At 53.6% G+C, this 56,441-nt stretch overlaps 6 protein-coding genes, 1 long non-coding RNA gene and 1 other non-coding gene across 19 annotated transcripts; 3 read left to right on the plus strand and 5 right to left on the minus strand.

Moving 5' to 3' along the window:
- The first annotated feature begins 343 nt into the window (after positions 1-343).
- TMEM222 (transmembrane protein 222) lies at positions 344-10,633 on the plus strand. 2 transcript variants are annotated; one of them, XM_016132138.2, is made up of 6 exons: positions 344-563; positions 5,401-5,485; positions 6,746-6,777; positions 8,101-8,197; positions 8,292-8,422; positions 9,600-10,633. In XM_016132138.2, the coding sequence occupies exons 1-6, from the start codon at positions 370-372 to the stop codon at positions 9,685-9,687; spliced, it is 627 nt and encodes a 208-aa protein (XP_015987624.1). In that variant the 5' UTR covers positions 344-369; the 3' UTR covers positions 9,688-10,633. The 2 variants fall into 2 exon arrangements, with proteins under 2 accessions (XP_015987624.1, XP_015987623.2); XM_016132137.2 differs by lacking the exon at positions 344-563 and having other exon boundaries at positions 5,138-5,485.
- A 3,509-nt stretch (positions 10,634-14,142) lies between these two features.
- On the plus strand, positions 14,143-22,572 carry SYTL1 (synaptotagmin like 1). Of its 6 annotated transcripts, none has more exons than XM_036230497.1 (16): positions 14,143-14,438; positions 14,911-14,989; positions 16,403-16,630; positions 17,588-17,736; positions 17,957-18,029; positions 18,112-18,157; positions 18,602-18,671; positions 18,926-19,026; positions 19,169-19,279; positions 19,524-19,690; positions 19,974-20,070; positions 20,376-20,534; positions 20,859-20,937; positions 21,061-21,160; positions 21,937-22,142; positions 22,340-22,572. In XM_036230497.1, the coding sequence occupies exons 3-16, from the start codon at positions 16,440-16,442 to the stop codon at positions 22,477-22,479; spliced, it is 1,689 nt and encodes a 562-aa protein (XP_036086390.1). In that variant the 5' UTR covers positions 14,143-14,438; positions 14,911-14,989; positions 16,403-16,439; the 3' UTR covers positions 22,480-22,572. The 6 variants fall into 6 exon arrangements, with proteins under 6 accessions (XP_036086390.1, XP_015987620.2, XP_015987618.2 ...); XM_016132134.2 differs by having other exon boundaries at positions 14,143-14,335; XM_016132132.2 differs by lacking the exon at positions 14,911-14,989 and having other exon boundaries at positions 14,144-14,335.
- A 152-nt stretch (positions 22,573-22,724) lies between these two features.
- MAP3K6 (mitogen-activated protein kinase kinase kinase 6) lies at positions 22,725-34,019 on the minus strand. Of its 2 annotated transcripts, none has more exons than XM_016132129.2 (29): positions 33,274-34,019; positions 31,798-31,937; positions 31,689-31,712; positions 31,231-31,421; positions 30,954-31,122; positions 30,482-30,588; positions 29,955-30,125; positions 29,756-29,868; positions 29,228-29,387; positions 28,859-29,021; positions 28,670-28,762; positions 28,516-28,565; positions 28,334-28,429; positions 28,115-28,205; positions 27,901-28,034; positions 27,404-27,531; positions 27,039-27,175; positions 26,613-26,718; positions 26,001-26,158; positions 25,706-25,898; positions 25,461-25,599; positions 25,000-25,159; positions 24,679-24,855; positions 24,295-24,400; positions 23,865-24,033; positions 23,665-23,777; positions 23,502-23,575; positions 23,223-23,299; positions 22,725-23,017 (listed from the first exon to the last, which is right to left on the minus strand). In XM_016132129.2, exons 1-29 carry the CDS (start codon positions 33,614-33,616, stop codon positions 22,939-22,941), a joined length of 3,861 nt encoding a protein of 1,286 aa, XP_015987615.1. In that variant the 5' UTR covers positions 33,617-34,019; the 3' UTR covers positions 22,725-22,938. The 2 variants fall into 2 exon arrangements, with proteins under 2 accessions (XP_015987615.1, XP_015987614.1); XM_016132128.2 differs by having other exon boundaries at positions 28,670-28,777; positions 33,274-34,018.
- Positions 34,020-34,765: 746 nt separating this feature from the next.
- FCN3 (ficolin 3) lies at positions 34,766-38,818 on the minus strand. The gene is given in 13 exon segments (XM_036232988.1): positions 34,766-34,910; positions 34,912-34,993; positions 35,825-35,959; positions 36,079-36,209; positions 37,291-37,377; positions 37,379-37,397; positions 37,615-37,647; positions 37,892-37,936; positions 38,267-38,341; positions 38,344-38,361; positions 38,646-38,744; positions 38,747-38,783; positions 38,786-38,818. Coding segments are annotated over 13 exon segments (939 nt in total).
- A 2,670-nt stretch (positions 38,819-41,488) lies between these two features.
- On the minus strand, positions 41,489-45,611 carry CD164L2 (CD164 molecule like 2). 5 transcript variants are annotated; one of them, XM_016131940.2, is made up of 7 exons: positions 45,436-45,573; positions 45,052-45,078; positions 44,793-44,960; positions 44,622-44,693; positions 44,036-44,080; positions 42,355-42,499; positions 41,489-41,695 (listed from the first exon to the last, which is right to left on the minus strand). In XM_016131940.2, exons 3-7 carry the CDS (start codon positions 44,917-44,919, stop codon positions 41,665-41,667), a joined length of 420 nt encoding a protein of 139 aa, XP_015987426.1. In that variant the 5' UTR covers positions 44,920-44,960; positions 45,052-45,078; positions 45,436-45,573; the 3' UTR covers positions 41,489-41,664. The 5 variants fall into 5 exon arrangements, with proteins under 5 accessions (XP_015987426.1, XP_015987421.2, XP_015987423.2 ...); XM_016131935.2 differs by lacking the exon at positions 45,052-45,078 and having other exon boundaries at positions 45,436-45,604; XM_016131937.2 differs by lacking the exon at positions 45,052-45,078 and having other exon boundaries at positions 41,489-42,093; positions 45,436-45,604.
- Positions 45,612-45,784: 173 nt separating this feature from the next.
- Positions 45,785-51,190, minus strand: LOC107503525. The gene is made up of 4 exons (XR_001595245.2): positions 51,045-51,190; positions 48,186-48,406; positions 46,934-47,263; positions 45,785-46,060 (listed from the first exon to the last, which is right to left on the minus strand). It is a non-coding gene; the product is annotated as an uncharacterized LOC107503525 (long non-coding RNA).
- Positions 46,818-46,924, minus strand: LOC118606405. Its single transcript, XR_004952364.1, has one exon. It is a non-coding gene; the product is annotated as a U6 spliceosomal RNA (small nuclear RNA).
- A 361-nt stretch (positions 51,191-51,551) lies between the features above and the next one.
- On the plus strand, positions 51,552-54,754 carry GPR3 (G protein-coupled receptor 3). The gene is made up of 2 exons (XM_016132003.2): positions 51,552-51,635; positions 52,718-54,754. The coding sequence occupies exon 2, from the start codon at positions 52,726-52,728 to the stop codon at positions 53,713-53,715; it is 990 nt and encodes a 329-aa protein (XP_015987489.1). The 5' UTR covers positions 51,552-51,635; positions 52,718-52,725; the 3' UTR covers positions 53,716-54,754.
- Positions 54,755-56,441: the final 1,687 nt, after the last annotated feature.

Genomic DNA, 56,441 nt, shown 5'->3' on the forward strand with positions numbered 1-56,441 from the left:
CGTTTGTTTATCAAATATATGGGTATTAAAAACAATACGTCAAGTGCTTGGCACCTAAGAAGTGCTCAGTAAATAGCGACTGTACCACACCTTTTTAGAAGCCCTCAGCGTACTGAATTTTTGAGGTCTTGGCCTCTCCAGCTAGACTGCGCGCTGCCTGAGGGTATCCTTTCCGCAGCCGTGCAGTGTGGGCGCAAACCCGCGAGGCTGGCGGGGGCCGAGGGCGGGGGACCAGGCAGGCCGGGCCCAAAGGGCCGCAGCTCCAATTCCTGGGGGGAAGGCCAAACCAGGCGGACCCCACCTCCGGGAAGTGACGCCACGGGGTGGGCGGGGCCGAAGCAGGGGCCGCCGGAGCGGGGCGCGCGCAGCATGGCGGAAGCGGAAGGGAGTTCGCCGCTCCTGTTGCCGCCGTTGCCACCCCCGCCCGGAATGTCGGAAGTGGAGGCGCCGACGGCGGCCGAGACGGACAAGAAGCAATTTAACAGCTCCGGCGGCGTCGCCATGGACGTGGAGCGGAGCCGCTTCCCCTACTGCGTTGTGTGGACGCCCATCCCGGTGCTCACGTGAGTCTTCTTCGGCGTCACCCGGGAACGAGGAGAGCCCCGGGCCAGCCTTCGGCCCCCTACACGCTGCAAGCCCTTCCCTGGGTCTGGCCCGCAGGCCTCGCGCAGTCACCAGAATCCTACCACCCACGCGGTGCTAGTTTCTGCTGACGGTGGGACATCCTCCCCCGACCTCATTGCGCTAGTCTAGTCAGGGAGAAAGACAATTATAGACAGGCAGGAAGGGTTCTGTGGCCGGGAAGCTCGTAACCTAAGAGGGGCCCCTATCCCGGTTTTAGGAAACATCATTCATTCATTAACTGGCTGATTCCATTGAGCAAATGCTTGCCGATGACTTCCAATACGCAGGACATCCTGCTGAGTCTGGAGGTGTTTGGTTGGGACCACACCGGCTCCTGGGATGTCAACATTGGAAGGGCCCCTGAACATCTGCGGGTCCAACCCTTTGTCCCACAGATGAGACTGGAGATGACACACCATCTCAGTAGCAGAGCATGTTTTAGACCCAAGGTGTTTGCTTCCCAGACCAAGGTTCTTTCTATGCATTAGCCTTTGTCAAGAAAGAAAGCAGGTTCTCAGGTAGCCCTGCCACTTTTTAACAAGGAGCTTCTAGGCGAGGGCATCTGGTTTGCCCTCAACAGCTGACAGTAACCCGCTCATAGTACTGGACAGTAGCCAAGCTCTTTCACACCCATTTTTCTGAATTTCACAGCCATTTTCCAAGGTAGGAGTTATCTTCTCAGATGATGAAGCTGAGTTTTTTGTATCATTAGATGTTTTGATGAGATTTACAGGTCAATAAGCAAAGTCATGCCAAACTCAGCCTTCTAGCTCCATAACTTGCTCTTTTTTGACTACAGCCTATCCCCTCTCACCTGATGGATAGATTTGTTTTCACTATCAAAAAGAACCAGCTGGTGTAAAGAAGGAATCACTTTTGGCCTTATAGATTGCCAGTCCTAAAATGAACTAAATTTTTGTCTTATGTAAAAAATACTTTAAATTGCTTCGTGTTTTCAAATGCTTCTGCATTTGTTTAAGAACATCCAAGTCTGAGGACCTTAAAAATAAATATTTTAAGAAAATGTGTTCATTAATTCATTCGATGTTCTTTTAACACATTTGTTAAGGAACTCTTGTGTGTCTAGAATAGTTCTAGGATAAGAAGATATAGTGGCGAATAAAGCAAATATAATTCTTGTTGTCATAGAGTTTAAATCATAATTGAAAGCGATAGTAAACAAGTAAACTCATAAGAACTTCTGGTAGTGATTAATGCTATAAAGGAAGTAAAATATAAGTGGAATAATGAATAACTGGGGATTGGAGAATAGTCAGGGAATGTATTGGTCTTGCTAGAACTCATCTTGTTATCCTAAGGTCTCTTTAGTTTGTCTCTTTTCTCAAAAACACATTTGTGGAGTCCTCTTTTCTCTAGAGAGCTGGTAGCAACATGAGGTGGAGACACCATAATCCCCACTCATCTGGGCCAGAAGCAGTTCCCACTCCATTTCTATTCAGAACTGTGTAGGTGTTCATTAGACAAAGATAAATAAGTGTAGTGCTCTGTCAGAGGGCTCGTGTTCCTGTCAAAGGCCTCACCCTCCAGCAGGAGGGAGAGAGAGACATCATAGTGCATTGTGATGATTGCCGATCTAGAGTGCAGAAGGAGAAATAGATGTGTCATCTGTCTTTGGAGGGAAGGTGAGAGGGGAGGCAACTGAATCCAAATTATCTGTCCATTCCCTCAGAGATGTTGATAATTTTGCATGAAAAGCCAGATAATAGCTACTAACAAAAAACAGCTAAGATTGGATTCTTACTGTGTTCTGAGCTACACGTTTTATATTCCTTACATCAACCTAATGAAAATAGATACCATCATCCCCATTTTATAGATGAGGAAATAAAGGCTTAGAATCTAGCATGGGGCTTTTTCCACTGAGATATTCTACATTCCAGATAGAAGCTTCATGGTCAGTAACTCATTCATTTAATAAATAGTTATTGAGGACCTATTATGTAGTAAGTCTGCATAGACAGGAATTCACAAAGCAGCTTTGGAGCTTGCCTTCACAAAGCTTCTAGACTGACAAATACTTTGACAGTTTCTTCTCTAGGACTTCCGTGGACACAGGGTTCTGATGTTGTCTCCAGCCTTTACTCCTGATTTCCATCAGCTGCTGCCAGCACAGCTGTGGAATGTGGAGCACTGGTCAAACCCAGACCTTTGTCCTGAAGTTGGGATCTGAGAAGCCAGAGAAGCTACTTTTCCGTGACTCTTATTGTCCATCCTGTGGCCACTATGGATCTTCAGCAACTTAATCTATGCCAGTCCACCAATCAGATAGCAAGTATTTATTGAACACTTTATGAAAACAGTATTCAGCAACTACCAAGTTCAAGAAAGTGTTCTAAACACTTAGGGTATCCTATTTAATCCTCACAGTAGCCCCCTATTAAGATAATTACTATCCACCTCTTACTGACAGAGACAGGGATGAGTAACTTGCCCAAAACAAAATCAGGACTCAACCCAGGTCTAAATTCAGAGCCTGACTCTACTCTTAAATGCTGAGCATTCATTCATTCATAATTTATTCAGTGAATACTTAGCTCCAGCTGTGTGCCAAGCACTGCCCTTGGGGCTACTCTAATAAATAAGAGAAAATCCTACTCTCAGAGTTTATATACTAGTTGGGAAAGAAAGACAGTAACTATGTAAGTAAACAAGATAATTTCAGAAAGCAGTAGATACTATGAAGAAATTAAAGCAGAGGAATGGGATCTGAGGTACCAAGGGTTATGTGTGGCTACTCTAGAAGGCATGGTCAAAGAAGACCTCTGAAGTTACAGTAGAGCTGAGCCCTAAAGGATGAGAAACAGCCAGCACTGCAAAGTTCTGGGGAAAGAGTGTTCCAGGCAGAGGCAAATGCAAAATGAGCATTGAGGTGGGAGGATTTGGTATATTTGAGGAACCAGAAGCAAGCAGTATAGCCAGAGAGAAGCATGAGGTGACTTTAAGGGATAAGCAGGGCCAAACTATTGGAAGGAGTTTGAAGTATATAAGTGTAATAGGAAGCCATTAGTGGGTATTAAGCAAAGGAAATGATGGAATCTGAATTATGTTCTCAAAAGACCACTCTGGTCCCACCATCCTCTCAGGTACTCAGGCTGCAGACCTGGAAGGCTTGTCCTAGAGAGTCATAAAACTGGCCAATCTTTCTTTTATAGACCTTTCGAATCAGCTGCTTCTCACCACCCTACCACTGATTCTCTAATCAGGACCACCATCATCTCTTGTCAGTATCCCAGAATAGCCTCTGAACTGACCACCCTTTTTCCCTCCACTCCTGTCCGCCTTCCATTCTCCAGACACATGCAGCACTTTGCTGCTTTAGAGTTTTGCTTTCTGCCTGTTGTAATCCTGTTTTTTCACAAGTCAAGGTTAAAAGTCACCTTCTCTGTGAAATGTTTGCTGACTGCCCCAGCCCCACATAATTGCTTCCTTCAGTTACATCTTTCTGTTTTGCCTCCACCTCCCTAGCAGCGTGTAGCCTTGAGACCAGCACTTGGCCACTGACCCTGTGAGTCCTTTTAAACTGGATCAGTCTCCAGCACCTAAGCCCTCAGAGCCATGGTTTTCAGACTACAGACAGATCTGGGGTTCCTATGTGTTTTGTGTATTGGGATCCATTTGAAATTTGGTTTCTTAAAAATGCCCATGACTTTTGAGCACTTAGTTCCTGGAATACACCATGTTTTTGCCCTGATCTCTACCTTTGCACATACTATTTCTTCATCAATTCCTTAGGGAAGCCTTCCCCGAACTCTCCTCTAACTCCCCAAACCTCGCCCACAGATTTATTTAAATGCCTCCCACACCTTTTTTATTTTTAAAAAAACTTTTTATTAAGATCTAACATGTATCATAAAGTATATAAATCTTAAGTAGACGGCCTGGTGAATTTTTGCATATGTATACACTTATGTCACCCAGCTCAAGATAGAGAACATGTCTAGTACCCAAAGGGCTCCCTTGTGCCAGTCATTCTGCCATGGAGATCACACCCCTCTTTTGCCTTCTAGCACCGTAAATTACTTTTGTCTCTTCTTGAACATTGTAAAAACAATAATATGCATGTACCTTTGTGTAAGGTTTTTTTTTTCACTTATATCTGTGGGAATCTGTGTTGTGTGTAGCAGAAGTTTGTTTTTGTTTTTTTATTGTTACCTACTCTTTCGTTATATGGCTCAGTTTACTTACTCATTTTACTATTGTTGGACATTTGGATTATTTCCAGCTATTTTTTAAATCATTGCGATATGATTTACATGTAATAAATTGCATGTGCTGTAAGTGTGCAGTTCAGTGAGTTTTGACAAATGTTCTTTTTGGCTGTGTTACATAAGGTGCTGCGAACGTGCTCGTGCAGGGCTCTGGTGGACATGAGCGTTCGTTTCTGTTGTGTGTGTACGCTGAAGTGGAATCGCGGAGGCGTAGAGTGTATTGCCAGTTTTCAAAAGTGGTAGAAACGATTTATACTCCCACCAGCAGTGAATGAGAGGTTTGGTCGCTCCTCATCCTCACCCACTTGGTGTTATCATCCTTTTAGCTATAGCTGTTCTGTGCGGGTGGGATGGTTTCCCACTGTGCTTTTCACTTGTATTTCTCCCTCTTCTGTGCTTCCCCAGCCCCTCTGGCCCCCCTAATGGCACTCATTACACAATATTACGGTCACATTCTATCACACTGGATGGAGTGTCCCCAGTGTTTGTCTAACCAGCTGAAAGACCCCCTAAGCCCTGTTCCTTCCATGTCCCTTTTTCCTCACAGGTGGTTTTTCCCCATTATTGGCCACATGGGCATCTGCACTTCAACAGGAGTCATTCGGGACTTCGCTGGCCCCTACTTTGTCTCGGTGAGTCCTTAGTTCACACCCCTCTGGAGGGTTCCAAGGCTCAAATAGAAGGTTGGCCTGTCCTGCCTACAGGCAGCTTTCTGTCTCCCCAAGACCCAGGAGAGCACAGGTAGCACATAACCCTGACCCTGGCCCTCCGCTCCTCACCAGTGTTTGACCCCTTTACTCCTTCTCTTGCCTCCAGGACAGGCCAGGAAGGGAGTGTGGCCAGAATGATTCTTAAGTAACTGACCCAGTCCTTTGCCCACCCCTTGGGTACCGAGACATGGGTAGGGGTTAGAGGCAAGAGTGGAGAGTCAGACCACCCGGAACCACATCTCTGGACCTTCAGAAGGTGGAAATCACAAGGTGGGGGCGTATGGGAGACTGACGTGGTTCCCTGGATGTGGCTATGGAGAAGAGGGGTGGGCCTTCTAGACTGAATCAGCTATGTTCCTAGGTCTTTTCCTGGAGATGTACCCAAGATGGGTGTAGTGAGCTTGCTCCAGATGCACAGGCAGCATCCTACCTATTTCGAAGTTGCAGCTTCATCAAAGGCTAGAATGAAGGGGTGAGGTTGTACCAACCTGTTTATGCTAATAGTTGTTATGATTGTCTTACATGACAAAGGTGTTTCACATCCATTACTTTCACTGGCATATACTTTTATGATATTTCATCTTTGACCAGCTCTCTCAGCAGATTCTGAACCCAGAACCTGTCTCTGCATAACTCCCGTACCACACATCTTATGTGGCAGGTCTAGGACTTGGCTGAAATGCCTCTCTCATGGGAGGCCTCTCAAGCCCCATCCCCCTTCTCTTTCCTGCTCTGAATGCAGTCCGCCAGATACAGAGAAGGGCTCTCCGTGTGGGCACCACTGCCGAATAGGAAAGTTAGAGGGTGTCCTCATTCATACCACCAAGGGAACTGCCTCCCTATGATTAAAGATGAGAGATTGATCAGAGAACTTGGAGAAAGTGAGGCCCAGACAAGATGAGAGAATTAACTGGGAGCCACACCAAGGGACAATGGTGTCTGGCACCCTGAGTCTTTGGTCTCAGGGTACAGTGCTCTGTGCACTCCTGCCATGCTCCTTCTTCCCACAGAAAAGCTGCTACTGACACTCCAGATACCAAGCCAGGCCCAGAGCAGGGCTTGGGCCCTTCTGCCCACCTGGCACACCTCTTCCTAAGTCACTGCACTTCCACCACCAACCTAGGTTTGTCTGCTGGGCTAGATGCGGTTTCTCTACTGACCTCTGCTCTTGTCCCTCAACAGGAAGACAACATGGCCTTTGGGAAACCTGCCAAGTAAGTGATGAACACCCATGTGACTGGACTTAGAGCCAGGTTCCTCCTGGCTGGATTTTTTATCCACAGGCCATCTAGGCCTTGCCTTAGTTCTGTAAGGTTGTGTTTTCAGCTCCTTTAGAAGGGTGAGGAAAAAGGGAAGAGACTTGGTCAAGATCACACAGGAAGAGGCAGAACTGGGACTCGCACCCAGGTCTGTCTCACTCCAAAACCTAGATGCTTTCTCCTGCCCCTCCAGGAGTAAACACAGTAGTTAAGGTGTAGAGGAGGCATCGTTCGGAACTCTACTGTAAAGTCCTGGTTGGAGAGAATAAAAGTAGTTCAAGCCCTCTGAAAGCTACTGCTGGTTGGCCTGAGATTTTTGGACTTCATTTATTCTGTCTTGGGGGGCCCAGCTCAGCTGTGGTTCTGGTGGCAATGTCTCAGTCATCTATATGCTCAGAATAGCATCAGTTGCTCTATTGGCAGAGGCTGTACCCAGAAGGGATGGGGCCCAAAGAGGAGCTGATGTCCCACACAGCATAGGCAGCCTGCTGGCTTCCTTAGGCAAGTGGAAATGTGGGCCTGCAGCCTCTGGGCTGGGTGTCTGCTTCCAGGCTGCTTTATAAAGATAGTTTTAAGGGCACTTGTTTCTAGGCAGCAGCCCCAGTTCAAGCCATGTTGGTTTCTCACTGGTCCCAGCTCTTGGTTCCTCTACCAAGTCATGCGCCTCACAGCGGCCAGAGGGCGCTCTGACCTCCCGGCTCTCCTTGGCCTGAGAACCTTTGGGGCCTCATCCAGCTTGAGGTTTATGAGCTTTAGCTCCACCAGCTGCTTTTCTTCCCACCCTAGGCTCCCATGTGGGAAAACGAAGAGAATGCTTTCTGATGGATAGGCTCCTCAGGGTGACATTCTGGTCCCCTATGGCATGGCCCCACCTGCATCTCCAGCTTCACCTTCCAACTTCCTATCGCCCTGTTCCTCCCTCCAGCAATTCCCAGCTACACGCTGCACGGTTTTGTGTGTCTTCCTCTGTTCAAGCTATTCTCTCTGCCTAGGATTCCCACTCCCCATTCTGTGCCTGGCTAACCCCTTTTCATTAAGACTGGACTCAGTGTCACCCCTGGGAGCGTATCACATTCCTCAGTTGAGTTCTTGTTCTCCCCAGGATCCATATGACCTTGAGTGTATCACACTGTGTCACAGTTATCTGCTGCCTGGCTCTTTCCCTGGACCTGGCTCACCCCTGCATCCTCAGCACCCAGCTCAGGGCCCTACACAGAGCAGGTATCAAGGAACATTTGTGGAGCTGAGCCAGTGCCCAGAACCATCCTCTCTTCTCAGGTACTGGAAGTTGGACCCTGCTCAGGTCTACGCTAGCAGACCCAATGCATGGGACACCGCTGTGCACGACGCCTCGGAGGAGTACAAGCACCGCATGGTAGGTGAGCTGCACCCGCAGGAAACCAGGGTGGGAACCAGGTTGGTAGGTTCCCCCACAGCCCGCCCTGACCACACCCTTCTTGCATCTCCAGCACAACCTCTGCTGTGACAACTGCCACTCGCACGTGGCATTGGCCCTGAACCTGATGCGCTATAACAACAGCACCAACTGGAACATGGTGACACTCTGCTTCTTCTGCCTGCTCTATGGGAAGTATGTCAGGTGAGCTGCCCGTCCACCTGCCCATCCGCCACCCTCCCCAAGGATCCCGGCAGGGTCATTTCCAGAGTCCTTCAGCTAGCAGGGATAAGGCAGATGCTGATTGGAGGTGTGGAAGTTCTAGAACAACTAGCTGAGTTCCTAGTGGAAAGGGAAGTGGCTGTGCTGAAGTCCAGCTCCACCTGGGTCCCAAGCCCAATTCTTTCACTTTTTATTGTGAGATCTTAGGTAACTGCCTTGGCCTCTCTGAGCTGAAACTATTCTTGATTATGTTCATGATAATGATTCTGGCTCCATGGGGAGGCTTGAGTGCCCAGATCACTGTGCTCAGATTAAGTGAATAGCTAGACTCTCACAGGAGGGTGGGTGATTGCCCCACAGGGTCCCTTCCTAGTATCCCTTGTCTGAGGCAGGGTACTAGGGAGGTGGCTCCCAGTGGTGGCCCAGAAGGACCTTTGGAGCCACAGCCTGATGACCTCTGAAGTCAAAGGCATTAGTCCCGATTCACAGGTAAGGCATCTTAGAGAGGTTCAGTGACCTGCCTACTTGGGCAGCCCAGCCACCTCTCTAAGCTTTGCTCTAGCTGCACTCATCATTAAGAGCTTCAGAAAAGGAGACTTTTGGTGATCTTTTTTTGGTGCAAAGGCTTCTAGAGGTCCCCTGAGAAGACTGTAAACTGTGGCCACACAGAGACTGGGGCAGAGCCAGGACTGAACCCAGAGCCCTGGCTCCAGCCACAGCTCTGCTGACTCTTACTCACTCCTCCCCTCCCAGTGGGCCCCATTATGAGGTACGTGGGCAGACAGTGCTCCTGGCTTCCATGCCCAGACAAGTTCCTGGTCCTCTTGCTGGAGACCGCTCCCCAGAGGTAGGGGTGATTGTGAATGAAGCCTGTAAGGCTTAGAAAGGGGGGCATGTCTCCTGTCCCCACCAGAGAGGTGTCACATCTCTGGCCAGGAGCCTGGAATAGCATCTGCCAGGACCGTGGTTGGCAGTCCTCCAGAGTAGGTGCCAGGCTCAGCCCAGCTCCTTGGTTGACCAAGTTTGGGGGTGAGGGAGTGGTTCCAGGAGCTTCTTCAGGGGCAGCAGCCTCTTCTGGGTTTGGATGGACGGGGCTCTGGGTGGCACAAGCGCTCACCAGGCCCTTCCCACCCATGTTCCCCTCTCTCCTCTCTGTCAGCGTTGGGGCCTTCGTGAAGACCTGGCTGCCCTTCGTTCTCCTCCTGGGCATCATCTTAACCATCAGCCTGGTCTTTAACCTACGGTGATGGCTGGCCAATGGCCCTGGACCTACCAGGCTCCAGAGAAGGCAGATTCTTTCTCCTCACCCCAAAAGGCAGAGATGGACCTGCCGGTTTTGACCCAGGGGTAGGATGGAATAGGGCTGAGGATGAGCATGGGGCAGGGATATTTGTGTGTTGTGTCTCGCTGGTCACTCAGAAATTACCTGACCCCCCTTTCAGGCTTGTGACCTCAGTGCTTGAGGCACCCTCCTTGTTCATCTGTTGGAAAGGCCTTAGCTTCCCTCTGTAGAGTGGCTCCTGCCACTGTGCTGGGCTCCTTCCGCCTCAGCCCAGTTCCTGGTGGGGAGGGGAGGACATTTGGACCCACCAGACACGGCAGCCAGAGCTGGATTTAGAGCCTGTCCTTCTGCCAGGGCTCTGGTCCTGGGGTGGGTGGGTACACTAAGAAGTCTCCATAGGCTAAGGTGGTCTGGGGCCTTCACCACTGACTTCTGGAATGGTCCCAGAGGGCTGGATAGACACCCCCTTCCAGTGTTTGCCAGAAGCTACACTAGGGGTAGTTCGTGCCCCATCTCCTGGGGTCCTCCAGCCCATGCAGCCCCCTCTTCCCACTCTCCCAGGGCCTTCAAACACTTGGGCCTATAGTTCGGGCCCAGGCTTCCCCAGCCAGGCTGGAGAAATGAGTGACCCTGATGTGTCCAGAGTGACTCCCTCTAGATCAGAGCAATGTAAACAAACCTTGGCACCTCACGCTGGTGATGGTACCCCTTGGGTCCAAGATGTAGGGGGGCCATCAGAGCAGCCAACGCCATCAGGGAGTTGAAGGGGAGCTATTTCCTCCTACCTAACACAGTTCCCCCTTCTCTTCAATTTGTGGGAAGGGCCTGTGCTGCCCGCCCCCCTCCCGCTCCATAGATTCCGTTATGCAGGGCTTCCTGGGCAGTACAATAAATAGTTTTAATTTCAATCAGTGCCTTGTCCTTGTTTTCTTCCTTCAGTGGTCCCTTCATCCCTTCAGCTTGCATTACCTCGGGTGTCCTTGGGTACCTCTGCCCCTGGCAAGGAATCTGGTTGAGTCCTTATCCAGTGCCTGGAGTTTACAGGGATGTCGGCATCCCTCAAGTACATCCTGCCCTGAACCCAAGCTCTAGGAATTCCCGTGCATTAGTCATCCGCAATCCCAAAGCTTTTTCCTCGAAGCAAGTGAATATCGAAACCCCTCCCATACTCCCTACTGGAAGGAATTGGGGAGTAGGATTGGGAGTTGGGGCTGGAGTGGACCAGAGCCCTGGACCTATCCCCTCAATTAGGGCACATAGTTTGGGATAAGCCCAAAAAATTGTCCCAGCCCCTGGCCCCCACCATATCCATTGGTCACATTGCCAAGTTCTTCATGCCGATCCCGTGATTGGGTCACTGTCCTGATGCATGGCACATCCACTTCTCTTTGGCATGCTCACTCCACACACCTTGCTCTCCAGCACCTCCCCGCTTCTGGTCCTTTTCTTTCCTCCTATTAAAATTGTGGCCTTTCTTCCCAAGGCTCAGCTTAAAATCCATGTCCCTGATGCAGTCTTTCCTAACTTGGAAATGATGGCTGTTATTGTCCCTGTTCCATAAAGGAAAAGAGTGAGTCTTCCAGAGATTGTGTCACTCAGTTGAACTAGCAAAAGGCTTTGACCGCTGAATCCTGAGGGCCCTTCGTACTCATCCCGAGGATGGCCTTGAGGACAGCTCTAGCTGCTGGTCCTCAGCCCTGGGTCAGGTAGGTGTCAGCTGATCTCAGACCCTGCTGTGGTTTCCAAGCCAGGGGGTCCTTTTGGCAGAGGTACCCCCTCCCCCACTTCAGAGCAATCCCATTTTCAAAACTCTGATTCACATATTGGGGTCCATCTGAGAGTTGAGGGGGAAAAGTTCCAGCACAAAGGACAACCACAGCAAAATGGATACAAAAAAAGATTTAAGGCCTGCTTCTGCCTAGCAGAATTTTCATTTAGCTTTGCAGAGACAGGAGATAAATGGGTGCCATGACAATCACCCAATCACCCAACAGTTACTGAATGCTTACTATGCGCTGGGCCTCATCACAAAGTATCATATCGTTTATCCTCACCACAGCCCTATGAGGTAGGTGTACTATCCCCATTTTACAAATGAAGAAATAAGCAGAGAATTAAACTGATTTGCCCAAGTCACAGGTAGGAAGATGGAACCATGTTCACATGGAACCACCCTGTGGGATGTCCTCACTGGAGCACAAGGAGGGAAAAGTGGGGAGGGGCTGTTTTTCCGAAGGACTGGGGCCCTGTGAAGCAGAGGAGAGAAGTACCCCTGACAACAGTCCTACAAGATGGCTATTATTGTCCCTGTCCTATAAAGGAAAAGAGAGACTTCCAGAGATTTCATTGATCCAAGGCCACGGGGCCCATGTGGCAGAGCCATATTTTTAACCCAGATCTGGGACCTCTTGAGCGTGGGGAGTTGCCTAGAAACGAGCTGCAATGCAGAGGCATGCAGCCCCCCACCCCCAGCAGGCGTGAGAGGTGGGGAAAGCATTCTGCAGTGGAGGAGTAAGGAGCACAGATGGCCTGGGGTGTTGAAGAGACAGGAAGCAGTCTGTAGTAAGCCTTTGAGAGAGGAGGAGACCAGGATGGTCTGAGCCAGGTGGGGTTCTGAGAGTCAAGCTCAGGGCTTGGGCAGCCTGCAAGGATAGATTCTTAAAAAATGATGGGACTTATGTCAGTGAAAGTATCTAAGGGAGGCTGCGCTGGTTTGGAGCGGATTCGTTAAAGGGTCACAGGGTTACCCTGGTTGTCTGCTGGAACCTTCCAAAGCTGAAGAATGACAAAGTGGGGTGCTGACAGGGCCCTCTGACAGCTAGCTGTGCAATAAAGGGCTGGAGGGGCTGAGTGTGGAGGCCCAGAGAAGGGGAGGACATGCTTCCAGTAGAGGATGGGCAGGGACTGAGACCACCTGGGAATGGGAGGGAGGGGCAGATGGGGGAGAGTTAGGGGGCAGGTGGGAAAATGCTCACCTGGAGGGAAGTGGGGGCAGTCTGGTGACTGGCAAGAAGCAGCAGGAGGCCTAGGGGACCAGGACTGCGTGGGGGGGGCAGGCATTTACAGAAATGGAAACTTGGAGATAAGAGGTTTCAGATGGAGAGGAGCTAGTCTTCAGGTTTTGTTCACAAGAGTTGGACAGAAGCATCAGAGTCAGAGTCACAGTTATAAGGATCAGAGAGAGGAAGGGAAATTCAGAAGCCAGAAGAGTAAGGAACGGAGTTTGATGCCTTCCAGGGGTGAGGGCTGCTGAGAGGTGGGAGGCTGGGGTCTAGAAAAACATCCTTGGGAGAAGCCAGACCCGGATGGGAACTGGTAAGGATGCTCTTGCCACTCTCCCTCCATTTTGGGAGACTTGAGGGAGGAGAAGGGCATCACAGTAACCCCTCCCACGCGGACACTCAATGGATATTGCATGCAGAAGTATATGTATATTTACGAAGGCCTGCAGAAATCTCATCAAATTGTAGTGAAAATCATCCAAGGAGAGATTATTACCCCTGTTTAACAGATGAATAAAGAGACCCAGAAAATAAGATGGACTTGCAAAAAAATAAGTGGGGAAGTCTGGACTTTAGGTTGGAGGGTAGAGGCTCAGAGTGGTAGAAACATTCAGGAGCAAGTTCTGATGAGGGAAAAAAGGTGGGTGTTTAGTTTAGAGTCCATTCCTTGCCCCATCTCCTCTTGGGGATCTGGGAGGACGACAGGAAGGGCGGCTACCAAGACGGGCAGAGTGGAATGAAGCAGACTTAGGGGAATCAGAAGCTTGGGTGTGGCCTCAGTTCACAGTCCTGAAGCAAGTATAATCTAGGGCCCAAACCCATTCTCAGGGTGAGGCAGAGTCTGGGAAAAGAATGGGGTGCTCAAAGGGGCTCCCTAGAGACAGAGGGGTGTGGGAGCCTCATTTTGGCCCTGGAAGAGTCCAGACTTCCTCAAACAGATGGGGCCCAGGGCTGCAGAGAAAGCAGCTCTGCAGTGACCTGCACTTCCCAAGAGGTGTACGTGGACATGGAGGAGCAGGGGTCATTAAAAGGGACTATGTTGGAGAGGAGACACCTGGAACTCACCCTATGCCAATTTGTGCCCGGCACTTTCATTTCCCTTTTAATGATCTCTTTGCACTCTGCTGCCCACAGTTTGCTGAGGAGGAAATTGCAGCTCAGAATGGTTAAGAGATTTGCTCAAGGTCACACAGTGGCAGAGTAGGAACTACTCTGGGTTGTCTGACTTTCAAAGCAAGTTCCTATCAGCAACTCAGTGGGCAGGGTGGAGCTGCTACCCATTCTACAGATGGGACAACCAAGGCCCTGAGGGGTGACAGCAGTTTACAGAGTAGGTCCACAGTGGAAGTGGGACCAAGACCTAGGCATCTCCCACCCAGCAAATCAGCTCTAGGTTTTCTAAAAGCAGAGGCTGAAGCGCACCCCTGGGGAGCTGAACTCCAGGCCTGGTTTTGCATCCGGCCCTGCCGAGAAGGTGTTTCCTCCCCCTGGTGGGGCAGCTACTCTGCTAGGCGGGCGGCTGAGTCAGCCTGAGTTCCTCACTGCTCTTCTCCTGGTCCCTGAAACTCGGCCACCCCACGAAGGTGTCCCCTCCATCCTGGACCCCTACAGGTAACACACCTCGGGACAGGGGTCCCCTGCCAGTGTCCTGAGGGGCAGGCACTGCCACCTGTTATCCTGAACACCGTCTGGGACCTTGGGGTCGGGGAGGCAGGTATGTACCTGGGACTGGAACAGCCAGACAGATGTACAGGCCCTTATATTGACCAATGGAGCTGTCCCGCAGTGTTGAAACAGAACGGGGCGAATCAGACACTTGATTCTGCCTCTGGAAAAGAGAGGTGACTGAAGAAAAGCAGTTGCTGCTAGGGACTCTAGGCTCAGATGCCCACAGCCCAGCCCCAGGCAGACCTGAAGACAAGAGCAGGGTCAATTTTGCAGGGCGTCCCGCCCCCCCCCATCTCCACACTTACACACATACACACACCTGGTGGCCCTTGAGGCACCAGAGTACGCAACTACAACACGCGGTCCAGTCACACATATAGCACAAGAGGAAATACACAGTGCACACAACGCTGTCACCCAGAAAGTCACTGAACACACCATACATGTGTTGGGTGATTTACAGTGATACAATATTCATACTCACAAAATATACAGACTCATAGACCCACTGTATGCAGGCATGCCTGCCAGACCGACCCTGGGCTCACACACCAGCCGCAGAAGAACACCAAACCGTGCGTTTGCAACACCCAGCAGGTGCGTGGGAACTAGCGCTAATGTTGAGCATGCAGGCATTCACACAGCGCTATACTGGGTGCCCTATACTGGGTGCCCGACTGAGATGAGCAGGAACCTCAGGCTCCTGGGTGAGGCGGGTGGGCAGCCTGGGAAATGGCTCACTCTGGCTTGGTTACTGACTCAGCTGGGAGTGCACAGAGTACAGGTGGCAGACACAAGTCAAGACTTGCCTTCCTATCGCAGCCCTGCCTGGTTCTCTGGCATGGGAGGAGATGGGAGGGGCGGTGAGGAGAGGAAAGAGTCAGGCTACAGCTCTGCTTTCCCCCTGGCTCAGTCCTGGGCCCCTTGCCACGTCCACACGCCCCTCAGGGCTGGGCAAATGTTTTGCTTCCGGAGTCACTGTGGTACCTGAGCAGCCGGAGCTGTTTTGCCAGCACTCAGCCTTCACCAGCCAGATCCTGGGGCGGGACAGGGGGAGGGGGGCAGGAAGTGGGGGACCCATGTGGCCCCAGTAAGGGACCCTGGGGATCAGGGTAACAGGGCAGAGCTGGAGGCCTGTGGGAGTGGGTGCGGTGGTTACCTCACGGGGGAGGAAGTTGGAGGTATAGGCTGGGGAGGAGGTTGCCTCAGACAGGAAGGCCAAATGGGCCATGGCAGGGTGGAGGTGAAGGGTAGAAGGAGGGGACCCAGCTTGAAATGTTCCAGGGCATGAGGGTGAGCAGATATGTGTGTGTGCCTGTGTGTTTGGGTATGCATTTCTCTGTGTACATTCCTGGGTGTATGCAGATGTATTTCTGTCTTTATTCAAACTTTACCAACCATCTGTTGTGTGTAAAGTACTGGCTTTGGGGGTGAGACCCTATCCTTACCTTCAAGGAGCTCACAGTCCAGGGGGCGCAATGTGTATGTGGAAAAGTCTGTGCGATTGGTCTTTAGGGACATGTCTTTGTCCCAGGATGTAAGTCTTGTGCAGGTGAACCCACCTGGAAGATCCTGCCTCCCTTTGAGTGCACAGACCTGTGTGTGGGTTTAAGATTGTCAGCTTCCTCTCTTGGTTTGGGCCTGGGTCTGGGCCTATGACTACATAGGGCCCTTCATGGAGGAATGGGTGTGTGTGCACCTGTCTTTATACAGGTATCAGTGTGCATGTGTGACCAGGTGTACTTCTCATTGTGGGTAGTTGTATCTACATGTATCAGTATGTGTGCATTTGTGTCTCTGTACACACCTTTGACTGTGTCCCTGAGTGTATTTATGGGCCACTGTATGCGTGTGTCCATGGGTGCATCTCACGCCACCTTGACCTCAGCCTTCCTGGGGCTGTACTCTGCCCACCACCTGACATTTATTTGGGCCAAAAAGGGCAGTCGGCTCTAGGACATGCTCTGTATTTGGGCAGGGTTTGATTTGACCCCTGGTTTGCCTCCCAAGGATCCATGTGTGCCCAGGAGGGTCACAGCCCTAGCTGATGCCCCAGAGGGGCCTCCCATCGCAAGAGGGGCTCTGGGCCCCGTCTTGCCTCCTAATGGCACATGAGCCTGAACCTGAGGCCAGTGGATTGTTGGACCTCAGCTTTCTGACAGAGGAGGAACAGGAGGTCATTGCTGAAGTCCTGAAGCGAGATGCCTATCTACGCCAGCTGGAAGAGGGGCGGGTCAGGTGAGGAAGGGGCCTCAGGCACTGGGGGACTGGGGTGGCCCCCACCAACATGTGGCCTATCAGATACCTGGGTAGTTCTTGTATTTGCCCTTTGGTCCCTTCACCCCCTGGCCAGCTCAGCTCATCAGGGAGGCTGCATCAGCTCCCTGCCAGCCTTCCCACCTCCAAGCTTGCCCCCTCCAGCTTACCTGCCATGCTACAGCTGGAGCTCCTCAGATCTGTACTTAACATCCCTTGCTGAACCCTCTCATGGCTCCTCAGCACCTCAGGTCAGGGGCAAGCTCCAAAGTGTGGTCCACAAGTGCTCTCTGATTGGCCCCTTACAGCCTCCCCCATCTCATCTTTCACCAGTAACTCCAACTCCTGACACACATACAGAGTCTACCATAGCCACCCCATTGTTCCACAGTCCCTGAACACACCCACCCTTCACTTCTAGGCGATTTCTTCTTCCTGGAAGAGCATGATAACAGAAGTGCAAGGGACTTACAAGTAGTGGTTAGAGATGGATACCTCCTAGCTATGTAGCCGTGGGCAACTCACCTGACCTCCCCAGCACCATTCTCTTCAACTGTAAAATGGGGCTAAGGACCCCTACTTCATAGGACTAGGAGGGATTATGCACAGTAGTCACTTTAATAATAATTCTCTTTCTCTGCCTAGAGAATGCCAATTTGTCCTTTAAGAAGCAATTTAAATGCTGCCTCCTCTGGGAAGCCCTCCTGGATTCCCACAGGCAAATCTGGCCCTTCTTACATCCATATGCCACCTACCTCACTATAGTATACTTGTCTATTCTGGACTTGGTCTCCCCACCATCCTGTGCTCCTCCAGAGCAGGGATCCAGTCTGATGTGCTGTTGTGTCCCTGGGCCCAGGTAGAGGGCCTGGCACAGAGTGAGTAGCAGGAATGTTGGTTGGGTGAGTGGTGACAGCTATGGCCTCCCTTATCCACCAGCAAGCTCCGGGCCTCACTGGCAGACCCTGAGCAGCTGAAAATCCTGACGGGGGACTGGTTCCAGGAAGCACGTGCGCAACGGCACCATCATGCCTACCTTGGTTCTGACCTTGTCCGAGCCTCTATCCGCAAGAAGAAGACCTTCAGGGGTGAGAGGAGATCCCCAGAACAGGGCAGGCCTTGTGCAGCCTGGGGTACCGGGTATATATTGACAGGGAGAGAGCCTATGGGTTTCAGTCCCAGCTGCCCTTGGTGCTATGTGCCTTTGGGTGGGCACCACCCCCCTGGTGGGCTACAGGAGGTGGGTCACACTTCCCAGGGCCAGACTTCCTATGAAAGGAGTTCACAGAACTTATCACCTGCATGCAGGGGACCAGGCTCTAGGCAGCAATAGGGAGCCTGAGACTGCTGGGAAAGAGACTGAAGGGGAGATGGAGCCCAGGTAAGGAGGTGTGGCAGGGAGGGGAGAGTGCCTACCAGTCACCCGGGTCAGATCCCTGAAAACCACCTCTCCCTACTCCTAGGCTTCCCATAGGAAAGGACCCCCAGGAGAGGCTCAGTGAGGCTGAGGTGAGTAATGAGTGACCGAATGAACTAATGAATAAATGTACAGTGCCGCTGCGGTGGAGGTGGGATGTGCAGGAGAGCCTCAGCCTGAGAATCAGGAAACCTTGGTCTGGGCCTTTATGTCATCCTCTTCTGTTAAATGGCAGTATGGACCTCTAAGGGAATCTCTGAAACCAGCAATCACTGGAGGAGTAGGGACTGAGCTAGGTGAGGTCCAGGACTCACATACTACTGCTCCCTACCAATGGGACCCTGGGGGACTGGCAGGGCGGGTGCTAAACGGGGAAGGAGTGTCAAGTACAGGCCCAACTGGTCTGCAGCTAGTTGCCAACCCTGCCCTGAGGGCTGTGCTAAATCTCAAACTGGGGTAGTCAGCTGGAGCCTCTGACCTTTGACACAATTATCACCTTTGACCCCACTGTGTCCTCTACCCATTGCTCCTTTCAGGGACTTGATTTCCCCTCACCATATGTCCCCCCAAAGGCTTCAGATCTTGAGGAGCCCCAAGCCCAGGAAGGTAAGTGGGAGGGTGTGTGTTGGGGAGCACGGAGAGGTTGTGATCAGAGGCAACTCTAAGTGTCCCCAACCACCAGTGGTGACCTTCCTCCTCCCCAGGTTGGGGGTGAGGGAAGCATGTGGTTTCTGTGAACGACCCCGTGGCAGCACTGGGGTCTGAATCTGCAGGTCATGGGGATTGTAAACCAGTCCCTCTGAATTTGCTTGTGGGAGGTGGAAGGGGCTGCTGGCTCAGCAAGTTTTGACCCACCCCAGCCCCAGACCCAGGGCTTGCACAGGTCTACGAGGAGGCGGATCCGGAGCCGGAGGAGCCACAGTCCAGGGAAAAGGTGGAGCCGCAGCTGTCCCCAGTCCAGGTAGGCGGGAGCGGCCTGCGGCTACTCTCAAGACTCGGAGCGGATTATGGGCTGGGAGCGAGCCGTCCAGGACAGAGCGCGGTCCGTCAAGGGGCTAGAAAATAGAAAATGGAGACGCCCCTGTCACTTCCCCCCTCCCCAGATCCAGGCAGTGTCTGAGATACTGGAGAACGGGGAGGAGACCCCGGGTCCCGGCCCCTCACTCGATCGCATGCTCAGCAGCAGCTCCTCGGTATCCAGCCTCAACTCCACGGTGAGGGAGAGGAAAGCGCGCAGGGTGCCGGCCGCCTCCCCTCCTCATATCCTGACCCGTAGCCCCTGCCTGACCCCACCCTCGCCCCTGAACTTGACACTCCAGCCCCCAGGCAAGCTACCTCGCAGTGCCTTTTACCTCGTCAGCTCCCTTTGCCCCCCATGCTCCCTCTGCGCTCCCCGGCCCCGATGTGAGCCTACACCCCACCCTTACCTCCCTCCCTCCGCCCCCGCCACGCCTGCAGCTGAGCGGCAGCCAGATGAGCCTGTCGGGGGAGGCAGAGGCGGGCGCCGTGCAGGTGCGCGGCTCCGTGCACTTCGCGTTGCGCTACGAGCTGGATGCCGCCGAGCTGCGCGTGCACGTGATTCAGTGCCAGAACCTGGCTGCGGCGCGGCGCCGCCGCTCCGACCCGTGAGTGCCCCACCCAGGCGGGCGGGGTCTCCTGAGAGCAGCTTTCACCGCCCAGCCCCACCACTTGTCTTAGCCTCAGTTTCATCTTCAAAATGCTCGAGTCGCAGGGTTCCTGGGAGGCGTGGGTTGAGCGAGATGACACCTGTAAAGCGTTGTACGAGGCCCGGCACGGGAAGCTGTGTTTCGGGCTGTGGCTAGGGAAGCCCTAGGGCTGGGGAGGAGGCGCCGGAAGGGTCCCCTCTTTATCTCCTGTCCTTCCCCCCACCCCCAACCCCCGCCGCAGCTACGTCAAAAGCTACCTCTTCCCGGATAAGCAGAGCAAGCGTAAGACGGCAGTGAAGAAACGGAATCTGAACCCGGTCTTCAACGAGACTCTCCGGGTGAGGCTGCAACGACCGGCGGCCCGCCACTCATAAAACCAACGTCCCTTCCTCTGGGAGCCGGGTGGCAGGGGTAGCCATAGTATCGTCTTTACTGTTGTTCTGGTCCTCCGTTCTGCCGGAGGAATGACAGGGAGTCTAGCGGTGGGCACGGCGCTAGCCCAGACCCCCGTTAATCCCCTTCGGGGCTCCCCAGGATTCCATCCTGCAAGGAGTGTGATAGGACAAGCCCCAGTCAACACTCCCGCAACGCTGAAGCCGAGGCCGACAGCGGTGCTCCATTAAAGCGCACCTCCTGTCCCCAGTACTCCGTCCCGCAGGCCGAGCTCCGGGGCCGCGTGCTGAGCCTGTCTGTGTGGCACCACGAAAGCCTGGGTCGCAACATCTTTCTGGGAGAAGTCGAAGTGCCACTGGATACGTGGGAGTGGAACTCCGGGGCCATCTGGCTCCCCCTCCAGCCCCGGGTGAGGCAGCTGGCCTGCGTAGAGGGACCCGCGACACAGTTCGTCCTCCTTCACCCCACTGGGCCTTCCCCCAGCCCCCCTCAGACCTTCCTTTGGCAGAGCCTCTCTTTGGCCTTTCAATCCTACGACCAGGTGCAAAAATCTGGCCCCAGATGGCTGGTTTCATGGGGGTACTTGTATTCCCCGGGCCTTTCTCTTGAAACCTCACCCCACAGACCCCAACCTCCCGCTAACCATGCCCCAACGGTGTCTGGAGACTCCACCCCCTTGTGGTTCCTTTCCCTTAGAGTTTGCCCCTGTCCCCTGACAGCTCTCCTCTCACAGGTCCCGCCTTCTCCAGATGACCTTCCCAGCCGCGGGCAGCTCTCTCTGTCTCTCAAGTACGTCCCCGCAGGCTCCGAGGGTGAGTGACCGCCCCCAAGAGGCCAAATTGGACGGGCCCTAGGAGGCTGGGGACTTCTATCTCACAAGGATGTGGGGACGGGACTCTGTCTGTGGGCGGGGCCTGAACCAAGCCTCTCCGCAGGCGCAGGACTGCCCCCGAGCGGGGAGATTCACTTCTGGGTGAAGGAAGCTCATGACCTCGTGCCTCGTCGTTCAGGACCCCTGGATACTTACATACAATGGTGAGGGGCATTCGCCTGAAGTGGAGCTTCCCACCTCTGACAAACCCCTTCTAAACACCCACCCTTGATTCCCCAGTATGAATTTTGACCAGTGAATAGGGGTGAAGGGGACAGACCACTTGAGGCAAGGCCTGCAGTCGACAGAATTGAGGACACTTTTGAGGTGTTACATTTCAGAGTGGCACCTATAGAATTCGTTGGAGAGCTGAGGCTGAGACATGGGAGGTCACAGCGGCCCTTCCATGGAAGACCTGGAAGGCCAAGCTGTGGGGCTTGCAGTTTAGTGGTTTTCAAAGTAAGGGGGGGCGGGGCTCTTCTGGTATCTCTAGGTGCTGTCCCACTTTCAGAGAGTGACATGGAGGTAGTCCAATCAGGTTCTGAGTTCCCAGCTCTGCTTCAACCAAAGACATTGTTTTTCTCTTAGGTTTTGCCCTTCTGAGCAATATCTTGCAGAAAGGGCTCTAAGGCTTTAAAGTTTGGAAACTACTTCTGGGGACAACAAGGAGCTGAAGAAGGTCATTGAGTGGGGAGTAGCAGAACTGCCTTTCAGAGACATTACTCTGGGGTCCTGTAAATAGGAGTTGTAACTTTTAAAGGCAGGAGATCTGAAAGGAGGCAGATGTAAAAGTCCCAGGGTAGGAGAGTTTGAGGCCAGGCCTCAGGCAGGGGCCAGAGGACATGGACATTGTGAGAGAGTACAGGTAGGAGTCAGTTATTAGTTGGTTCTGGGGAGTGTGAGGGGGTGGCCCCTTGTTACCAGCCCACCTTCTCCACAGCTTTGTGCTACCTGATGACAGCCGGGCCAGCCGCCAAAGGACAAGGGTGGTACGAAAGAGCCTGAGCCCTGTATTCAACCACACCATGGTTTATGATGGCTTCGAGCCTGCTGACCTGCGCCAGGCCTGTGCTGAGCTCTCCCTCTGGGACCATGGGGCCCTGGCCAGCCACCAGCTGGGGGGCACACGGCTCAGCTTGGGCACCGGTGAGCAGGGCAGGGCCCTGGGGGGAACCGATGCTGGGAGGCAGGGGCTCAATGTGTGGCCTTGGACACTTCTCTGCCCTTTTGTGAGCTTTGGTGTCCACTGAGAAGTGGAGATGTCAGTGCATAATCTGGGGCCAGGCAGGTGTTCCTTGGGACCTGGGGTGTCCAACCTGACCATGCCCTCCACTCCTGCCCAGGGAGCAGCTATGGGCTCCAAGTGCCCTGGATGGATTCTACACCGGAGGAGAGGCACCTGTGGCAGACACTCCTAGAGCGACCATGCGAGTGGGTGGATGGCCTTCTGCCCCTCAGAACCAACCTGGTCCCTAGGACATAGCTGCCTGACAGGCCTTACCAAACCCCTCTCTGGATCCCCATCTCAGGGTCTGCCCTTGGCCAAAGTCAATAAAGTCTATTCTAAGGGTAAAAAGGGGCTGATGTCTGCTTAGGGTAGGGAGGATGGGGGTGATGGCAGGAAAGAACCAGGGAAGCTGAAGGGAGCCAGGGGAAGGCACTTCAGACTCAGACATTAAAGAGATGGTCCCACACACCTCCCCCCATACTTCAGAAGTTGCCAAGGCCCAAGCGTACAAAAGTGTTCTGTTTAATAGTCTTTGCCTAAAGGTACTCAGTGAGCTTGAGGCATCTTTGTGGTTGGTTTGCCCGGGCCCCCACCCACCTGGCCTCCTTTAGTGGCCCCTGGGTCCTGGGATAGGTATGTCAGAAGTTGCTGTATCTTCTTCATTCATCCATCTTTGGGTTTGGCCTCCTTCCTCTGATCCCCTCATTCAGCCTCCTAGGGGTCTGGGGTAGCGGCCATGGATCCTGCTCGCTGTGCCAAGATGGCTCTCCAGATGCGGCATACCATCCCTCTCCTGGGGACAGTAAGCTCAGTGTGGCTCAGCCAGAAGCTGAGCTCTCTCTGGTATCCACTGTCTGTCTGATGCCCCCTCTATCCCCAAGGGAACCTGGTGTCACTGTAGTTTTCAGAGAAACCTAGGCAGGCCTATAGCTGGGGATCAGGGTATGGCCACCATGAGGCTATATGCATGGGTCATCACAGGAGGGCCCAGGACATACCTGACGCGGGTGTAAATGAGGTCATCTCTAGTGGCACAGGTCAGTAGGGCATGGAGGGTGAAGCTATGGCTCAGCAACTGGTTGTGGACAGACCCACACACAGAAACAGAAAATCAAAGATGTATCCAGAGACCCAGGGGCTACTTCTATTCTACCAACATGCTAGGGCCGATCACACCCCTTTCTATGGGGTATACTAAGTAGTCATCCAACATTAAGATTCTCTGTATGACAAGGTAAATGGTGGGGTTTAGGGATAGCCAGCACTCTTCCCCTCACCGTTTGGATGGTGCCTGAATCCACATTCAGTTCCTGTAGCCACTGCACCAGGCCCTGGTCCACTGCACCAGCAGCTATCAAGGAGAAATCAAATGGAATGCAGGGGGTGCCTCCTGCCAGAACCTGTCTTACCATTGGTGTCCTCCAGCCAGGTTCCGCTCACCTGGGGGTTCTGAGGCCAAGGCACAGGTCTTGGCCTCATCATTCATCCGCTGTAGAGCTTGTTGCACCAGAGCCTGGCACTCCCGTTCTTTTTCAACCAGGACATCTCGAAGCCTGTTAGAGGGCAGAGGGCAAGTAAAATAGAGGGAGATTGGGGGTGAAGCTGGCACAAAGGCTGTGGATGGATCCCAGGAGTCTTACCTCTCAGTCTCCGTGCGCAAGAGGCTCAACTGCACCATCAGAAGTTGCGGGGCCTGTTCAGGATCTCTTGGGAGCAGGCTCTGCTGGACTGGGCTCTCCTGCTGCTTTGGCTGGGACTCCTCTTTACTCAATTCCTCTAACCTCGGTGGAACTATATCCTTCTCTGCATCTACCAATTTGCGTGAAGTGAGCTCAGACAGAGCCAGAACACCCATTCAGGACCCCCACATACCAGCCGAGGGCCTGGGGTTCTGTGCACTGGTCAGGCAGTGTCAGTCTGGGAGATGTTGGTTTGGTTTTGCCCTTCTAACAGGCTCCTTCCCGCCCTGGCCTAGCCTGGAGACCATGCCCTTTGCTGGCTTCATTTGTGTTCAATAGGCCCCCAAGGGCCACACCCTCGGACACACGCAGGTTTGACTCCCTGGCCTACCTGGACCCAGCACTGCCAGGGCTGCCCGCACTGCTCGGTTGAGCAGCGAGTCCAGTACAAACATCCAGTGTGGGCGGATTTGGCGCCTGTGGAGGATCTGCTTCACCTGGAGAGGGACGATGGACGCTGCTGAGGCTGCTAAGCTTCAAACAGATGTGGGGCTTGACTTGGGAAGGCCTGGAAAGTCTCCTGCCTTTGGCAAGCAGGTGGGTGGGCTTGGCGATCAAAGGAGGGGCTGGGCAGATATCCCTTCCCTGATGGCTCTATCTTCACAGAGAAGACATGGAGTCTTTCAATATCAAGTCTTTGCACATTCTCAAGCACAAGTACAAGGAGCTCATTACCTCTTCTTTGGAAGCCCCAACAATGAGAAAGCTCCCTTACCGCATCGGGGAATGCAAAGAGTAGTCCGTGCAGAAGTGCGGGCTCGAGGCCCTGGGCCCGTATCTGCCCTTGCAGGGCCCGCAGCTCCTTGGCCAGCTGCTTGCGATTGGGAGTGTGGATGTGCACCCCGAGGCAGAGCAGTAGCTGTTCCACATGATTCCTGCCCACATGGGAACCCTGAGAAGGAAGAGACGGGTCGTCAACAGGTGGGTATTCTCACCTGAGCCAAGAGATGCTGGTTGGGGGCTGGGGTTGTGGAGGAGGCCAGTAGGAGTCCCGCCCGTACTCGACCACCAGGGGGTGCTGGGGCAGGCCACCCACCTGTTCCTGCTCCAGGTACAGATTTTCCACCAGGGTGGGCAGCTCCTGCTTCAGCACTCCGGCCAACATGGCCCGACGCTTGCTCTCTTGGTGTAGCAGGCTCAGCCCCGAGCTCTCCTCGGGGGATGTGGGCTCCTCTGCCCCAGGCTCCTCAGGCACCCTGCGTGCAATAGGGAGCAGCCAATGGAGGGCGGACAGCAATACCAACCAGCCACCCTCTCCCTAGAGTTTGAATCCTGGCTCTATCCCTGGCTTTCATGCTTGCCTCACAGGGATAAAAAAGATAAGCCCAGCACTGAGGGGACACTCTAAATACAAGTAAGAGTATTTGGGAGGTAGGCACCAAATGCCATTCTTGCAAGTGGTCAAGGTGCCCAGATCTCCAAGGAGGGCTTTCTCTGAAGGGAGTACAAGGACAAAACCAGATGAAGTGAACCCACCCCAGGACCCTGGGCTCTCACCGGAGCTGGCTGGTGTCCCCATAACTGAGGCAGCGCTTCGGGGGACTGGGTGGATGCTGAGAGGGTGCCTGAGGGCGTGGGAATGTCTGAGACTGGGTGGTTGAGTCAGCTGAAGGAGTAGGGCTAGCTGAAGCGGCATCTGAGGGAAAGACGAGACTGTCAGTTTGGGCCCCCTTCAGCCCGCTCAGCCCCACGGCTCCTTTGCCCTCACTTCAGTGTGCTCACTCCCTCTATCTGCAAAGTACCTGAGTGCCGTGGAGCATGTCGTGGGGACCCAGGACTTCGGCTCCTCTTCCCAGGTTGCAGGAAGGGGTCCCCCAGCAGTGCTTGAGCACTGGCTCGAAGGTGGGGGTCTGGCTCAAAAGTTCGTAGGAGGAAGGCTTGGGCCTCAGCTGACAGAGAACTGGGCATTGGTGGGTGCACCTTGTACATGCCCACCTGGGAGAGGGTAAGGAGGGTAAGCAAGGGTCAAGTTTAGAGGTGTTCAAGGCTCAGTCTGTCCCCACTCCACCTCATGAGCCAGGCCCTGAGGGGTCTCACCTGAAACATGGCAGCCTGCGGGCTCCCTAGCTCGTGGAAGGGTGGGCGACCTGTGGCCATCTCGATTACAGTGCAGCCCAATGACCAGATGTCAGCTGCCTTCCCATACCCTCTTGGGCCCTGGTCAATTATTTCTGGAGCCATATACTGTAGGGTCCCTAGGATAGGAGCAGTAGCAATAATGCTCATGTAGGCTTTATCGATGCAGGGATGGCAGAGGCTCTCTCATCCTCTGGTTCTCTGCACCTGCCCTAAACTCTATCATCCAAAACAGTTCCCATCACCTACCCTGGTCATTGTTTCCTCGCTCAGGCTCTATCTCATTCATGGACTACATCACCCACAGGAGGTTCCATCATATGTACTGGATTACCTCATCTACTCTGGCCCTCATCAGCACTTTCGGGCTCTATTTCAGCTATTAAACTTAACATCATCAGCTATCCAAGCTCTAGATTCCATCACCTGACCACTGGCTCAATCACCTGTCCTGGTTCTAGCCCCCATTAGGACTCTAACTCAATGCCCAGGAGAAGTACCATTCCCTGAAAGCCCGCCAGAGTTCTACGGCCCCAGGTCAAGATCCTCACACACCACCTCACACCCTGTTACCTGTGAAGGTCTCAGTGCAAGGTGTGATGCCTGCCAGCCGCTTGGAGGTGCCAAAGTCAGAAATCTTAAGCAGCCCGCTGAAGGTGTTGATCAGCACATTGTCCCCCTGAGTAGACATTGAGCTCAGAGGCTGGGCTCCCAATGAGAAAACTGGACCTTACCCCAGGATCCCATTTCCTAAGAATCCCAGCCTGACTCTGCCTCTATCGACCTCCTCCCTCTGCCATCCCATTACACCTCTCTGGGAGCTGGCAGCATGTTTGGCTTCAGATCGGAACTTCTCTCTTCTAGGAAACATTTTTGATGAATTCCCCACCCTTTGCAAAGGGTCTTCCCACTAATTCTAAACTCTCAGCCTTTGTCTGGGGCCATATCTCCTCCTTCTCCCCTACAAGCAAGTCAGGATGGGCCAGTTACAGGGCTTGCCTTGATGTCGCGATGCACAATTCGGTTGTCATGCAAGTAGCTGAGTCCCTGCAGAATCTGGCGGGTATAGAAACTGATGGTGCTTTCATTGTCCTGCAGGGGTCCCCACACTGACCGCAGTAAGGAGGACAAGCTGCCTGGGCAGGGGGAGTCTGAGGTCATCACTGCCGCCCACAGCTCTCTGCCCAGGCACACCCATGCCATGACCCAGACTCCATCACCCAACTGCACTGCATCAGTTAATTCAAGGCTACACCACCCACACACGCTGAGGTTCTTTATTCCCAAGGGTTCTCCACCCCTGCCTGTCTCCAACCCCACACTCCACACCTCTAGTTCCATTCCCATCCCAGCAGGGCAGGTACCTCCAGGCACTTCCTCCATGAAGATCTTGAGGAAGCCACCCTGGCTGGCTGAGCCCAGATAGCGCACGATGTTCTTGTGGCGCAGGCGTTTGTGCAGGGCAATCTCTTCATGCAGGTGCTGAGAGAACCTGGGTAGGAAGAGAATAGGCTAGATTTGGGTAGAGAAGCTCACCTAACTCCAGCACCAGTCAGGCCACACCCCCAGGATCTGCCCCACCCACAAGCCCCCTTTCGACCTTTCTTACCTTATCACCCAACCCACAGGACCCTCTAGACCATAGTACGTCTGCCTGATTCCGGACTTTCTGTCCACAGGCCTGGCCCCACTGGACTGGGATTCTCGAGTCCGTGAGCCCACCCACTCGGGCCCGACCACTAAGGCATCAGCGGTTCCCTGTTTACCGCCCCGCCCACACGAACCTCGCAACTCTTGGTACTGCTCACTTGACCCGCCCACCTGGGCCCTCGGTCCCGCCCACGCGCCCTGAGCTCTGCACCTGCTGTCGGGTTCCGGGATTTCCTTGATGGCGATGCGTACCCGCGTGTGCCGGTCGCGGCCTGCGTACACGACCCCGTACGTGCCCTTGCCCAGCACCAGCCTCTCACCTGTCTCCGTGTACTCGTAATCAAACTGCGGAAGCCGGTGAGATGGGGATTCAGCAGGGCCCTCAGCCCTTTCCCATCCCTGAACTCCCAGCTGCCCTGCCTCACCTCTAGCACCTCACCCACGCCCTCCGCCTCTTCGGCGGGCGCCTCTTTGGAATCCGGATTCGTCACCAAGGCCTGGATCAAACCGCAGAACCTGAGAGTAGGGGAGGTCAGGTCGGCGGGAGGGGCACCTCGGGCGCAAACTGTCTCCATCTTATGTCGAGAGCACCCTTCCTTTCTTTACTCCCTCGAGCATCCCGACCCCCGAGAGGCTGTGCGCACCACTGGCAGTGCCCTACGCTGGGGAAGCACAGCTGGACATCCTGAGCCGGGGAATGTGTGTAGAGGAAGCAGCAGCGCTCGTCCTGCTTGGAGGGGCTAGTAAGGGAAGAAGAGCCCAAGTGAGTGCCATGTGGGCCAACAGCGCCACCCCGCCCTGGATCACTCCAGGCCTAGCCCCTCACCTGACACCACAGATGGAGGTGACTGAGTAGGTCCACCGGGAGGGAACGTCCTATGAGAAGAAAGAGTCAGAGGTGGGGAGGTGCCCAGGAGCAGGAGGAAGGTCTGGGGGTGGAAGAAAGACTTGAGAGAAAGGGTGCTTAGTGGTAACTTCACCTGGGTCTCAGGCTCCAGCAGGCTCAAGGTCACTATCTTCCCTGGGTTCATGCCCTGAATCTCCAGCCTCGCAGGCAGCAGCACTTGGTTCATCTCCAGGATCAGCACCTACAGATGACAAGGAGGTGTGGGGGAGTATGGCAGAGGGGGCCTGCCCTCTCCCAGGCCCCCCATTCCCAAGAGCCTCACCAAGCACTGGTCTCCTTGGGGACTGGCCATTTTGAGCAGCTGGCAGGACTGTAGCAAGAAGTGAAGCCAAAAGTGGGCTCGGCGTGGGGGTCCGTCAAGGGACTCTGACATGGGTCTGAAGTGCTGGTACAGCAGGAAGGTTTCCATCACAGACACCAGGTACCTGCAAGCACAGCCTTGTCCTCAACTCAGTCCAGGCACCAGCTATTGCTGCCAGGGAGAGTAGACTGAATGTGGGCATTGGGTGTCATGGGCACTGGTCTCAAAGGGCCAGGTCATTAACTCAGGGCTCTGGCTAGGGTGCCAGTGAACAGAGGTGCAGGAGCTGACTGCTCAAGTCAGGCCAAGAGTGCAGAGGGGGCCACCTACCATATGGGGGCATTGAGCTTGTACAGCTGCTCTGCAGCCAGCACCACCTGGGTAGGGTCATTAACAAGGATCTGAGCTCCCAGGTAGAAGCCTACATCCCAGTAATACTGCATCTTCTCCACACAGCCTTTTCGGGCCAGTAGGCAGCCCAGCTTCATGCCTGGGAGAGAGGGGCATGGGTCCTAGTGAGTGTGGTTGCAGACGGGGGCAAAGCCCACGTGTGGGCCACAGTATTCATATGGGCAGGAACACAGGTATGGGTGAAAATGTAAGTATGGCATGATCTCAGGCGGGAGTAGGCACAGGAAAGGGTTTGGGAACAAGTGTGTGTGGAAGGAACACAGGTGTGAGCTTAGGATCAGTCATGGGCTTAAGGGCTCATGAAGGCCCAAGACAGGTATGAGGATCCAGGTGTGTTTCAGGCAGAATAGGTCCTAAACGGGATCTCAGTCCTAGCCCCAGCCCAATATTCCCACTCCCTGCCCTGAGCCCCTGTTGGGGAGACAGTGGTGCAGAATTGAGGCTCACCAATGAGCTGGAGCTCATCAGAATCTTCAAAGCACTGCCCAGCAGCAATGAGGAGCACAGCAGCATTGATGCCCGAGTGGAGGCTGGGCTCGACATCAAAAGCCTTCCGATACCTGGGAGGCAGGTGGAGGGATGCAGGGCTAGACTGATGGCACGGTCCCACCCCGCAGCCCACTGCCCACTTGCTTGTGCCCTTTACCAATGATAGGCCTGCTCCCGGTACTCGGCATCCTGGAAGCCAGAGCTGAAGAACATGTCTTTGTAGATGCGGCCACACATGCAATATAGGTCAGGTGCCACAGGGCCCTCGCACTGTACCAGTGGCAGCAGCACAGCCAGTGCCTTTTCCCGGTCCCCAGGCCTGTTCCTCCTAGGGGACAGGAAAGAAAAATGGGCTTGGGATCTACCTGATGGCCCTGCCCCACTCTGTCTAGAAACCCCCAGATGCTGAAGAGGAGGGACCTTTTCAGGGGCCTGACAGTAGGAAGTGATTCCTAGCTGCAATAACTGAGAAAAAGTGACCTTGGGTAGCTGTGACCTCTCCAGGGCAGTACCACCACCACTACCACTACCACCCCGGCAGCAGTAACAGAACAACAGGACCATCTGACATCAGTGTGATCAGCAAATTCCCTGAACAGCACTGATCCCAGACAGCAATGACCTCGCACAGCTGGGACCCATGTTCCCATGTGGTTACATCCCGAGCCTTGCTCTGCCTCTCACCGGTTGAGAGCAAATGTGTAGTGGAAGCGGACGTTGTGCTGCTCGGCCACATCACAGGTGGGCAAGGCCTGCAGTGTCTCTACCAGTTCAATGATGGCCGAGTAGTCCTGCATGAGGGAACAGCACACACTCACATGATGGCCTCTGTTGAGTCTAATTGGCCCCCAGACTCTGAGGAAAATCTTGAGCCGGGGTCCCCTCCCACCCATCACTCCACCTGCCCCACCGCCATCTTCTGTACATCTTTCTCACATAGCAGGTAGTGCAGACACCACACCTTACACGGAGAACCCGCTGTGTGCACTGACCTCATAATTGGGAGACCGTGACATGATCATCCGCATTAAAAACCGAGGCTCAGAGATGTCAGATAATTTGAGTGGCACAGCCAGGAGCGGACCTTGGGTTTGTCTTGACACTGAATGCTATACCCTGACTGCCTCTCGGAGCCTGACTGCCTCTTGAAGCACACCTGCACATCTCGGTAGGAGAGCAGCAGGTTCATGATGATGTCAGGGCTCAGCAGCTCCATGTTATCCAGTCTCCGCTGCAAGCGAGCCAGCTCCTGCCGCAGCTGCTGCCCGCTGAACCGCTCCCTGGCTTGCCGGATGTCCTGCCGAATGGTCTCCCGGAAGTAGCCACTGATGCCCAAAACAGGGGAGGGAGGGAGGGAGAAGGTATGGTGGGGCCCAGCCCCACCCTCTCCAGCCTCCTCCTCCTAGTGCACCCTCTCTCCAAGTCTCTCTTACCAAGAGTCCGTGGGCATGGCCTCCAGTAGGCGGGCAAGCCGGCCCACCAGGGGTGTGAGCAGGGCCTCAGTGCCCACTCCAGCCTGGACTAGCCCATCAGCCAGGCCCCTCAGGAGGCCTGCATCACCACACAGCACCCGACCAGTGGCTGTCACCACATAGGGGATCAGCGTGTAGCTGCCAACACAATCCTGGTGGGAGGGAGGCAGGAATCAGTAGAGGTCAGAAGTCAGCAGGTTAGAGAGGACCAGGGAGCGGGTCAGAGGTGAGCACCAGTGGAGTTGGAATAGCAGAGAAGGGGCACACTTCAGCAAGGGAGGCAATTGAGAGCACAGGATCACACAGCTGTCAGGGGGTATTAGGAAGGTATTAGGGAGGAGGCCAAGAAAAGTAGCAGGGGGTCAGGGGTCATAAGGGAGGTCAAAGGCACATTGGAGTGTGGGCTGGATTCTGCTCACTGAGTTCTTCTGGAAAATGTCCTCCTGCAGGGAACAGACAAATACTGGTATTCTGGTTATGCCCTACCCCTGTCCTGTGTCTGTCCCCACCAACCACTTGGCCACCTACCCGCAGGGCCTGCAGGTCAGGGAGGTCGGCCTGGGAGCAGAGAAGCACATTGTTTGTCATGCTGAAGCTCTCACGTACACCAAGGTGGTAGAACAGGGAGGGCTGTGCCAGGGAGTTGCTCACCTCCAGCACCACCACATCTGCGGGTACACAAGTGGAGGCCCTGAGCCCTCAAGCCCAGCTTGGTGGAGAAGGAGGCTGGGGATCCATCCTGGCTCCTCCTGCCTTCCTGTGTGACTCCAGCAGAACCCAATTTTGCTCCTGGCCTCAATTTCCCCTTTTGAGGGTCCCTCTGGCGCTCACACACAACTAGTATCTGTGGTGTTTCAGGAGAGAAGTTGAGCTCAATGGGCTCGGACCCTCATCCCACTGTTCAGAGCCTGTGGGCACTGAGTACAGAGGAGAAGAGGCTGTGCCCAGCCCAGAGTCTATTCTAGGCCATTTGAGAGGTAAGAGTTGGGCAAACACATAAGTTCCCTTCCCTGGGTCCTAAACCCCATCTCTTGAAAAAGGGCTGGCACCAGCAGTGAGTAGATGTGCTGTGCTGTATGTGTGCCTGTGAGTATCTGTATGTGTGTCCGTGTCCAGGTGTAGATTTACTGTGACTGAATCTTTATGTGCCATAGCATCTGTGAGGGCCTATGTGTTGACATGAATGTAGTTTGTGACTCTGTGTAAGATTCTGTGTGTGTCTTTGTGTTCTCCAGGGCTGTCAGCCTTCTCATTTGTAAGGCTGCGATTTTGTACACATCCTGCAAGCACGGTGCCCGGACTCTTGGATAAACAAATAAGTATGGGTGGGGCGGGCTGGACGTCAGTGTTGGTGGAAGGAAGGGGTGACCCACACGGGAATATAGCCTCCTTTGGCCCCGCCCCTGAGCGGACCTGCTCCGCCTCCAGCCCCACGCATTGCCTCGGGGCTCCTGGGGCCTCATAACCTTAGTTTCCTCTCCCAGAATCTTGTCGGTCAAGTCTCACCGTTCCCCTTTTTGCATCTCCAGCCCGATCCTGGAAAGTAGTATGCTAGGACTCCTGAACTCCAGCCCCCTATGTATAGTCCCCTTCCTAGTCCAAGCTCCACCTCCCAGAATCCGTTCTCTTAAACTCTATGCAAAATCATCCGGAGGTGGAGTTCTCCAACCCCACTCCTGAAATACCTCACACTGCCCGGCTCCCAGGCCTGGCCAATCTTAGCGCCTCTCCCTAGGCACTATGCTGACCCCAGGGTGCTTAAATCTCAACTCTGAACGCCGGTACCAGGCCTGTGTCCACTAAGTACCAGCCTGAGTCCGGCCGCGCTCTAGATGCCCTAAATTCCACTTTCGTCAGGGGCACCCCCCCCCCTCGAGCCCCTCAGCTTTAGCTCACCTTATAACCTCCCAGATTTCGCACCTATCTCAGTCCCACCCTGGAGTCGCCAAGCCCCGCCCCTAAGCCCCACCCCGGCTCTCGACCCCACCCCCAGCGTGCTCTCACCCGCATTGTAGAAGGAATCCAGGGCTGCTGTGTCTCCCAGCGCTAATGTCCCAAAGGGCAGGCTGCGCAGCTGAGGTCGCGGCCGTGGCCCAGGCTGCTGCGCGCAGGCCTCGCGCAAGCAGCGGAGGGGCAGAGGCTCTGCCTCGGCTCCCGTCTCCCGCTCCACCCGCGGCTGCGGCTCCCGGGTCAGCACATAGACCACGCTGAGCGGCCGGCTTCGGGCGCAGCTGCGGCCGTGCGGCGCCGCGATCGACCGGCCCCGGCTCAGGGCCTCGGCCAGCGGATCCTGCCAGCAGCTGCCTGCGCGCTCTAGGGCTTCGGGCCGCGGGCACCGCCCCGCCATGCGGGGGCGCTCGGGTTTCGAGCGCCCGACTCTGGGCACCCAGGGCTGAGCAGGAGCCAGGGACGACCGATCCAGGGATCTCTAAATCAGTAATCCAGTTAGGACTGGGAATCTCCTAGGAACCGGAGATCCGAAGTCCGTTTAGAGGTCCCGTTCCCGGAATCTGGAGTTCAGGACGAAATCCGGGCTCCAACTTGAAAGGTCCTGAGGACCTGAAATCGGGAATTGGGTCGCGGGAATTTGGGGCATCCAGTGATCCGTGGCTCAAAGTCACTTGGGAGATCCCGGGAATCGGTCCGACCGTGCCGCCCACGCTGACTCCGCAGGAGAGCGTGCGCCGTCGCTCTCTCCTGTCCTGACTTGTAGCCAGGCCAAGCCCTTTCCCGGCCGACCGGGAAAGCTCCACCCTCAGCCTCGAGGCGGCACCTCTCCCTAGCGGCCCAGGACTCGGCCTCTCCTCCCCCTCCTTTCCCGTTAGAACCTCTGAGTTCAGTTGCTTCTGGAACATCCTGTGCCCCCGTGCGCGCCATCATAAGATGTGTGGTCAGGCCGGAGTTGGGGAAGAGGCGTGAACTGCAGGTTCTGTCCTGCAGGGACCTGTTGAGTGAATGGACCTCCAGACACATCAGGGTGTGTAGAGCACGGTAAAGCGCACAGGGAAGGATTGGAATGGGGGAAGTCTGTCCCTCCACCTGCCATTAGCTCTAGTATGAGACTTGGCATCTGAGCCCTCTTGCCAGGGGGCTGCTGTCCCCAGAATTCAATCAGCTAACATTTGACCTCTACTTAGAATGTGACAGTGGGACCTGAAAAGAGTCCCTGCAAAAACATTTCTCTGCCCACCTGAAGGAGAACACCAGGCCTTGGGCTACAGCAGCTTTCCAGCGATCGAAGCTTCACTACTTTATGAGGCTGACCCTTCCATCTACTGGAAGGAAAGTCTTCCTTGAAAGGGGAGCTAAAATCTATGTCCTTGCTCTGCCTTCAAGTTTTTCCCAGTAATTAAAAGAGTCCTGTAAGCCAGGAAAGGGTTAAAATAAGTTTATTTTTAATGTAGATAGGAGAGCAGAGGCAGTTAGCAGTGGGAAAGAGTAGCAGAGGGTCCGGAAGCTGTACAGGAGAGATAAGGGTGCCGGCTGCCAGGGTGCCCTAGCAAAGCATCATGTGAACCCTGTGGTAAGGGTGGCCCATGCCAAGACCTGAAGCCTAGTCAATGTCATACTTGTGGGCAGTGGTCTGAGACATTGCATAGCGTGCATTGAGACTGGATCCATTCGACCAGGCACCGTGGACAGACCACACAGTTTCCCCCAGCCATATCATGGTCGGCATCATAAGCGGTAAAGGACATCCGGCTGTGGTGGCTCAGGGAGTCCCCTGGCAGGGAGGGCGTGGGAGGAACATTGGTGCTGGCACCATGTCTAGCACCCTTGAAAAGATGATCTCACAGAACCGTCAGAGCAACTGAGAGGTAGCATTATCAGGCCCCATGAGAAAACAGCAGTGCCAAGGAGCCAGGGTGTTTGCCCAAGGTTACTCAGCTAGCCACAAGGGCACTGGGATTTGAATTCAGGACTGTGGCTCCAAAGCCACCAGCTCCTCCGTCTGCTTTGTCCCCTTCCAGAATCCCCAGCTTCTCTCTAAGCTCCTTTGTCTCTTCCTAGCTCCCATTAGCAGCCTGAGCAACTCTGTCAGGGAGAGCTGGGAGGGACTTCTCATATGCCTGGGCAGGAAAGGGGGCTTCCCTGAGGCAACTCTTCATAACCACTTCCCTCTTTCAAGTGTCTCCTTAACGGTTGCTATTTCTCTGAAGAAGAAGAAGAAAAAAAAAACCCTGGTTCCTCTTCCAAAGCAGATAATGCTAACATTCAGCAGGGCTTCAGATAGCTCCACGACCTCCCTCCTTGCTTCCTTGTCCATTTTACAGAAGAAAAACTGAGGCTCTAATGCAGAAGGGACTTGCCCAGGGAAACAGTAAACGACAGAGCTGGATTCAAACTCAGGTCCGTTTGCCTCCAGAGCCCAAATTCTTCACTCTTGTACTACCCTGTCTCATGATTGCCATTTCTCAGATGAGGACACTGAGACCCACAGAGGGGAAGGAATTGCCCTAGGTCATTATGGAGGTCATTATGGTCGTTCTGGAAAAGAATCTAGTCTCCCTCACCTTCTTCCCCTATTGCAGGGACCTACCTTACAGTCGCTCACCTGCAGTGCCCTCTGAGAACTTGCCCAGCACCAGCTGGTAGTGATCTGCCTCCCCAAGGAGGCAGAAGGACCCATAGTGGACAAAGGTGCAGTTGCCATTAAAGTCCTCCAGCTCCACCTGCAACTCCCAGCTACCTGGAGTGTATGTGTGTGGGGGGGGGGGGCGGGGGCGGGGACAGGAATGAGGAATCCTCAAACCTCAAAATGCTGAAGGAATACACCTCAGGCTTCCTTGACCCTAGCTGGGAACTAACCCTGGAGAGTCAACTGGTCCAAATTCTCATTTCCCAGCCAGAATTCGAACTCCTGGCTCCCAAAACCTGCTTTATAAGAGGACCAACAGTGGAAGAAATCCACAAAACCATTCTGTCACCTCTCGAACACCGAGGGAGGCAGAGAAGGTCAGCACACTAGCCATTACTCCAGGCTGGGCATGGGATGAGGAGAAGCAGGGGGCAATGGCAGCTGAGAGTAGATGAACTGTAAAATGCAGACTGATACCCTCCCCCTTTGGATTGGGGCTTGTGGATAAAGTGTGAGTCCAAGTGAGCTTTGCCTGTGATGAATTCTACGTTCTCTTATTAACTTTCACCGACACTCAACTTCACACCAAAGCCTTGCAAGCCCTGGGGGAGACTGGAATGATGGAAATATCATTCCTGCCTTCTGGAGATGGTTAGACCTGCTAGGTCTTATCATAGTTTACTATGACAAAAACCAAGACATTAGACCAGAGAGGTCACCTCCAGAGACCCAAGCTAGACTCTTGGCCTTACCCTGATGCTCTCGCACCTCCATTTCCTCCTTCAAGCCAAGCAGTCCCCAGGCCCTGTAGAGTTTCTCTCCTAAATATCTCTCAGTCTAAGTGGCTCTATTTCCGTTGCTGCTGTCACCCACTGTCGTCTTCTGCTCAGACCTCTGTAGTCCTCCAAACCTGCGTCCCTGTCTCCACTCTTGTCCCTCACTGCAGTGTATCTTCCATGTTGTCATCTTTCTAAAACATAAGTCTGACCTGGTTACTGTCTGCTTGAAACTCTTCCATGGCTTTCCATTGCCTTCTGAGCTCATTCAGTGCCCTCCATGAACTGGCCTTTGCAGAGGCCTTCAATTCATGCTTGACCCACACCAGTAGACCTCAGCCAACCACTCATCCCTGTTCTTAGCTCACTCACATGGTCTCCAGAAACCCTCTTGTACTGTCCTGCCTTGCTGCATTTGCCTTTCCCGTGATCTGGAATGCCCTTCTGCACCTCATCTATCTAGAGCTCTTCTACATAGCTTTAAAGGCCTTTTCAACTGTAAAGCCTTCTCAGACTTCTTTAGGCAGGCCCTCGGAGCTCAGTGAACATTTGTCCAGTGAATTACTCTAAAGAATGCCTTGGCTCCAGTGGGCTCTGGCTCCCCCTATGGGCCAAGGGGCAGAAGTGCCCAGTGGGCCTGTGAGGCCCTTCTCCCCAACACTCATCAGCCAAACAGCCCCTGAAGTATCCTTGTCACAAAAGACTGGAAGGACTCTACCCTCCGTGTAGGCACAGGTGGAGGTGGCACCTCGGCTCCTGGCAGCTCCTGGGGCCTGGGCACGAACAGAAGTACTGAGGGGATCCCCAATTATGTCCCAATCCCTGCCCCATGGGCAATGGAAGAAGCTAAGTATAGGACCCCAGGAGCCCTCTCAGTTCTTTCAGGCTGCTGAAGGGGGTTCTAGAGAAGGCTGGTCCCCGCCTAGTGGTCCACCAACACCCTAGTACCACCTGGTTCCAAGTTCCTGGCTCCTGGGAAGGCTGCCTCGCCCTCCTGGCACTGGAGCAGGTTCGCTGGATCTCCTGCCCCACGGAAAGACCAAATGTTGGCTGTGAGGTCTGAGTAGCCCCAAGGGGAAGCCTGCAGACCCCCAGAGGGGAGGGTGCCTAGGCCCTTCTCATTATCCTTCCCACTCTTCCCAGCCTTCCATCCCTTTGTGGGGGCACAGCCACAGCCAATGGCTGAGCAGCAGCTAAGCAGAGCCCTTCCCCTCTCTAGCCCAGGGACAGAGCAAAGAAAGAAGAGTCCCTGATCCCACACATTCACCAGGCTCACCCTTGGGGCCCGTCTTACCTGGTGCTCCAGGTTGCCCTGAAATCGCAGAGGCAGAGATACTGTAAATCTCATTCCATGCCCTAGGCCAAGAAACTACAGGGATTCAGAGCCAGAAGTCAATTCCAGATGCACTTTCCACTGGCTGTGATTGTGGACAAAGGACTTATCCTCTCAGAGCCTTAGTTTCTCCCTCAGTAAGATGCAGAAAACTTTCCACTTGCCTCACAAAGTCAGTTTAGGGTGCTGAATACCCAGCCTGGAGCCTGACACACAGTAGGTTCCTTGTCCCTTTGTCACGGCCTGCCCACACAGTTTCTGCCTCCCCAGTTTATCCCTGGCCCCTGCCTGCTCTCTAGTATCTCTCACCTTGAGGACCTGGAGCTCCCTTCTCCCCAGGACTTCCTAGAGCTCCAGGACAATTGGGCAGGAGGACAATTTCCTGGCTTCCAGTTCCCTGGGTTCTGCAGGGAGACACAGAGCCAGATGGGCACGAAGTGGCCATAGGGGGAGTGGGCATGTCTCTCCCAGACGCCTCTGCAGTTCTCTTTCCAGCTCCCAGATTGTAGCTGTCAGGACACTTGCCTCCAGAGCTTTCAAGGCTTTGCACTGTTTGCATCTATCTGCATATGTTTATGTGCAGAGCCCAGATAATCAAACTCCCACCCTGCTCCTTGAGGCTAGTGAGCCTGGGTGGGAGAAGGATACCCAAAGATGGGTTGGTGAGGATGGTGCCCTAGGCCCCTACCTGGGCAGCTGAGGTGGTCCTGGGTCCTCAGACAGGCGGGCTCCCTGAGCAAAAGGAGCAAAAGGGAGAATGGGGTCCACAAGAAGCCCATTTCGCTAGTGCCCCTGAGAGAAGATGCCAGTTTGTAAAAGGGCCAGGCTGGTGGAAGTGCATAAAGCAAGAGTTCCATCCATTGTCCCTCCCCAAGAACACCCCACCCAAGCTGGAGCCAGTAGGAGGTGGGGGCATTTCCTCCCTCGGCCCCAGAGAGAATGGGGTCCCTACCTTTGCTAACTGGGATGGAATCTGACTTCTGATCCTGGCCTCCAGGGCTCTCCAGCCATCTCTCCAGACCTCTGTACTCATGGGGTTTTTTCCACCTTTGAACCTTAGCTCATTCAGTGCCTTTCATCTAGAATGCCCTCATCTTCATCTCTACCGTAAAGCTCTGCCTGTCCATGAAGGTCCAGCCCTAATGCTAGCTGTACTAGGAATCTTTTCCCAATCCTGTCAACAGTAATAAAGACCATTGCTATTATTTGTTGGGCACCTACTGCACTCCCCAAGTCACACAGTGTGCAGTTTTGTCACCGTTGGTCCTTACACAGCCCTGCTTATAGTCATTACTTTTGGCCCTGAGTTATAGGCCTGATACAAAGGTGTTCAATAAATACTAAAGAATAAACAAGGAGAAACTGAGGCCCAGAGACAGGACATGACTTGTGCTCTCTCTGGCACTTATACGCCCAGAGCCACAGAGATTTTGTCCAAGCCCTATGCCCCGTACCAGGGCACCTTTAGCAGAGTGCCCACCCTCATGTCCCTTTGGGAGCCCTTCACAGGACCAACAACTGCTAATATAGGCCAACTGCATGGGCAGCCCTGGTAGGCAGGCCTAGAGGATGGGAGGGCAGTAAGGAAGCAGCAGCCATGATCCAGATGTGAAGGGCCAGGTCTGAGCTAGAGAGGGACATCGGGTGATAGGGGAGGACAGGGAACCCTCGTTCATTCATTCGTTCATCCATCCATCCATCCATCTCGTTCATTCATCCATCCATCCATCCATCCAATCCTCCCTGAGGGCCTCCTCTATGCCAGGCCCAAAGCTTGTGGGCATGGGGAGGACTGAGGTACAAGGAGGCATTAGCGAAGGTGGAGGTCGTGTTTGCTAGACAGGATTGATCATCCATGAGATGGATGCTCTGAGGCCATGCAATTTCAGTTTCGGGAATCTGTCCTATCCAAACTCTCTCACAGGTATGCTAAGATCTGTGGGCAAGCCTGTTGATCATGGTGCTGTTTATGATAAACATGGAAATGACTCAGCTGGACATTGATAGGATACAGGCAAAGAAGTTATCACCATATGGATAAGTCATAGGGCAAATCTGATTGACAATGAGAGGGGCAAAGTTACAATACATACAGTACGGTCCCACTTTGTATTTTAAAAAAAGCTAAATGTTGCAAATTCACAGGAAAAGGTCTGGAACATATTGTGAATCATAGTTATTTCTGGGGAGTGGGACCGGGGGAAGTGATTCTCACTCTTAATATAAACCTCTGTATAATCCTTTTGTTCTTTACAGGCATTTACTACTTTTGAAAATGAAAACATCTGATAAAAGAAATTTCCTTAACTAAGTGGAAAGCAAGCAGGAGGTGGGGGCATTTCCTCCCTCTGCCAAGGAGAATGAGCATTATTCCAGCCAGCACTTAAATGCTGGTTGGAGAAGCCAGGGGAGCGTGATCCAGGAAGGAGAAACTGCATGTGCAAAGGCTTGGAGCAGAGACAGAACAAGGCAGGCTGGGTAACAAGAGGTAGATCCAAGGAGCTGGAGAGGTGGCTTGAGAGGAAGCTGTCTGAGGGTGGTGGGGTGGGCTTTGATGAAAGTGTGGAGGGGGAGGGGCGAGGAGGTGGACTATTTGGTGTTGTCAATGGTGGTGTGATGTGTAGGCAGGTGAGCCTTCTGTGAGGCCAAGGAGTAGCTGGAACTACCTGTGGACCCCACGGTCCTTCAGAGCCCTTCCAGCTGCAGCCGGAGACTCTGCGGGGAGGGTAGGCTTGGGGAGGAAGACGTGCAAAAGGCTGGGCTGCAGGCTGCACAGCTAGCTGTGTGGATGGGTACCCTGGCATGAAGCAGATGGAGCACACACACCATATCCTAACCTCTACATCCTACTGAAGATACTGCTGTTAACCCACTTAACAGATGAGGAAACTGAGGCTCAGGGCTATTAAATCACTTGCTCCAGTTTACACAGAACACGGGCTCCACAGGCTTAACTCTCCACCATTACTCTCTATTGCCTCTCAGCTTCCTAGAACAGTCCTAGGATTAAATGTCAGACTCTTAGTCACATGCTCGGTTTCCAGCAAGTGCCCCCTTGGTGGGAGATGTTATCAGTCTGGGAAGACTTCTGGGCCCAGGGGGGGAGGTGGGCATGGGCTGGGTATTTTAGGAGGGCCTGAATAAAGAAGGCCAAAGAGCAGAAATGGCTGTTCAGAGTCTCAAGGGGTGTCTCCACTTTGGCACTGGGGCAGAGACATAACTTTAGGAGCCACAAGAGCCTGGAGATGGCTCTGCAGGGGAGTTCTGAAGTTCTGCTCACTCTGGAGCCAGAATAACCTGAATTCAAACCTCAGCCCTGCCTCATCTCACTTGAGCAAGTATGCTTATCTGAGTCTCCGCACCCTCATCCGTAAAGGGGCAGGGGAGGGGGCTTAACATGTTTAACAGATGGAAATATTTCAAAAGGTGACAACAGTCCAAGGCTAAATTCTCATTAAGGAGGGGGCAGTGGTTGAACCCCTGCCCCATCTAATCTACACATAGCCTAAGACACAGGACACAAATCACAGCGCTGGAAAGAGTTCCTTTATTTGGGGACAGTGCACAGGCCAGGTCAGTGGAAGAGGCAGGCACAGACCCGGTGTTAAGCTGGGGGCCTGCTAGGGGCCCAGAGATGATGGATGAGACAGAAGGTGGTTGAAGGATGTTCTCAGTTGCAAGTACCAGGCCCAAGACAGGAAGGAATGTCAGATATTGGGCATTGAGACTGCTGGGTGCCTGCAGGGGCCGGAAAGTGGTGGCCAAAGTTTTTCCCATTCCCAGTGCCCACAAGGGGGGCAAGAGAGCAGCCTCTTCATCCTCCTTCCCCTCAGTGTGAAATCCAGGCCTGAAGGGTATCAGATTCTGCGGAGGCCAGAGAGGGCACTCAGGGTGATGGCTCTGCCTCAGCCGGGCCAAAGACTCCCACCCTTAGAGAGCAGGTAGCCCCTGGAAGAGCAAATATTTTAATGGAGGCTGCGGTGACCCACGCCACAGCACACACAGCACACGGGGGCCTCTGAGTAGCTCCCCTTCTCAGAGGAAAACCAAACTGTACACACGGCCAAGGTCCTTCCCATGGTCACAGAGCTGCAGGCCAAAGTCTTGCCTGGGCTATCACCTACTGGTTCTCCTCCCTGCTGGCAGCATAAGGAGACAAAGACAGATGGGTTCAGCTGGGATCTCAGACACCAGGCCCAGGCTGAGTCCTGGCCCCAGCCAATACTCAGCACAGAGAACCCACAACTGGAGGAAGAAGGGGTATGGCTCGCATGGGGGACATTGGAAGAGAGTCCTTGCACTTAGGGCTGCCCCGCTGAGAGGACAGTACCCTGGCACTTAAGGGGATCTGAGGGGCAGGAGTGGGGTGGGAGACTGCTGCTTGGCCAGGTACTCACAGTGTCTGGTAGGTGCTGTCCTTGGCCTTGAGGAAGCGCAAGACGAAGAAGGCCACCGCCTGTAGACTCAGCACCAGCACAATGCCGCCAACGAAGCTGGCCCCATCAAAGCCAGGGTTCTGGGCTTCGGGGACAAGGGGATTTCCTGCAGGGTGGAGGTCATAGAAGGCCACCAAGGACTAGGATGCCAGGCCTACCCCAGTAACCAGCACAGGTTACTTAGAGGCCCCAGTCCTCACTATGGGAGCCTGGAACGGCAGGCTCAAAAGTTTGGCCAGATCTTGTGGGCAGTTGGAAAGTGCCTGGTGGGAGGGACACTGCCTAGCTGAGGAGGGTAGGGCCCTGGCCCTGCTTCCGAACTGCTCTATGGCTTGATGCTTCACACTCTCTCTGGGCCTCCTGATCACATGGGCCAGATGGTAACTGACCTCCCTTCCAGCCTCCCTCTCCCACACTGGCCCAACAGGGTGAGGATGGACCCAGAACTTAGGCATCCAGACCCCTCCAAACACAGAGTCTCTTTCAGTCTTGGGTCTCGGGATTCAAAACCCGGATATAGATATGGTTCCCTTTTAGGACTCCTAAGCCCTGAGACCCTGAGGTCACTGTACATTGGAACCCTTACTTAGGGAAGGAGCAGAAGAGGAAGAGGAGGTCTGTACCCCACCAAATAGAAAAATGGAGACTAGACAATATAGGTCAGAGGGAGAGGCAGGGCTTTGAGGGCCAGGGACCTGTCCAGAGTCACCTCACAATGAGGACAGAGCCAGACTCACACAGTGTCCCCTGACCCCTTTCCCACCTTAGGGCCCAGAGTTGCCAGACTGTGCCTGGGCAGCTCCCAGCTGTGCCACGTTAACCATCAACCCTCACCAGGTATTTGATTTCAGGCCTTGGGCCTGGTGCCCAAGGCAGGGCTGGTGGTGAGAGATCATTCAGCTGTGGACAGGGGCTCAGGTAGGAGTTGGGTCCACCTCCCAAAGGGTATAGTTTGTGTAGGGAGGGGGGTCTGAGAATATGAAGGGCAAAGGGTGGTCCTGGCTGCAGCTCAGGGAGCCCCAGAGGAGGACACTGGGGGAAGAGGAGAAGAGGGAAGATATGAGCTGCACAAGACCAACCTGGGGCTCAAGCTGGAGGGAGCTGAGCCATCAATAATTCAGCCTCCAAGATCACATTTCTGGCTTTAATTAACCAAGAGCCTCTTCGGCCATCCCTGCCAAACCTGCTGACCTCCAGACCCTGAGGGGCAGTGGGGACCAAGGGGTGTGGCTTTTGCCTCTTCTGCCGCAAACCTGCTTTGTGACCCTCTCTGGACCTGGGAGTTGCAGTAGGTGGTCACTGAGGACATCTCATTGGCAACCTGAGCCATACACTCAGCACCAAAACAGTTCCTGAGATGGTCACTCTGAGTTCTCAGAAGTGGTGTTGGGGAGGAGGGATGGGAACCATCATTTCTTGATCACCTTCCTCGCATCAGACACTGACCTAGGCTCTATATATGCCCTTATAAAATCCTCACAGCCGCTCTGTGAGGTGGTATCCAATCCATTTTACAGATGTGGAAACAGGTTCAGAAGAAGTCACAGGGCTGAGGTCACAGAACGCGTCAGTGCCTGAGCCTAGTTGCCTTTTCCTAAACCTCTAGTCCTCCCACCACCCCATTCCCCCAGGTAGTACCTACCTGTTGTGATTGTCTTTGGTTCATAGGTGGGGTGGTGGTGGGCAGCTAAAGAGACGGAGAATCAATCATAAACCAGCTTTCCATCCCCTGATTCCCATCAAGACCCCAGTCCAGGCCAACAGCTGAACTTCTGATTCAAATCGGATCCCCTGTCCCAGGTCCAGATCTGCCCAACATACTTTCAAGCCTTAGTTCACCCAGTTCCTTCCACCAGACGTGCCCTCTCTCCATCTCTACCTTTAAGAGTCATTTCTTATGCCACCTCCTCCAGAAAGCCCTCCTCTCATTCCTTTCTGAACTTCCGAAGTCCTCACTATGCTTTAAATTGGAAGAACTAATTTATCCCCTTCATATGCCTGTCCTAGATCCTCCAGCTATAACAATTTACAGATGAGGAAACAGGCCAGAAAGGGGAAGAGACTTCTCAGTGAGCGAAGACAGAACTGAAACTGGACCCAAGTGTTGGTGGGCATGGTCCCCTTCCCAAGAGACGTGAATTCCTTCCTGGATGGCAGGCTCTGGCTACAGCTACCTTAACCCCTTCCCCCCGCCCTTACTTGGCTTAGGCCAGTGGAAGCCCCCTTACCTGGACATGACTCTGAATGGTTGTAAACAGAGCAACCCTCTTTGACCACCTCTGCTTGGGCCACACAGTGTCCTGGTGGGAGAAGGTGCAGGTGAGAGAGTTGGGGAGAGGGGCTGAGGCTCTGGGGTTCAGAACTGGGACACTCAACTTGGGAAGGGCTGAACCCCATACCTGGCTCCTCCAGCCGACATTGCTCCCACACGCAGCCAGAGAGGTTGTGCGCTCTGTCCCCCTCCACACAATGTTCACAGAGCTTCAGCTGTGTGCAGGCCCCTTGGACAGCTGGCCAGATGTTCATGCGGAGCAGGGCTCCACGCCCAAAGCCTCGAGCTCCTTTACCTGGGAGTGGGGTAGGCGCGATTCCTTGAACCCGAGCTGCAGCCCTCCTTCCCCACTACCGCGGCTCTCATCCCTCTGCACACATACTCACCTGGATCCCCTAATCCCCACTACACACCTAGAGTTTCCACAAAAACATGGTTACACATACTTAGAACCTCCCTGACTTTTACCCAGAGCTTTCTCCCTTTGCATACACCTGGGATTCCCAGATATATTTGAAACTACTTCCTCACACACACCTGAAGCTCCCTAATCCCCCACGCCTGGAGCCTATATATCATACACGGGACTCCACACACAGCTAAAGCCGCCTTCACTCACCCTTGGAGCCCTGCATAGGTCTAGAAACCCCCCGCCCGGCATTCTCCCCTGTCCTCAAGCCCTGACTGCTCCTGGGCTGGCAGCTGGGTGAAGAGCACCCTCCTCCGCCTGTCCCTGTCCGGGCCCCTAACCAGACCCTGGCTCTCGTTACCAGCCACAGCCAGCTGGGCACACAGAAGGAGGCAGCAGCAGCCGCCACAGAGCGCAGCCCGTAAGGCGCGGGGTCCCGGAGAGGCCATGGGCGCGGGGTAGGGGATGGGGGTCGGCAGAGAGCTAGTGAGGTGCGTCCCTTCTGGACTCGGCTCCTCCAAGGTGTAGGGAACGAGACCGGGGCAACAGGGGCGTGGCCTGGTGGGCGTGGTCAGGCAAAGACCGGGCCAGTGGCGCAGCCGGGAGGGGCGGGGCTTGTTGGTCCGGGGTGGGGCAAGTGAAGGCGGAGCCAGATGAGGGCGTACTAGAGGGCGCGATCAGGTGAGCAGGGTTCGGAGGTCTGGGGCGGGGCTCAGACAAAAGGGGGCGGGGTCCAGGACTGGTTGGACTGGGTCCTTCGTTGCCCCCGCGCGGCAGCTTCACGAAAAATACTTCATAGGTGAGGAAACTGAGGCTCAGAGAAGGTGAGTGATTAGGCATCTTCTTTGCTGATGTCCTACTTCACTCCTGAGTCCTAGTCCACCTCTCCTGGGGTCAGCAACATCATTCCTCTGCCATCAATTTCCGTTTGAAAGACAACAAATATCTCCAATCTCCAGCCCAGTGCTCCCTTTTCAGCTGCCACACTGTAATTAATAATACATAGTTAACAATTATTGACCCCTTACACTTAGCAGAATGTACATTCTACTAAGAGCTTTTACTTGTAGCTTCTCATATAATGTCCACACTACTTTCTAGGTTTTATTATCCCTAACCTGGAGGCTGCAGAAGTAAAATCACCTGCCCAGGGGCACACACCTACCCTGAGGCAGAGGCGGGATGTAGCTCAGGATCCAGTGAGGCCAGAGGCTGCTCTCCGCTCTGCTATGCCTCCTCCGGGTCCATCTGCTTCCTGGACACCTCTACCTTAATGTGTCTCAGTTCCCTGAAATTGCCTGGTCTCTCTTCCCCACTTACAGAGGCCCTTTGTTCCTCCAGTCACCCAAATGGAAACCATGGGCTCATCCTCACCCACTCCCTCTGCCTCAGCCCGCAAGTTAAAATCCTGCAGATTCTGCCTCTATTCCCTCGGCTCTTCCCTTTGCTGGTTTCACTGCCTCTCAGCCTCTGGGCCCTTCCCCAAGCTGGCCCTCAGAGTGCAGGGCTCTATGAAACCATGGATTTGACCATGTCTCTTCTAGTTAATAATGGCTCGGCCTGCACAACCCTTTGATCCCTGGCTCTAGAAGTCTCTCCAGTATGTCTTGGGCTCACTCCAACACCTTCTTACCCTCCAAGAAGAGAGAACAGCCCCTCCCCCAACAAACACTCTCTTTTTTTAACCACTCTCTTTAAAAAAATCTTTGTTATGAAAGTTTTCAACTATTTCCAAGAGTAGAGAAAAATATGGAATGCTTCACGAATTTGTGTGTCATCCTTGCATAGGGGCCATGTTGAACTTCTTTGTATCATTCCAATTTTATTAGATGTGCTGCTGAAGCAAGCACCACACTTACTTTTATACATCCTTGTCTTTATTCTATAACTCTTCCTTCTTCCGTAGAGTCTTCTTCCTCCCTTGACTCCATCTGTCTGGCAAACCATTCCTTCATGACACCATTAAAGAGTCACCTCCTGCAGGAAGCCCTCTGCCACTGTTTCAGAGCAAAGCTGAGCTGCTGTAGCACTTCTCCCAGCTGGTAGATCTGAACCCATCTGCTTTCCCACACCAGAGCCCTCGCCCCCTCACCATCTCTTGCCTGGGTGTCTGCAGTGGCTTCCTGGTATGGCTCCTACTTTTGTCCCCCAGTCTCCAGTCTGTTTTCCATTCAGCAGTCAGAGCAATCCTTTGAAAATATAAGTAAAATCATATCACTCCCCTGCTTAAGCCCACCAGTGGCTCCTATCTCACTGCTTTTTACGATTTACATGATCTTCCCTACCTCTCTGAGCTCAATTCCTACCTCTCGGCTCCAGACACGCTAGCCTCCTCTATTCTTCAGACACATCACTCTTTCCCTCCTCAAAGACTTTGCATTTGCTGTACCTTCTCCTTGAAACTCTTTTATTCTCTCTTCAAATGACTCACTCTATGACCTCCCTCCTTAAAGGAGATCTCCTGGTTAGTCTACATCATGACACCAACTTTTCCCTTCAGAACATGTATCAAAGTAGTCATTTGTTTCCTAGGCTGTAAGTTCCATGAAGGCAGGAACCATGTTTATCTTCTTCTGCACTTAACTCCCTCCACACATAAGGGCTAAGTAAGTGTTCATTAAATAACCATACTGTACCGCGTCGTGATGGTTTCTGTACATGTTTGTCCCATTGGTCTGTGAGACCCTCAAAAACTCCCTACTCAATATCATATTAAGTATCTATTTGTTGACTGTCCATCTCTCCCCATTAGAATGGAAGTTCCATGAAGACAGGGATTTTTGTTCATTGCTGTATCCTCTGTACCTAGAACCATGCCTGCCATATAGTAGATGTTCAATAAATATTTACTGAATGTCGACAATGCAAGGATGTGGCCAAATTATCTCTCTGTCCGTTGTACCCACTTAAACCCATGCCCAGGGAAACTGTCAGTGAATATTGGCTGAATGAATGAATGGGTCTGTGCTAAGAATGTGTGCACTGATGATGCTAAGATTCTTAGGGCTTGAACAAGAAGCTTGTGTGGATCTTAACAGTGTCTCACACAAATCTCTCTTGAGAGCCTAGGCCCATGGGATTCCCCAGAAGAGAGAAGGTAAGAAGTCTTACCTGGAAGTGAGTGCTCACAGCCATCTGGTGGTCACCTGGGGAACTACAGATATTGACAGCCCGGGTCAAATGTCACTCCCAGCCTCTTCTGGGGAGATGGTGACATCGAGGCTAGAATTGAAGGCACATTGGACTTGGTTACAGATAAAGCCTCTTCAGATCCAAGCTGTGTCATTTACTGTGCGATTTGGGGCAAGTCTTTCGGCTTCTCTGGGCTTCACCTATGAAATGGGGATACAAGGTTGTGGTAAGCACTGAGTTCTGGTTTGGTACCTTGTAGGTGGGAAGAATCGGAGAAGGTGTCAATGGTGGGAAGAAGCAGGAAGGTAGGGCAGGGGGCATGAGAAGGAGAGAGGAGGAAGGGCTGCCCTTTCCTCTAGACAGCAGAAAAGAAACCTGGTCAGAAGTGATGGCCACAACCATCCTGTTGGCATCAGACAGTTTTGGAGCATGAGAGAGTATGCATGTGAAAATCCATAGGCTCTCTTGAGTCTTTTGGATGCAAAGGTTTTTCAAGGTTAGAAATATCACTGCATTCTTCCTTCTTGGCTGCCTGAGGATCGACATCCATCACGAATGACTCAGTAACTATCTGGATCAGGAAGTTCTGACCAACTAACTACTTCCATGGAAACATGGTTATCAATGTCCTTCCCTTGGAAAGGTAACAGTACCTAAGACAGAAATTTGGGGGAAAAAAATAGCCAAAATGTATAAGACCAAATGTCATCTTTTTATATTTCGAGTTAGAACCCATTTTGGTGGTGGTAAAACAAGTGGCTTCAAGATAATTTATGATTCCTTGGATTATGCAAAGAAGAAATGAACCCAAACACAAGCTTGCAAGACATGGCCTGCACAAGGCAGGAAAGATCTCAAGAAAATAGCAAATGGAACACAAGAAGATGAAGGAGATCAAGGTGGCGGCAAAGGCCAATGTTGGTGCACAAAAAAGTAAAGATTCTGCAATGATTTCACCTGTGGTAATTGTGCAGATTTTTCATGAGAGGATTAATAAAACTGAGAATTTTTAAAAACTATCATTGCTATTCAGAATAGCAGAAAATAGCCTTTTATACACCCCTTTCATGCCAACCTCCCGGCAGCCTCCCAACTCTAAGACCAGCTGGACAGTTGTTGGAACCCAGCTCTGGTTGGGGAGAAAGTGGATACCTGAGTCCTGGGGTGCAGATGCCCCTGTATTTTCTGTTCAATGCCCCCACCTTGCTTGACACCATACGCATTACTACTCTGTTTTCCTTCTCTTTCTCTAGATGCTGCTTTTTATTTTAATTAGTCAACGAATATTTGTTGAACACTTACTATGTGCTAGGTGCTGTAAGAGTGCTAATCTAGGATAGAGGTCAGAGAAGCTGGCTTCAGGAGAAGTGACTTGGATGTAGAGACCTTAATGAACTGAAGGGGTTCTTGGCAGAAAGAACGGCCAGTGCAAAGGCCCAGGAATAGGGACATTCTTATTTAGTCTGTGCCCTGAAGTTCCTCCTCACTCTACTCCCTCCTCGGGACGATGCCACCTACTCCTAGAACCTCAGTTACTACCTGCATATCTATGCCTCCTGGGTGTCCTCCTGCCAGGTATATCATTGGTAGCCCACGCAGTCACTGCTGACAATGTGCCAGGCTCCTCCTAACAATGCTATGAGGTAGATACTAACATTACCTCTATCTTATTGATGAGAAAACAGGCACAAAGAGCCTAAGAAACTCACCTGAAGTCACACGGCTGGGAAATGGAGGAATCGGGGATTGATTCCAGTCTATACTCCTGAGCACCTCCACCTGCTAAACACCCTAAACTTTCTGTATCCCACCTGAAATGCATCATCTTCCCCAGCCTGGCCCTTGCTTCTTCCCAAGTGCTGTGCCACTGGCCTTTCATCTCCTTCCCCTGGCCTCACACTAACTGTGGACACTGCAGTGGTGCCATGTTGGGAGACGAGTCGGTGGGGCCTTGGAATTGGGCCTCTCTGGTTTCCCCAAGCCCTAACCTGATTCCCTGACCCCCACCCCCATTCCACAAACCTGGATAATTCCAGTGAGGATCAAAGCTAGAGACAGAGGGAGGAGGAGCAGGTAGCTCCCCTCCCCCAGGACTGGCCATATCTGTCACATCTGGAGAAATCCACTGCAGGGGGGTTCTCTGAGATTAAGGACAGACAGGGTTGGAGAAGATGGAGCTCCTTCTCCATGCCCTACCTTCCAGGATGTCTGAGATGGGAGGTTGAGAGGAGCCTACCCTGGGACTGAGCTGCCAGGTTTTCTGCTTCTAAGTTCTTCCCAGCTCCCCCTCTCCAGCTGCTTCGGGGAAGTGCCCCCCAACCACCACCTTACTGGCTTTCCAGATCCTTGAATAAATAATTCAGGCTTTGAAATCTTGCCAGGTCCACCCCTCCCATGCTGTCAGCTATTAAGCTGACATGAGTGATGTCACCCAGCTTCTTATTCCAGCTCCAGGATCAGGAGGACCTGCCCTGGCAGCAGCTTACCTTCTTGATCACTGTCTGTCCAGACCCTCTACCCTGTCCCACTCACTCTGGGGCCCACTCACCACGGTCACCTAGTATCTTCATTCCAGGTGACCCTCATCACTTAAGCAGCTTTGCCACCTCAGTATCTCAGCTCTTGTGACAGGGTCATAGTGACCCAAAGTCCCATAACCTGCACACACCATCTTCCCTTGCCACAGCCTCTGCCACCCTGGGATCTCTGAACCCCATCATGCCACAGTCACCCTGACACTGTTATAATTGCCCTGGAGGCTTCCCTTTCTACGTCAGCGTCCCTCAGCCACTACCCCCAAGATCCTGTCACCATGCTCATACTGTCACTGCCACCTACCTCCCTATTCCCTCGTGCTCCTGTTACCGTCACCTCGGGGTCCCATCATCTTGGCAACCCCCGTCATCGTCACCAGGGACGCCCATTCAGCCCATCACATGGTCTCCGTCACCTGAATTTCGTCAGCCTCTCTTTGCCACCCGAGGGTCCCATTACCCCACAGCCTATCCGGGTCCCCTTTCTGCTGCCTCCCAACATACGCCCCACAGCCTCTCTGAGACTTTTCCAAGGCCCTCCCACCAGAGCCCCCGAAATCCCCCAGCCCGCAGAGGGCGCCGCGTCAAGGACAGCGCGGGCCGAATCGGGAGGGGCGGGGCCGTGGCCACGGTCGCTTTTTATGAATGGGGGAGCGGGCGGTGCGAGGCCTCATTACTATGCCGAGCGTCGCGCGCTGCGTCCCAGAGCGACGTATTCATTGGTTGGCTGAGCTGCTGACGTCACCAAACCGGTGGCCGGGGGCGGGGCGGGGCGGGGTGACTCACGCCGCTTCTCCCGCGGCCGCGGGGGCTTCTCGGGGTTCGTTCACACCCTGCGCTCTCCGGACTCAAGCGGAACCTTCCCGCGCGGCCCGGCCGCGCCCGGGCTCGAGAGGTGAGTAGCGGTCCCCTCTGCGGGCACCAGGTGTCCAGAAGGGCACGCAGAATGCTGGGGCGCTGAGCCGCGGTCAGGCTCCCAACTGCAGGCCAGGGTCGGAGGTCAAGACCTGGAACCCAGATGCTGGGCTACCAGGCAGGGAGGGACCCTATGTCAGGGAGCTGAGCGCCATCAGCAAGATGACCCAACGGGGGCGAGCACTCCTTCAGGGACCCAAGGCCCTGGAGGGACTGATGGTTATCTGAGGTTGGGCCGGTAGGAAACAGCGGGGACAGAGACCAAGGCGTCCGAGCAGAAGGAGGTGTCTGACTTAGGGAACTAGACATCTGTGCAGGAGGCGGAGCCAAACCCAAGATCCAGGTGGCCGGGCCGAAGAAGGGGTCTGACTTAGTACCAGGCTTCCAGCAGGGGGTGTCTGTTCCGAAGGCTCAGAGGTTCAGGCAGTAAAAGGGGTCTGGCGGGGACAGAAGTCTGGGGAGATGTTGGGGGTGCTGAGTTCCCAGGTTACCCGAGGAGCACAGGGTGGGGGCTGGCGGGAGCTTCACGCGCACTCCCTGGGGGCGGAGCCTGGGCCTGGCAGTACTGAGAATCGTGAGGGATCTGGTGAGCCTCAGAAACTGAGCGTCACCCTCCCTGATAGGAAGGGAGGAGAGTTGTCCTCAGTCTTGAAATGTGTTTCCCTCCCTCACTCCTGGTCTTTTCCAGCATCTCCTGGATCTTACAGGCCCCCATCCACATGTGGTAGTCCTTCAACTGGTTCTCCTCTAATCACACACGTGGGGGGAAGAGGCCTGCAGGACCCAGGGAGTTGGAAGGGAAATGAAGAGACTTACCGAGCATAAGGATCCCAAAGACAGGGATGCCCAGGAAAAGAAACCTGTGTAGGCCTGGGGGCATGAGAGAGGACAAAGATGTCCTGGAAGGAGCCCTGGGGCATTAGGTGGGGGTAAGGCTTTGGGACCCAACCAGGTAGCCTGAGGAGAGACTCCCACCAAATATCCAGAGGGACCTCAGCCTTTGCAGTCCCTTTCACCCAGCACCCAGCCCTAACAGCTTCTCACAGGGCCTTTCTCCTACAGGTACCGTGATGTGGGGCGCAGGCAGCCCCCTGGCCTGGCTCTCCGCTGGCCCAGGCAACGTGAACCTGAGCAGCGTGGGTTCAGCAGAAGGGCCCAAAGGGCCAGCTGCACCGCTTCCCTCACCCAGGGCCTGGGATGTGGTGCTGTGCATCTCAGGCACCCTGGTATCCTGCGAGAACGCGCTGGTGGTGGCCATCATTGTGGGCACTCCTGCCTTCCGTGCTCCCATGTTCCTGCTGGTGGGCAGCCTGGCTGTAGCTGACCTACTGGCAGGCCTGGGCCTGGTCCTGCATTTTGCTGCTGTCTTCTGCATTGGCTCATCAGAGATGACCCTGGTGCTGGTTGGCGTCCTGGCAATGGCCTTTACTGCCAGCATTGGGAGCCTACTGGCCATCACTGTAGATCGCTACCTTTCTCTATACAATGCCCTCACCTACTACTCAGAGACAACGGTGACACGGACCTATGTGATGCTGGCCCTAGTGTGGGGGGGCGCACTGGGCCTGGGGCTACTGCCTGTACTGGCTTGGAACTGCCTGGACACCCGGGCCACATGCGGCGTGGTATATCCACTCTCCAAGAACCATCTGGTGGTCCTGGCCGTTGCCTTCTTCATGGTATTTGGCATCATGCTGCAGCTCTATGCCCAGATCTGCCGCATCGTCTGCCGCCATGCCCAGCAGATTGCCCTCCAGCGGCACCTGCTGCCTGCCTCCCACTACGTGGCCACCCGCAAGGGCATCGCCACACTGGCCGTGGTGCTTGGCGCCTTTGCTGCCTGCTGGCTGCCCTTCACCGTCTACTGCCTGCTGGGTGATGCCCACTCTCCACCCCTCTACACCTATCTCACTCTGCTCCCTGCCACCTACAATTCCATGATCAACCCCATCATTTATGCCTTCCGCAACCAGGACGTGCAGAAGGTGCTGTGGGCCATCTGCTGCTGCTGTTCCTCTTCCAAGATCTCCTTTCGATCCCGTTCCCCTAGTGATGTCTAGTCACATCCTGGTGACGCTTCAGCCCTGATCACTACAGAATTCCAGAATGTTAGGTCCTCCAGGACTTTGTTCCAACCGCCCCCCCCCCCCCCCCGCCAGCTCCACACCTCCAAGACTCAGCTGGTTCTGGAGTTCTAGGACATTGGATGTTTCACAGGATTCTATTCAGATCCTTGCAGGGCCCAACGTGCTCCATGGTTCTAGAATGTTCAGGTGGCCAGGGGTCTACTCAAAAATGTCCCACAGCCCAGCTGGCTTGGAGTTGCAGAATGCTGCTGGGTGTTTTTACAGTGCCATTCCAAGTTCCTGGTCTTTCCCTGCCCTTGACCTTGAGCATGTCACTTTACTTTTGAGTTTCTGAGCTAGAGTCAGAAAGGTTAGTCACTCAGTTACCTAGATAGGAGAAAGAGGAAAAGATTTATTTATATATGTGCACATACAAAGAGAGTATCTATTTATGATTTATTTATTTATGAATTTATTTATGGATATAAGGGGAAAAAAGAGACCCACACCTTGAAATCCAGGCCATACCAGGGTATCCCGAGTCCCCACACCCTCATTTCTGACCTCAGTTCCTAGAGGGGGAAAAGGGAGAAAGAGAAACCACGTATTTTGTTATTATTTTTGCTTATTTTTTATTGAAGAGATCATAGAAACCAGAGCCTCCTCCTCAGGCCCGCCCCTCTAGGGTTTGCAGGGGGGAACACACCAGCCTCTGGTTTTTTATTTTTTTAAGAAGCCATCACCTGAGCAACCGAGAATTCCTCTGTGCTGGGGGCCGGCTGCCCTCTGGTGGCAGTTTGGGGGAAATTGCAGCCTGGCCAGGCAGCCAGGACCAGATGTGGCAACCTCAGCTCCACTCGAGCCTGGCATCCAGTGCCACAGCCACAGCCAGGGGGCCAGGCCTCACCCTGTGGTGCCCTAGAGGAGGCAAGGTGTGAGCCAACATCTGACCCCTCTGCCAATAGGGGTATGCCAATCCAGTGCATCCCCTGTTCCTGTCCCTGACCCAACCCTCAATAAAAAATGATTTTGTAATAAATATGTTTCTGTCTATGTATGGAGGGGGTTAAGTGGGGCCTGACAGAAAAGTAAGGAATTCCCATTAGACCAGGCCTGGAGGTCTGTTAGGGAACATGGGGAGCTGGAGATCTAGGGTGGAGTGTGGCTGCAGGTGACATTCCCACCCCAGGATGCCAATCTGATGGGCACCCCTCTGCTCAGACCTGGACACCACCAGACAAGGACCCTACTTCCCACTGGGAACAGGAACCAGGGTGCTGGACTCTTCTGGGTTGCAGATGCCCACATCCTACCCACATTAGCTTTAGTTTGGGGCTTTGGCATGAAGTATACATTCAAAGCATATCAACTTCCTTAATAACAACGGCCCCTTATAATTGTGGGTATGTGCAGTGTGCTAGGCACTATGCTGAGTGTACTACATGTGTTACCTCATTGATGCCTAACAAGTGTCCCAGGGCACAGGTAATATCTTCTTCATTTTACAGATGAGGAAACAGGCTGAGACAGGGTTGTTGACAGGCCTAAGCGACATCTGTTTCCCGAACTTGTGCTCTGCCTACCAGCCAATGGCTTCTTATCTCCTTCCATCCCAAGCATGAGGCCTAGGACATTCTGGACCCTGACTTGTATTGGAGTTCATTCTCATAGCCAGCTGCCACCTTTGGGAGGTGGTTGGATGAGGTGTAGTCATTCTGGAGCTGGAATAACTTCTTTTCTGGTGAGTAGTGGTACATGTGTGCATGTGCCCTTATGTGCATTTGAAGACACAAGTGTGCAGGACCCTGAGTTTAGGAGTGTTGGAACCAGAAAGGATGTATTCACCAGGCAAGGGCAGGAGCAGGTTTGGCCAAAGAGGAAGCCCTGACTAGCCACACCTCCCAGCTTCCCTGGCCTCACAGGTGACCAGAGCCTGGGGGTCGGGCCTTCAGAGCATTCTGGCCTACCCCTCCACTGTACAGCTGGGGAGACTGCGGATTGAAGAGGAACAGCCATTTGCTCAAAATCACACAGCTTGTGCCAGGCTAGGACTCAGGTCTTTCTCCATTTCCTTGGCCAAAGCTCTTTTACCTGGTGTTCAAGACCCCTCCCCAACAGTGGCCACAGGAATCCAAGGGTGTGGACATGCTAGTAGAGGCTAGAGCAGAGCTGGGGCGGGGTGAGAGGGCAGGTCTGGCTGAGCTGTACATAGCTCTGGTTCGGGCACAAAGTGGGGAGGCCCCATCAGGTCAGGCTGAACCTTCTCTCCCCACTTTCTTGAACTGTCCCTGGGGGGCGGGAGAAACACTCAGTAAGAACCTCCTCCATGCCAAGCTTTGGGCCAAACATTTCATATATCACCAGGGCCCACTGCGTGAAACGATTGGTCTCCCCATTTTACAGAAGAGGAAGTTGAGGCTCAGAGAGTAATGGGCCTTCATTCACGCAATGCTTCCTGTAGACAGCTTAAATTCGAGCTGGGGCAGATAGTAATAAAGAGCTAAGTTAAAAATATGGTAATGTCAGAGAGTGATAAGTCCTCCAAGAAAATACAGAAGGGACACAGAGAGCATGTAATCTTTAAATAAGGGTGCCCAAGAAAGGCCTTACTGAAGGTGACATTAAATTTGTCTAAAGTCACACAGTTAGTAAGGAGTTGTGCTGGGATTTGAACCCAGGTCCATTTCACTCCAAATCTGTTGCTTTCCTGGGTGAGGGAG

The sequence above is a fragment of the Rousettus aegyptiacus genome, unplaced genomic scaffold (genome assembly GCF_014176215.1).
Source record: "Rousettus aegyptiacus isolate mRouAeg1 unplaced genomic scaffold, mRouAeg1.p scaffold_m13_p_1, whole genome shotgun sequence".
Taxonomy (NCBI): Eukaryota; Metazoa; Chordata; class Mammalia; order Chiroptera; family Pteropodidae; genus Rousettus; species Rousettus aegyptiacus.

Excerpts from the sequence above, each read along its gene's own strand:
- TMEM222 (XM_016132137.2), top strand. The coding sequence starts at position 5,204 with ATGGTTTCCCACTGTGCTTTTCACTTGTATTTCTCCCTCTTCTGTGCT. Across the intron at positions 5,486-6,745 it reads CTGGCCCCTACTTTGTCTCG|GAAGACAACATGGCCTTTGG; the intron begins GTGAGTCCTTAG and ends GTCCCTCAACAG. Across the intron at positions 8,198-8,291 it reads AGGAGTACAAGCACCGCATG|CACAACCTCTGCTGTGACAA; the intron begins GTAGGTGAGCTG and ends TTGCATCTCCAG.
- GPR3 (XM_016132003.2), top strand. The coding sequence starts at position 52,726 with ATGTGGGGCGCAGGCAGCCCCCTGGCCTGGCTCTCCGCTGGCCCAGGC.
- CD164L2 (XM_016131935.2), bottom strand. The coding sequence starts at position 45,523 with ATGGCCTCTCCGGGACCCCGCGCCTTACGGGCTGCGCTCTGTGGCGGC. Across the intron at positions 42,500-44,035 it reads ACCAAAGACAATCACAACAG|GAAATCCCCTTGTCCCCGAA; the intron begins GTAGGTACTACC and ends TCCACCCTGCAG. Across the intron at positions 41,696-42,354 it reads GACAGCACCTACCAGACACT|GCACCCAGCAGTCTCAATGC; the intron begins GTGAGTACCTGG and ends CGGCCCCTGCAG.
- SYTL1 (XM_036230497.1), top strand. The coding sequence starts at position 16,440 with ATGCCCCAGAGGGGCCTCCCATCGCAAGAGGGGCTCTGGGCCCCGTCT. Across the intron at positions 16,631-17,587 it reads CTGGAAGAGGGGCGGGTCAG|CAAGCTCCGGGCCTCACTGG; the intron begins GTGAGGAAGGGG and ends CTTATCCACCAG. Across the intron at positions 19,691-19,973 it reads CGGCGCCGCCGCTCCGACCC|CTACGTCAAAAGCTACCTCT; the intron begins GTGAGTGCCCCA and ends CCCCCGCCGCAG.
- MAP3K6 (XM_016132128.2), bottom strand. The coding sequence starts at position 33,616 with ATGGCGGGGCGGTGCCCGCGGCCCGAAGCCCTAGAGCGCGCAGGCAGC. Across the intron at positions 28,206-28,333 it reads AGCGTAGGGCACTGCCAGTG|GTTCTGCGGTTTGATCCAGG; the intron begins GTGCGCACAGCC and ends CCCTACTCTCAG. Across the intron at positions 25,160-25,460 it reads GGGGACACCAGCCAGCTCCG|GGTGCCTGAGGAGCCTGGGG; the intron begins GTGAGAGCCCAG and ends TATTGCACGCAG.